The sequence below is a fragment of the Dendropsophus ebraccatus genome, chromosome 4 (assembly GCF_027789765.1).
Source record: "Dendropsophus ebraccatus isolate aDenEbr1 chromosome 4, aDenEbr1.pat, whole genome shotgun sequence".
Lineage (NCBI taxonomy): Eukaryota > Metazoa > Chordata > Amphibia > Anura > Hylidae > Dendropsophus > Dendropsophus ebraccatus.
Genome location: NC_091457.1, coordinates 77,765,272 through 77,837,360, shown reverse-complemented (window position 1 = coordinate 77,837,360; position 72,089 = coordinate 77,765,272). Strand labels below are relative to the sequence as shown.

Here is a 72,089-nt window from a genome sequence, read left to right as displayed (position 1 = left end):
GGATCTACTGCAGATTGATGCAATAACATACAGGATCTGACACAGATTGATGCAATTACACAAGATCTGCTGCAGATTGATGCAATCACACATAAAGGATCTGCTGCAGATTGATGCAATCACACATAGAGGATCTGCTGCAGATTGATGCAATTACACATCCAGGATCTGCTGCAGATTGATGCAATCACACATACAGGATCTGCAGCAGATTGATGCAATCACACATACAGGATCTGCTGCAGATTGATGCAATCACACATACAGGATCTGCTGCAGATTGATGCAATCACAAATACAGGATCTGTTGCAGATTAATGCAATCACACATACAGGATCTGCTGCAGATTGATGCAGTCACAAATACAGGATCTGTTGCAGATTGATGCAGTCACACATCCAGGATCTGCTACAGATTAATGCAATCACACATACAGGATCTGCTGCAGATTGATACAATCACACATACAGGATCTGCTGCAGACTGATGCAATCACACATACATTATCTGCTGCAGATTGATGCAATCACACATACAGGATCTACTGCAGATTGATGCAATAACATACAGGATCTACTGCAGATTGATGCAGTCACACATACAGGATCTGCTGCAGATTGATGTAATCACACATGCAGGATCTGCTGCAGATTGATGCAATCACACATACAGGATCTGCTGCAGATTGATGTCACTCATAGAGGATCTGCTGCAGATTGATGCAATCACACATAGAGGATCTGCTGCAGATTGATGCAGTCACACATACAGGATCTGCTGCAGATTGATGCAATCACACATAAACCGGACCTGCTGCAGATTGATGCACTCACACATACAGGATCTGCTGCAGATTGATGCAATCACACATACAGGATCTGCTGCAGATTGATGCAGTCATGCATACAGGATCTGCTGCAGATTGATGTAGTCATGCATACAGGATCTGGTGCAGATTGATGCAATCACACATAAACCAGACCTGCTGCAGATTGATGCAATCACATATACAGGATCTGACGCAGATTGATGCAATCACACATTCAGGATCTGCTGCAGATTGATGCATTTAGTTGCATTGATATCTAGAAATTTGCAGCTGATCCCGTATGTGTGAATGCATCTTTAGGACCCAGTCACACATCAGTAACCCTGTTTGTAATTATGGACTGCGGACAGGATTATGAATGGATTTCAGTAACTGTCCACATTTGCAGGGACCCACTGTCAAATAGGTGATATGGATGCACAATGGCTCAATCATTTTTGGTGTCATGGAACACGGCCCAAAAACTGATAACACCTACAGATGTGTGTATGGGGCCATATGAACTGTATGTGTGACAGGGGCCAAATTTGTCACATGATTCATCTGAATATAACAATTTTTAGGATCCAACTTGCACCACATGATGGATTAATGTGCATGTTTGGGTCTATTATACAGTAAGAAACCAGACACCATGTGGAGCAACATAAAAAGTTTAGTAATGCAAATGTAATTCCTTGGTCAAAAAGAGGGACATGTAAGGGGCAAAGAGGGCCAGAGGGATTGGCTCAAAAGTAGGGACTGTCCTTCCTAAAGAGGGACACTTGGGAGTTATGCGACTGGTGCCAGAAGAATTAGCGTAATATTCATTACTTGTCATACCAATATGGTGGGAAGACCACTCATTACTTACTTGTTACCGATGTCCTTGCAGCCCATGTTAAACGATTATCGGGCCGTGGAATAGGCCCAGTAAACAAGCGCCGATCTAGCAGATCAGCGCTCATTTACAGTTGTTATCGGGCCCCTCTCAGCCCGTGTAATACCACCCTAAAGCTAGCTATAGACAGAAGATATCTGTTACGTAAAACACCTACGTATTACCCCACTGTGGCACCACACCTGCTCATTTGTTGTGGCTGGTACTACAACTCAGGTTACTTAAGTAAATAGGCTCTAGTAGCACACAACCTAGGTGTAATGCTGTTTTTGTAAGAAAGCAGGCAAGTTTCCCCTAGAATTCTGCCACCAGGGAAAGCCAGGAGTTCAAAACATACAATAGATGGGATCATAGCCTACTGATAGTGGCAGGTTTTATAAACTTATGTTTATAGCAGGATATACAATATCCATGTAATTAGCAGCATATAGTAAACATCCATGCATACGTGTAGGAAGTAGCATATACACCAATTATGTAAGCAGCAGTGTATACAGTATGCATATACAGTATACATGTAAGCAGCAGTATATACAGTATACATGTTGGCAGTAGCATATACAGTATACATGTAAGCAGCATTGTATTCAATATACATGTAAGCAGCAGTATATACAGTATACATGTTGGCAGTAGCATATACAGTATATATGTAAGCAGTATTGTATTCAGTATACATGTAGACAGAAGAACATTCAGTATACATGTGAGCAGCAACATATACTGTATTCATGTAGGCAGCAGTATATACTGTATACAAGTAGGCAGTAGAATATACAGTATTCTTGTAAGCAGCAGTATATACAGTATACATGTTGGCAGTAGCATATACAGTGTACATGTAAGCAGCGGTATATACAGTATACATGTAGGCAGTAGCATATACAGTGTACATGTAAGCAGCAGTATATACAGTATACATGTAGGCAGTAGCATATACAGTGTACATGTAAGCAGCAGTATATACAGTATACATGTAGGCAGCAGTATACATGAAGGCAGTAGCATATACACTATCGTTCAAAAGTTTGGGGTCACATTGAAATGTCCTTATTTTTGAAGCAAAAGCACTGTACTTTTCAATGAAGATAACTTTAAACTAGTCCTAACTTTAAACAAATACACTCTATACATTGCTAATGTGGTAAATGACTATTCTAGCTGAAAATGTCTGTTTTTTGGTGCAATATCTACATAGGTGTATAGAGGCCCATTTCCAGCAACTATCACTCCAGTGTTCTAATGGTACAATGTGTTTGCTCATTGGCTCAGAAGACTAATTGATGATTAGAAAACCCTTGTGCAATCATGTTCACACATCTGAAAACAGTCTAGCTCGTTACAGAAGCTACAAAACTGACCTTCCTTTGAGCAGATTGTGTTTCTGGAGCATCACATTTGTGGGGTCAATTAAACGCTCAAAATGTCCAGAAAAAGAGAACTTTCATCTAAACTCGACAGTCTATTCTTGTTCTTAGAAATGAAGGCTATTCCACGTGAGAAATTGCTAAGAAATTGAAGATTTCCTACAACGGTGTGTACTACTCCCTTCAGAGGACAGCACAAACAGGCTCTAACCAGAGTAGAAAAAAAAGTGGGAGGCCGCGTTGCACAACTAAGCAAGAAGATAAGCACATTAGAGTCTCTAGTTTGAGAAACAGACGCCTCACAGGTCCCCAACTGGCATCTTCATTAAATAGTACCCGCAAAACACCACTGTCAACATCTACAGTGAAGAGGCGGCTGCGGGATTTGGGGCTTCAGGGCAGAGTGGCAAAGAAAAAGCCATATCTGAGACTGGCCAATAAAAGAAAAAGATTAAAGGCCCTATTCCATGGAACGATTATCGTCCGTATTCGGACGATAATCGTCCAGTGGAATAGAGTGCAACGATCAGCCGACATCGTTCAATGATATAGCAGCGATCTGCTGCCGTTGCTCCGTTGAATAGGAGCATCGGCAGCAGACGCTGCTATATCCTATGGGCTGCCCGGACGATCAGCGATTACCCTGGCAGCCCCCCCCGCAGCTCCCCGCCGCCCACTCCCGCACTCACCCGCTCGCTGCAGCTGCGCTGAATAGCGGCGGCAGCGAGCGGGGAACGAGGAGCAAACGAGCGCTGAGAGCGCTCGTTTGCTCCTCTTAACGATCAGTGTAATAGGCCCTTTAGATGGGCAAAAGAACACAGACATTGGACAGAGGAAGACTGGAAAAAAGTGTTGTGGACGGATGAATCCAAGTTTGAGGTGTTTGGATCCCAAAGAAGAACGTTTGTGAGACGCAGAACAAATGAAAAGATGCTGGAAGAATGCCTGACGCCATCTGTTAAGCATGGTGGAGGTAATGTGATGGTCTGGGGTTGCTTTGGTGTTGGTAAGGTGGGAGATTTGTACAGCGTAAAAGAGATTCTGAATAAGGAAGGCTATCACTCAATTTTGCAATGCCATGCCATACCCAGTGGCCAGCGCTTGATTGGAGCCAATTTCATCCTACAACAGGACAATGACCCTAAACACACCTCCAAATTGTGCAAGACCTATTTACAGCAGAAGCAGGCAGCTGGTATTCTATCATAGGTAATGGAGTGGCCAGCGCAGTCACCAGATCTGAACCCCATTGAGCTGTTGTGGGAGCAGCTTGACCGTATGGTACGCCAGAAGTGCCCATCCAACCAATCCAACTTGTGGGAGCTGCTTCTAGAAGCGTGGGGTGCAATTTCTCCAGCTTACCTCAACAGATTAATAGCTAGAATGCCAAAGGTGTGCAATGCTGTAATTGCTGCAAAAGGAGGATTCTTTGATGAAAGCAAAGTTTGATGTAAAAACAATGTTATTTCAAATACAAATCATTATTTCTAACCTTGTCAATGTCTTGACTCTATTTTCTATTCATTTCACAACGTATGGTGGTGAAGAAGTGTGACTTTTCATGGAAAACACAAAATAGTTTGGGTGACCCCAAACTTTTGAACGGTAGTGTACCTGTAGCAGCAGCGTATACATTATATATGTAGGCAATAGCATATACAGTATACATGTAGGCAGCAGTATATACAGTATAGATGTTGGTACTAGCATATACAGTATACATGTAGGCAGCATATACAGTATACATGTAAGCAGCAGTATATACAGTATACATGTATGCAAGAGCATATACAGCATTAGCAGTATATACATTATACATGTAGGCACTAGCATACACAGTATATATGTAGGTTGCAGTAAATACAGTATGCATGTAGGCAGCAGCATATACATGTAGTCAGCAGTATATACAGTGTACATGTAGGCACTAGCATATACAGTATACATGTAGGCAGCATATACAGTATAAATGTAGGCAGCAGCATATACATGTAGGCAGCAGTATATACAGTATATATGTAGGCAACATATACAGTATACATGTAAGCAGCAGTATATACAGTATACATAAGCATATACAGTATACATGTAAGCAGCAGTATATACAGTATACATATTGACAGCATATACAGTATACATGTAGGTAGCAGTAAATACAGTATACATGTAGGCAGCAGCATATACATGTAGGCAGCAGTATACACGTAAGCAGCAGTATAGAAGTATATACAGTATACTGTACATGTAGGCAGGAGTATATACAGTATACATGTAGGCAGCATATACAGTATACATGTAGGCAGCAATATATACAATATAAATGTAGGCAGCATGTACAGTATACATGTAGGCAGAAGTATATACAGTATACATGTAGGCAACATATACAGTATACATGTAGGCAGCATATACAGTATACATGTAGGCAGCAGTATATACAGTATACATGTAGGCAGAAGTATATACAGTATACACGTAGGCAGCAGTATATACAGTATACATGTAGGCAGCAGTATTTACAATATACATGTAGGCAGCAGTATATACAGTATACATGTAGGCAGCATGTACAGTATACATGTAAGCAGCAGTATATACAGTATACATGTAAGCAGCAGTATATACAGTATACATGTAGGCAGCAGTATTTACAATATACATGTAAGCAGCAGTATATACAGTATACATGTAGGCAGCATGTACAGTATACATGTAAGCAGCAGTATATACAGTATACATGTAAGCAGCAGTATATACAGTATACATGTAGGCAGCATGTACAGTATACATGTAAGCAGCAGTATATACAGTATACAGCAGCATGTGGGCAGTAGCATATATAGTATACATGTTGGCAGTAGCATATATAGTATACATGTTGGCAGTAGTGGGGTAGTGACCACCCTAAAATGGCACTATCTGTATTTATTGTAAGAGCCAGCCTATATACACCATATTTGTTGTGGAGAGAATGCTGTAATACATTGATAAATGTGGCACATGTTTGATCCACTGTATTTGTTATATAGTTGCACTATATTGTTTATATTTTTATGACCGCAGTATGATAAATGAAGCATAATATATCCTGATCTGTGTCATCCTCGTAGATGACTGTATACATGTACATGTAACCATCTGCAATCATTACTGTACAGTCACACTCTTCTTCAGAGAGGGCTGGAGCTTTATAAATGAGAGATAATATTCTGACCACCCTGTCTAAGTGTTCCGAGTCACAGAGTCATATACGGTAATTGTTATTACTGTATCATTATAGACTATACCAATTTCAAAGGGGGTGGGGGGGTGGAGATGCTCCTGTGCTGTGACACGCCCTGAACAAGACAAAGCATCCTTCACCCCCTATAGAGGACTGAGGAGTGAGCCATAATAGGGTCTGCCCCCTGACACTGGGCATGTGGGACATCCCTTGGGTCTTATAATAGAGGGGGTGCATGAGTCATATATTTGGGAAGAGACAGATGTTTCAGGGGGGATGGGAGGAAGATAAGCTGAGTCATATTGCTGTGAGACAATAGCCTGCATCTCTCCTCTTTAGCACAGCCCCTTCCGCAGTTTGTGTCCCTCTTTTCTTGATGGAAGTATATGCATGTCAGACCTCCTGTACTCATTCCAATCAGCCAGTTGGAGATCTGTTTCATCATGTGGAGAAATTATATAAAGAGATTTCAAATCGTGTCAGATTATTTTAATAAAGATTGTCAATTCATTGCAGCCATAGAAAACAATAGAAGCAAATCCTTTGAACTGCTCGGTGCTAGATCATCACATATTCTGGAAGTCTTTGAAAAGTATATTATGTTCATCTGTAAGGGCATGCTGCTCGAAACTAAGGGCCCTATTACACCAACAGATATCTGACAGATTTTTGCAACCAGGAACAGACTATAAACAGAGATCAGGTCATACATCAAAGCCTGAGATTTCTCCTCTTTTCAAATCCATTCCTGGCTTTGGCTTCAAATCTTTGGCAGATAATCTGTCAAATAATCTTTCTGTGTAAAAGGGCCCTTACTCTGTCTCTGCTAGCTGATTCCTGCAGCTGAGCAGTCTTGTATGTTCCTTCACAGGCAGGTGCCTCTGCCAGTTAGGATGTTTGTTATCTGAGTGCCGGTCCAATCGGGATCTGGACCGGACTCCTTCACTTCATAAATAGGAAGCATGGTCAGCAGCAAGACGCTGGCTAGTAGTTTATTACTAAGCTAAGCGTTCCTTGTGTTCGCTGTACTGCATGTTTCTGACCTTCTGCCTGTTTTTTGTCTGACCTGCCTGCTGCCCGCCCTGACCTTATTGCCTGTATCTGACCATTTTCTGTCTTAGGGTTTTGTACTTTTGCTGCCCACTGTTACTGACCCGGACTGAAGACCTTGGCCTTTGTGTACAGTCATGGTCAAAAGTTTTGAGAATGATACAAATATTAATTTTTATAAAGTCTACTGCTTCAGTTTTTAAAATGGTAATTTGCATATACTCCAGAATGTTATAAAGAGCAGCAATTACTTGCAAAGCCAATTTTTGCCTAGAAAATGAATTTATCCCCCAAAACACATTTCAACATCATTGCAGCCCTGCCTTTAAAGGACCAGCTAACATCATTTCAGTGACTGCTCCATTAACACAGGTGTGGGTGTTGTTGAGGACAGGGCTGGAGATTAATCTGTCATGATTAAGTAAGAATGACACCACTGAACACTTTAAAAGGAGGCTGGTGCTTGGCATCATTGTTTCTCTTTTGTTAACCATGGTTATCTCTAAAGAAACACGTGCAGTCATCATTGCACTGCACAAAAATGGCCTAACAGGGAAGAGTATCGCAGCTAGAAAGATTGAACCTCAGTCAACAATCTATCGCATCATCAAGAGCTTCAAGGAGAGAGGTTCCATTGTTGCCAAAAAGGCTCCAGGGCGCCCAGGAAAGACCAGCAAGTGCCAGGACCGTCTCTTTAAAGTGTTTTAGCTGCGGGATCGGGCTACCAGAAGTGCAGAGCTTGCTCAGGAATGGCAGCAAGCAGGTGTGAGTGCATCTGCACGCACTGTGAGGCGGAGACTCTTGGAGCAAGGCCTGGTCTCAAGGAGGGCAGCAAAGAAGCCACTTCTCCCTAGAAAAAACACCAGGGACAGACTGATATTCTAAAAAAGGTACCGGGAGTGGACTGCTGAGGACTGGGGTAAGGTCATTTTCTCTGATGAATCCCCTTTCCGATTGTTTGGGACATCTGGAAAACAGCTTATTCTGAGAAGACGAGGTGAGCGCTACCACCAGTCTTGTCTCATGCCAACTGTAAAGCATTCTGAAACCATTCATGTGTGGGGTTGCTTCTCAGCCAAGGGAATCGGCTCGCTCACAGTCTTGCCTAAAAACACAGCCATGAATAAAGAATGGTCCCAAAATGTCCTCCAAGAGCAACTTCTCCCAACCGTCCAAGAGCAGTTTGGCGATCAACAATGCCTTTTCCTGCATGATGGAGCACCTTGCCATAAAGCAAAGGTGGTAACTAAATGGCTCAGGGAACAAAACAGAGAAATGTTGGGTCCATGGCCTGGAAACTCCCCAGATCTTAATCCCATTGAAAACTTGTGGTCAATCAACAAGAGACGGGTGGACAAACAAAAACCAACAAATTCTGACAAAATGCAAGCATTGATTGTGCAAGAATGGACAGCTATCGGTCAGGATTTGATCCAGAAGTTGATTGAGAGCATGCCAGGGAGACTTGCAGAAGTCCTGAAGAAGAAGGGTCAACACTGCAAATATTGACTTGCTGCATTAACTGATTCTAACTGTCAATATAAGCTTTTGTTACTCGTAATATGATTGCAATTATATTTCTGTATGTGATAAAAACATCTGACAAACACACATAAAAACCAGAGGGCAGCAGATCATGCGAAAATATAATATTTGTGTCATTCTCAAAACTTTTGGCCATGACTGTATTGTTTGTCTGTCTCCGTTTTGTGTCTCACTTGGTAGAGCATACTAACTTACCAACTCCACAGCCCTGGTTGCTAGAGAGGTATTTTGTGCTTCAATATGCTCTTTGGTGTTGCTGGAAAAGCATTTTGTACTGCACTGTGTTATTTGGCACAGCAAGACAGGTATTTTGTGGTGCACTTTGGTATTTGTTTGGCACTGCTGAAGAGGTATTTTGTGCTGCACTCTGATATCTTTTTAAGTATTTCATGCTGCATTGTGGTATTTGGCACTGCTGGAAAGGTATGTTGGGCCCGACACTCTAGTTTGGCACTGCTGGAGGTATTTTGTGCTAAACCATGAGGTTTATTGGATGCTGCTTGGGAAGTTATATGAGCTGCACTCTGGCATTTGATGCTACTAGAGGGTTTCATTTGCACTGCATGGTGGTGTTGTAGTACGTAGTAACAGGGACACACTGTGGTATTTGACACTACATGTTAGTATATGTTTGCTGTCCATGTGATTAACCAATAGATGCTATGGGGGGACATTTATGAAAAGTCTGGCATGGGCGTACACCAAGGAGAAGGTTCAGATTCACCCCTGGCGTACGCCCACCATATCCCCCGCTCGCCCACTTGGGGGGGGGGGCAAGGTGGGGAGGAGGCGTGGCCTCCTCCCGCGCCTCATTTATCATGATCTAAATCTATACCCCTTTGTGAATCCAGCCAGAAAAGAGAGGGCAGGGCCTAATTTAAGACCAGCATATGGGTCTTGATGAATTCCACCCTATAAATCCCTTTTAACCAATATAATTCATCCATAGCTAGAACTTATCTGTAATGAAATATATGCTTGCTGTTCAGGCCCCAGCAGCCCTAGTTATTGACTAATAGGGTCCAGGTAAAGAGCTTTGAGAAGCCCTAGTCTAGATGACAGAGTCAGAGTATTTCTTCATGAAAAAGCAATAGGAAGATGAGTGCCCAAGGCTCCTTGATGTGGTGAGAAGAGACTTTACTGATCCATTCCATTAGAGGAGCCACTATAGGACAAAATGTTGAAAAGGTTCATGCAAGTTATGATAGAAAGAGGTTAGAACACACAAGGCATCTTTGCTTGGCCCCAGGCATAGACGCAGACCAGTCCATACTGACCTGGTAGAGTGTCCTGTCCACTGCTTAGACTAGTGCCTACAATGCAGAAGTGTAGCTAGGCTCTTCTGCACCAGGGGCAAAGATTCAATTTGGTGCCCCCCCCCCCACACACACATATGCGCAGTAAGCACAGGGGGGCCCATGTATGTGTATATATATATATATATTTTTTTTTTAGGGTACAAACACACTTGGCGTATCCGCAGCGAGTTTCTCGCTGCTAATACGCAGTGAAACTCGCTGCGGATCCCATCCCTGTTTACTCAATGGCAGACAAACTCGCAGCCCGCCCTGTTAACCCGCCGGCCGCCAGAGACTATACATTACCGGGTCCCCGCTCCTTCTTGCTTTGGCGGTTCCTGGTGTCTTCATGTCCCGCTCGGCCAATCAGTGCACTGCGGCGGGACGTGCCAGGAACCACCGAAGCAAACAGGAGCGGGGACCCGGTAATGTGTAGTCTCCGGCAGCCGGCGGGTTGAAGGGGCGGGCTGCGGACAAACTCGCAGCAGGAATGTACATCCCTGCTGCGTGTTTGTCTGCCATTGAAAGTAGGGCCGCGATCCAAAGTGAGTCTCGCTGCGGATACGCCAAGTTTGTTTGTAGCCTTTATGAAGTGTAGATGAGCGATTGTTTAGATGAGCGATTCGGTCATCTCTACTGGCAGCACTAGTGTGGTGTTCACAATATGGGATACATAATGTCATATTTACTGTGTACCTGTAATGTTCCTATTTAAAATTTGGTCCCTAAGTACCTTAACGGATGCGCCGTTGCCTCCGCTCCCTGCTGTCTGCACCTGAGGAGGCGCCGTTGTCTCTGCTCCCTGCTGTCTGTACCTGTGATTTAGGAGGCAAAGCTTCCTGATCTATCTCCAGTGTGACACCCAGTGTAATGTGATTCTATGGTGCTGTCTCCTAAGGCACAGGTACGCTCAGCAGTAGAGTTGATCAAACTTCGGGAAATCCTAGGTTCGATTGAACTCGAACATTCACAAACCTGCCGCATTAGATTGCTGGTGCCTTCCGTGGGGAAGGAGGAGAGTGCCCGAGTACTGACTGGAATTCCGGGATTCAGCCTAGGTAATAGGAATTCCAGTCAGTATCCGGGAAGTCTCCTCCTTCCCCTCGGACCAGGAAGGCATTAGCTATCTAATGCGGCAGGTTCGTGAATGTTCGAGTTCTATAAAACTAGGATTTCCCGAGGTTCCATCAACTCCACTCAGCAGCAGAGACAACAGCAGTAACACCTCCAGTAAGGTATAACCTCACCAAATTCAAAATAGAAATAATTTAGAAAAATGACAGGTACAGGTGCTTTATAGATCGGCGTAGGGAACTTTGGTGCTCCAGCTGTTTCAAAACTACAACTCCCATCATACGTGGACAGTCAAAGCTAAAACTTTGGCTGTCCAGACATGATGGGAGTTGAAGTTCTGCAACAGCTGGAGAGCCAGGGTTCCCTACGCCTGCAGATAGTAGGTAAGGTTTATATAAATGTGATATTTGGATAGGGCAGTTATTAAGGGGTTAAAGGACAACTCCGGCCAAAACTATTTTTAATATGTTATTACTTATGGAAAGTTAGACAATTTTCTAATGTACATTAATTATGGGAAATGCACATATAGGGCTATTTCCCTTAATTTAGTAGATCAGGGAGACTTCAGATTCTCTAAAAAAAACGTGACGTCACGAACCGGGGGTGTAATTACAATGGAGTGTCCAGCAGGGGGCGCACTATATATAGAAGTCAGTGAGTAGCATTGACTTCTATATATAGTGCGCCCCTGCTGGACACTCCATTGGAATTACAATGGATGTGTATGTAAATGTAATATACAGTATGTTTTTGATTGAATACATTCATGAAATACTTTGGGGAACAAGTGTCCTTGCTCCCCAAAGTAATCCATAAATGTATTTAACCAGTACGTTTGGAGGGAACCGAGCAGGGAGGGAGAGAAGTGCATCTACCTCCCCCCCTGCTCGGTGCTGCTGCCACATATGCACAGTACTACTACTACTCCCATTATCTTCTCATATTATGAGCAGATAATGGGGGAGTAGTACCTGTGCTATCCCCATAACGAACGCCGCCGCACAGCTGCTTGTCTCAAGAGCTTCAGGATGTCCCCTCCACCGCTCCTCCTCCTCCTCCCAGCTAACAAGTTCTTACTATCGCGCCACTCACCGCTACTCACTGCCGCTGCTCTCTGCTCCCACATACCGCTTCCCAGTCCGCACTGCATGCCTGCCTGCCGGGGACAGGAAGCATCGGGAGCGCCTTGCTCCCTGCGGGGTGGGAGTGCTTCCTGTCCTCGGCCGGCATGCAGTGCAGACCGGGAAGCGGTATGTGGGCACAGAGAGCAGCGGCAGAGAGAGGCGGTAAGCGGCGGCGATAATCGGCGCAATAGTAAGAACTTGTTAGCTGGGAGGAGGAGGGGGAGCGGCGGAGGGGGCATCCTGAAGCTCTTGGGACAAGCAGCTGTGCGGTGGTGGCGTTTGTTATGGGGATAGCACAGGTACGACTCCCCCATTATCTGCTCATAATATGAGCAGATAATGGGAGTAGTAGTACTGTGCATAGGTGGCAGCAGCAGCACAGAGCAGGGGGGAGGTAGATGCACTTCTCTCCCTCCCTGCTCGGTGCCCTCCAAACGTACTGGTTAGATACATTTATGGATTACTTTGGGGAGCAAGGACACTTGTTTCCCAAAGTATTCCATAAATGTATTCAATCAAAAACATACTGTATATTACATTTACATACACATCCATTCTAATTCCAATGGTGTGTCCAGTAGGGGCTGGACACTCCAATGGCGTGTCCAGTAGGGGCTGGACACTCCATTGTAATTACACCCCGGTTCGTGACGTCACGTTTTTTTGGAGAATCTGAAGTCTCCCTGATCTACTAAATTAAGGGAAATAGCCCTATATGTGCATTTCCCATAATTAATGTACATTAGAAATTTGGCTAACTTTCCATAAGTAATAACATATAAAAAATAGTTTTGGCCGGAGTTGTCCTTTAACCCCTTAATAACTGCCCTATCCAAATATCACATTTATATAAACCTTACCTACTATCTGCAGGCGGACTTCTCCTTTAAGTATGGAATAATGTACAACCAGACCCCTGAGTAGACACTGGACACTCTCTTGTGTGCCCCCCATCCCAGACAAGTGTCACCCTGTACCCCCCTGTCCCCCTCCCCTCCCCATACTGTGCACCCCTGATTGCCCTCCCCTTCCCACACACCTGTATCTTCTTTCTTCCTCCTCCATAGTGCAGTGTACATACAGGACCTGCGGTGACATGTGGTCATAGTCACATGTCCAGGTCCTTCACCATCTACACAGTAAATTATAGCTAATCAGCAGCCAGGAGACAGTACAGTATGGGAAATACCTCTTTTGATGAAGTAAAATCATCCCCTGTCTCCTCACACTGACAGAGGCTTTCAGGCTGCCTCATCCACTGCCATCCTCTCTCTCTGCTCCCTGTGATGGCGCCCCCCCTGGTCTCGGCTTCCCCCCCTCCCAGCTACGGCCCTGCTACAATGGGTCCTAAACCTCAGAACTGGACTATACAGCAATGGACTAGGATGGCCTGGACTAATGAATCATGGGGGAGATTATCAAAGGGTGTAAAATTTAGACTGGTGCAAACTGCCTTAGCAACCAATCACTGCTCCTCTTTCCTTTCACCAGAGCTGGAAGCTGAGCTGTGATTGGTTGCTGTGGGCAGTTTGCACCAGTCTAAATTTTACACCCTTTGATAAATCTCCCCCCATGTGTTCAGCCAGGTGTTGTTGCTTACCTGGGGAAGAGATTGGCTCAGGGTGCACTGCGCAACTGGTGGATGCAAGTTAGATAATATGGGTAATGTTTTGCTGGGAAACCTTGGGTTTATTGTTCTTGGGGCCTTCATAGAAACCCTGTGCATCATGAGACAGCGCTGCTATAAATTTGCAGAGGATCAGTAGTATGTTTGGTTAAAACACTATGTTGTAATCATGCTGGATAGAACTACTTTACCGATAAATGAACTCTCTCTTTTTACAGAGTGACGTCTTTATGCCACAGCATGTAACATTAATGGTGTGTGGGCAGTAAAGATTCTCTTCTGCAGATTTATCTCTGTCAGTACTGGATATTGTATAATTGCTGGCCTGTATTTTGTTACCCCAATGGACTGGGTTCAAAACATCTAGACAGTCGTCACCTGCTGACCACAGTCATCAAATATCTGAGAGCAATTAAAGGGGTATTCCAAGAAAGTTTTCTGATAAGTTATCCACAGGATAGTTCATTATTGACTGACTGGTGGGGTGCTGGCACCAAGTACACACACTGATCAGCTGTTCACCTTCAATAAACAGTGAATAGAGTTTGTCTCCATTCATTGTGTAGAGGTGGAGATGTGCAACTGCAGCTTTGCTCCTATTCGCTTAAATGGGGACTGAGCTGCAGTTACACATCACAACCACTACATAGTGAATGGAGACTAACTGTTAGACTAACAAGATCATAAAAGGGAACGAATCTAACCTGCTGATGGATCCCTAGTACACATGGGGCGCTAAGGATGAAGGTATGTCTATTATCGTCATTCTTGGTACCATTTTGTGCAGTTTGTAGTGCTATCCTGTGTCTGGTAAGGCCTTTGTTCCTATGGGGGCAGGGCAATCTCCCTCCAAGCGCCAATCCACCCTTGGCCACTTTACCCCTTCTAATGATTATTAGAAGGGGGCGGGATGGATCAGTTCTCCTGTAAAACGGACACAGGATTACACTACAAACAGAACAGGAACAGCGCCAAGGTTAAGGTATATTTATTAAAAAATTTTATGTAAACAATAGGTCATTTTTTTGGCGACCCATTCCCCTTAATAACATGATGCTGCATTCGGCAGTTGGATGACGAGTGCTATTTACTTTATTAGTCTCTGTCTGCTTTTAAGACATGCTTTTTCCTGTCTAGACACAGCTGCCATACATTTTAACGTCTGTCATCTTGTATGCTTCCAGTTGGCCCATCAATGCTTTATCTAGTTAATCAGTAAGAGAGAATCAGATTCTTTACTACTGCCCTGCACTGTTTCCTGGTAATGGCACTCTCAAAGACACTCTTTGACTCTGTCAGGTCATTTGGGACCTCTTGCTACATACTGAAAATTAGCAGAGGAACAACGCAGTCCAGATTTCTACAAAATCTTTTAGCATTGTTTTAAAACTGCTGTTTAAAAGTGCAGTTTACTAAAAGTATAAAAAGTATAAATTATTTTTGCTGTTATATAACGACATACGGCTGCCAGTACATTAAAATAAAATAATTACACATCTGATCTTTTTGCACAGTCAGGCCATATGCCTTACACAGAATGACTGTAGAATGTGCTGCCCTGACAGATGTGACTGTCCCTTCCAGCTTGGAACTTACAGAAATCCATCCAATCCAAAGCAACTCCATTCAGATGATTAGAACAGATTTTTTTCATAGAAATGGTGGTAAAGCATGTTAACTTTATTCTACTGGTCAGTTTGATTACAACGATGCCCAATTCAATATCCAGTGAATAAAATAAATACCCCCCCCCCCCCCTTTTATTTATTAAACTGCTTTGCATCACAATATTCTGACCCCTATAACTTCCTTAGAGCTGTGCTTTTGTGCACTGATCTGGTCTCATTTTAGAGTAAATGACCCACTTTGACCGTCTTTGATTTCATTGTTTCTGGGATGTGACAAAAAAAATCACCAATTCTTGCATTTGGTGTTGCTTTTCATATACAGTGTTCAGTGTACAGGATCAATAAAATTAGATTTTAATATTTTAGACGTTTGCACACATAGCAATTACAATTATGTTTATTACATTTTTTTTTAGTTAAGACTTGATCTCCATCAGGATCTCACCAGTCACTGAGGGTGAGTGTTGGCTCCTGATAGCAACCGCCCCCACCTAGTATGGAGAGAGATCACCTCCTCAGCCACTCTATACTGCCCAATCACTCATCCGCTTCAAAAAGCACATTAGTGGTTAAGTAGGTTTTATATAATATTGCCCTTATATAAAACATAATAAATGTTATCTCACTACGCTTTTGGGACAGCACCATGGTCATTGCAGGTTGAGCGGGCTGTAACTGCCAGGTTCAGTTCGTCTTAAAAGTGCCTGCAGAAGCGGTCGTCGTGGTAAGGTAAGAATAAGATGTTTATTATGTTTTCTATATACGGGCAGCATTATATAAAAAGTTTTCAAGTGCCGTAGTAACCCTTTAAGTTGTCACATGACCATTATGGTTTTACAGCTTTGCTTATGTCACCACTTTTTTATTTGGATGAGCACTAAAAACTGTGCTGGAACTTATCCCATTCCCATGATCAGAAGTCATACTTCTAGCGATGTGGGCTGTACTTTCACCAAATGAGCCAATTGGACTTTGGAGCTCCAAGTGATATAATAACATTATAGGACTCACATCTGTGTTGTGCTCTTTCTGACAGAGGTTTCAGTATTTTTCATGGCAATAAAAGCTCAGGCAGCAACATTCTTGCTGTCAAAAATAGAAAAAATCAAACAAAAACAGATGGGTCCTGTATTAATTCCATGAGACTCTTATGGATGGACATTGACCATGATGTACATGTGAACAGAGCCTATTTTATGATTGTATTTATCACAAATTTATCCCAGTCTATGGGATAAACTCAGTGTAGGTCAGTGTTTATTTGACATGTTGGAACAAGTAGAATTGTTATTTTCCACATATACAGTATTGGTTTACAGTATGATTTAATAAATGTAAAACATGCTTCTGTGACAGGTTTGTTACAATCTTACAGTAAGTGAAAGATCTGACATGATGTGACTGTCACAATTTCATTCAGGTGTTTCAGATGGACCCTCCCACCCTAAATTATGATCAGACTGATCAACGGGCCACCCAGCCACACTCAGTGAGTTCATTTCTTATATACAGGGGACTCTTTTCCCTCATAGCTTAGTTACTGGCATCTTCTAGGGAAAAAATACATCTTTATACGCATTGCTGATAACGATGAAAGTTTTTTGTTGTTTTTTTTAAGTTGCAAGACCAAAATTCATGACCAACCATGAGTAGTCTTTCAATAGTGTCTTGTTATTTACTTGCAGTCTGTTTATGGTATCCTTTTTTTACCCCATCTAAATTTAAAGTTCAATTTTGGGGGAAGGAGAGGACTTTAAGAAGAAGTTTATGTGATTTTTTTGGCTTCTGTCCCCACCATCCCCCTCGCACCGTCACTGGGAGCAGCACAATACAATGTCCTTCAGGGTCTTTCTCAGCTCCTGGCTTCGAAAGGCATAGATAATAGGGTCAATAATAGAGTTAAATATCATAAGGACAAAGGTAATGTTGAAATACTTAAAGTATTCACGACAGAAGGGGTGCTCGGGACAGGACACAATTAGGGTGAGGTGGAGGAAAAAGGGTCCCCAGCAAAGAAAGAAGATGCCAAGCAGCATAGTAAGGGTGATAGCTCCTCTGAGTTTGGCAGCTGCTTGATGTGGAGAGAATCTTCTTCGCGCTCCTTTTTGTTGGGCCATAATGATCTGGGAATGTTTTCTTGCTAGAACAAACATGTGGATGTAGAGAGCCAACATTAAGACCAACATGAAGATAAAAAACCCAATAAGACACAAGACAACAATATTGCTGTGTGAAAACACTATGAATGTAATGCTGCAAGCTATGCTGGCCAGCCAAATCCCAATAATGACGCTGACCACTCTACGCTGGGTTATAATATTATGGTATCTCAAAGCATAGAAGATAGTGACGTAGCGGTCCACAGCAATTGCTCCTAGAAATGAGAGAGATGTCACCAAGGAGCAGAGAATCATCGTATCCACAACATTATCCATCATTTTGACCATGGGTTCGTTGTATTCAATGACGGCATGGCGAAGAAGCATCAGGATTAGGGTCTCTATTAAGTTGCTAATACTGACCAACATATCTGACGCAGCCAGGCAGCAGATAAAATAATACATAGGAGAGTGAAGATTGTGGTTTTTTGCAATAGCCACAACGACCAAGATGTTCTCCAGCAGGCTGAGCAGGCATAGGAACAGGAAGACCCCTTTAGGGACCTCAATATGAATGATGGTTCCATTAGATTTTACCTCTAAGGCACTTTGGAGAGTGAAGTTTGTGATATTGATGTCTGACTGTAGACTTGTCAAAGAGGTCATGCTGAGCTGCAGTCTGAGGAATAAATAACAGCGATTAGGCAAGTCACAAATATGTCCTTTTGTTCACAGAAAATGTACGACATAACTTCATGAACATCATACAATAACTCTAAAAGACCATCTTTTTCATCTCCAACTCCTCATCAAGATAAGTTTTTTTTATTTTTTATTTTACTTTTTTTTACTGCTCCCTGTTATATGACATCCTTTTTCATACCGCTTTCTGGCATTGCTTCTGAGTGTGCATCTTGATGTACTGTTTTATCTGTGCATCCGTGTGGTCCACAATTCACAGACTACTACATTATAAACAGTGACCTGTTTCTTAATTGCATGTCTGCACTACGACATGTCCTATGTTTTTGAGGAACAGATCACAGCTAGAGATGAGCGAACCGGGTTCGCGTTCGAGTCGATCCGAACCCGAACGTTCGGTATTTGATTAGCTGGGGCTGCTGAACTTGGATAAAGCTCTAAGGTTGTCTGGAAAACATGGATACAGCCAATGACTATATCCATGATTTCCACATAGCCTTAGGGTTTTATCCAACTTCAGCAGCCACCGCTAATCAAATGCCAAAAGTTCGGGTTCGGATCGACTCGAGCATGCTCGAGATTCGCTCATCTCTAATCACAGCCTATTCGTGAATCCTCAAAAATTGTGTACATGTGAATAAGCACATAGAAACCTATAGTTTCTAAATTTCTCTGTAATTGCAGACAAATTTTTTGGCCGTGTGAATGAGACTTAAGGTAGTGTTGCTGTTAGGCACATTAGGTATTGGTCTAAAGTCCCAAGTATGGTCCAGTATAAAGTTAGCCATGCACCTGCAGTAGCAATGAGAAGAAGATTTGTAGTAGGCTAGTTCACAGAGAATGTTAGGAGGTTTCAGTTCTGAATCCTTGCGAATGCAGTTTAAGGCTAGGTTCACACTATGTAAAAATAATGGCCATCACTGCGCAAATAACGGACATTATTTTTGAAATAACAGACGTTATTTGCTCAATGACGGCCATTGTTATGAAAGAGGGTTGCCATGTAAAAGAATTAATGCATAAGGGTGCGTTCACATGTACAGGATCAGCAGCAGATTTGATGGCGCAGATTTGAAGTTGCAGATTCAAAGCAAATCTGCAGCTTCAAATCTGGGCCATCAAATCTGCTGTGGATCTCCTACAGATGGCCTGCCCAGTCAATAGATATGCCACCAAAAGGGCATTTTATGCCACACCAGCTTTGGCAATTAATAAGTAGGACCTACAGGACCAGCTGTAACATCTATGGGCAGATGTGCGGCATAATGCCATTTAGTTCTGTCATATGTGAACCATATTGTCCCATTTAGCCAGGTGTAAAATAACACAAGGGGTACGTATCTCCTTATAAGTATCTTGCCACTCCCATGTAGACGTTTCCCCGGTCCCCTGCTGGTTTCTGTTTTTCCTGCTTCGGTAATGAAGCACTGAGAGTAACCTTAGTGCTGTTCACACTTCATCACTACAATTAGTGACTGGCTGCAATGCTCACTTGTTGTGCTAACTTATTATGGTTATGTTCGCACTACAAAAGTTTCTAAATAATCACAGAACTTACAGAGTGCTGCCTTCTAAGGAATCCCCGCCGGAGTGTATACACACGGTATACACTCCAACCAGGATCCCTAGCGGCGCCGCAAGAAACTGGCATATCACACAGGTCAGAAACATGTCAGTGCACACAATGGAGCGTGCGCATCCAAATTCAGCGGCAGTGAAGATCACGGAACGGTCAGTGTTTTACAACGTGGAAACATGGCCTATCACTGGGACAGAAACATAAAAGATTGACAGGGAAGTAGAGAAGTATCAGAATGGGAGCATCAGGGAAGTGAGCTTTACTGTTTTATGTTATTTTAATCTATTGTAAGCTGTTGAAAAAAAACATATGGTTGGACAACTCTTTTAACCCCTTAAAGGACCATTCCAGTTTAACTGAAAACCTTGCTGCTACATGGAACGTGTTAAAGAAACAAACTAAAGTATACTCACCCTTGCCAGTCCAGTTCTGGTGCTCTGGTCCATCCCATCCTTTTGTTTTCCTACCCTGATGGCACTCTATCCCCGCTCTGCTAATAAATAAGGTCACTGAGACTGCAGTGTGTTCAGTATGTCATCAACAGAGCTAAAGAATGCATCACCATAGTAGGGAATGAGAGGGACTGGGTGGACTTGAGCACTGATGCTGTAATAGGAGAGATGAGTGTGCTCTAGTTAGTTTTTTTGCACACATTGCATTCTGCAGGTTTTTCAACAGAAATACCTCTTTGATCATCCTAGCTGAATAAAGATGGATAGAATTCCAGAACTATAATAAAAAATCGGCATACACTTAAGTGACCTGTTTAAAGAGACTGTCAGTAGGTTTATGCTGCCCTTTTAAAGGTTGCAGCCATAAACTAGTGACAGAGAAGCTGAACAGAATGATGCATCACTTATAGTGTTCTGTGCAGCTGGTTTGAAGATATCCTCCAGAATAAAGTGGACAATCAGTAGTTCTCCCCATTATGTGAATTAGGCCAGTAGTCCTGGATATTTATGAGAAGCAGAAAACTCCGCCCACCAGCTGCTTATTGGCAGTTATCCATGCTGTGTATAGGCAGTCACCTGTCAATCAGCAGCTGGAGGCCGGGGGAGGGATGTGGCAAGAATCCTATTCTCCTGCATATTAGGAGAACAGACAAACAAAATGATGTACTGTAAGTAATACACTGATCTGTTCAGCATTTCTGTCACTAGTTTATGCTGCCCTCATTTAAGGCAGCGTAAATCTAGTGACAGATTCCCTTTCAAGAATCCTATAGCTTAACCCCTTCCCATCCAAGGACGTAACTGTACGTCCTTGGTCGGGTAGGGGTGTTTAGAGTGGGGCAGCGCAGCGACAATCGCTCCAATCCCAGTTGGTATTAATAGCACGGGACAGCGAATGAGCCGTTTAGATGCAGCTGTCATGGCTGACAGCTACATCTAAACTGCTAATAATGCCCCATCCCTGGTGTCTAGTGGGCAGATCGCTCCCCCCCCCAAAATTGCGAACGCGGAGGGGCGATCAGGTTTAACTTCTTGGCTCTGTATTCTGCTGATCTGGTCTGCAGCAGACCAAACCAATAGAGCACCAATCTAGTGGATCGGTGCTCTATTATATACACAGCATTTATCTCAATGGCAGATCAATGATGTGTATATAGAAGTCCCCCAGGCAACTTCTAATTACTGTATTAAAAAAGTTTTTTCATTAATAAAAAAAAAACCTCCCCTAATAAAAATATAAATCACCCCCCTCTTCCCATTTTATAAAAATAAATAAACATGTTTGGTATCGCCACGTGCATAATCGCCCGAATTATTAAATTATCACATTCCTGATCTTGCACGGTAAACGGCATAAGCACAAAAATACGCCAAAGTGCAAAATTGCACATTTTTGGTTGCATTAAATCCAGAAAAATTGTAATAAAAAGCAATCAAAAAGTCACATGTACGCAATCAAAGTACCAATAGAAAGTACAGATCATGGCGCAAAAAATAGACCAAAGGATAAAAGCGTTATAAGCATGGCAATTATAAGGGGCATTTAGAATTTTAAAAAGGTTTTAAGTTTTTAAAAGCCATCAAATAAAATAAAAGTTAAACAACTTACATATCGTTGTAATCTTACTGACTTCAGGAACATAGATAACTTGTCAGTTTTACCATTGGACAAACGGTTTAAACACAACCCCACCCCCACTGCGCAAATATATTTTTTCTGGTTCTGCAGCATATTTTTAAGTTTGTCATTGCAAAGTACAATTAGTGGCGCAAAAAATAAGGGTTTGTGTGGGCCTGTAAGTAAAAAAAAGGAAGTGCTAAATGCGAGGAGGAAAGAACAAAAGCACAAAAAGAAAATTCACACGGTCCTGAAAGGGTTAAAGGAGTAATTTAGAAAAAAAAAATCTTTCAAATCAGCTGGTGCCAGAAAGTGACTTGAAAGAGATTTGTAATTTGTAAAGTCTTCCAGTACTTATCAGCTGCTGTATGTTTGTCAGGAAGTAGTATTTTTTCCAGTCTGGAGAGTAGCAGAGGTTTTCTATGGGGCTCTGCTACTGCTCTGGGCAGTTCCTGACATGGACAGAGGTGGCAGCAGAGAGCACTGTGTCAGTAATAGTGAATTTCTATAACTTTCTGGTACCAGCTGATTTGAAAGATTTTTTTTTTTTCTGAACTACCCCTTTAAGCTGTAGGATTCTCTTAGAGAATGTCTTTAAAAGGAATCTGTCACTAGGTTTATGCTGCCTTAAATAAGAGCAGCATAAACTAGTGACAGAAATGCTGAACAGATTGGTGTATTACATCATTTTGTTCATCATTTTCTTACATCATTTTTAAAATAAATAAAAGACAAATCTCTACCACTTTCTGGCACCAGTTGATTTGAAATAAAAAGTTTTGCTGACCTACCGCTTTGAAGCCATAGATGAAGCATTGTTTTCTGATATCTAAAAGTTGTATATTTAAATCTTAGTACAATGAACATTACACACTGGGTTCCTTTATAGTGTGTGATCACACAGCCAACCACACAAATGATCACTGTATTGTTTGTGTGGCCATTAAGATGCGTTGTTTTTGGCTTCACACCCCGTTTACACAGTGATTTTTACGGCCGAACAACAGATCAAATCATCCAAAGAGCAGGCATTTGCTCACTCAGCTCTGGCCCTTACACAGCCCAATTATTGGCTGAATGAGCGTCGCTAGCAAAACAGAGCCATTGTACAGTCATGTACATGAATCCTCACAATCTATCATCATTTTTTTTACTGTTCAAAATGGCAGAAAGAAATGGTACTATATTTATGTTAAAAGACAAGAGCTAAAGGGCGACTGGCAGCATGGCAGCTGCTCTGGACCAGGACAGGTAAGTTCCATTAGTTTATTTTATTTGTTGTACAGCACCCCCTGCTGGCCAGCACTTTTTAATTTTGCCCAGACAACCTCTTCACCCTATATAGGCCACTTTTAAAAAGTTTATAGGTTGGACCAGAACTTTATAAACTACAGATCGACAAACAAGTAGTTTTGTAAATTTTGGCTGTTTTTCTCCATACTGTCACAGAGAATATAATGATATAGAAGTGTTCTTATATTCCTAATGGAATGCATTTACTGTATACAGGAAAATAGGGTTGTAAATAAGCCCATGGCTAGATACTGCTTCTCACCAGAATTCTGAGCATGTATTTTGTTTATTTGACAGATTTTTGCAGCCAAAGCCAGGAATGGATTTGAAAAGAGAAGAAATCTCAGTCTTTCCTTTGTTACCTGTTCTCTGTTTATAGTCTGTTCCTGGCTTTGGCTTCATAAATCTGTCAGATAAATCTGTGTGTGTAAAGGCACCCTAAGGGTTTCCATTGTGCTTATTGGTATGCTTGCAGTAAAAATATCCAATCGGAAACAGATTTAGCAAAGCTGTCATTTGGACAATAGAAGCAGAAGCTATTGTGTTATTGTGAACAGAGCCCAAACTATGAATAGGTCCACGACATCAGCAAACTGGTGTAAAGTACAATTTGCTCAGTTGCCCCTAGCAACCAATCAGGTTCCACCTTTCATTCCTCACAGAGTCTTTGAAAAATAAAAGGTGGAATCTGATTGGTTCAAAGATGCCTCCCAAGTCTTTTAACTGCTCCAAGCTCAAATATCATTTTTCTATCAATCCCATCCCTTGGTTGACAGTGAGCGGAGCCCAGATACCAAACCTCAAACCGATGCACAGATTTTATGCACAGCACAGGGATGAGATTTAGAAGCAGGGCTCAGTGCTGGAGCCTGACTTTAAATAAAGGGATGAGGATATGAGGCAGAACAATGTGTGAAGGAACCCTAAAGAAAGAATTAACTATGCACAATAAAAAGAATTGCAGAAAGATACAATACCATCACACATTACAAAAATAAAGAACAGATGTACTTGTGGTGTGCAATAGATTTAAAAATAAAAAAGTCGTGTTTGATCTTTACTTTATTTTATCTAATTCATTTTGATCAACTATTTTCATTTTCAAAACTGAACCAAAAAGCTGCAACAAAATAGCACCATGTAAGAGCACTCTATGGAGTACTTGTAGATAGTGATAGTGATCATCGCAGAAAAAGACCATCAAGTCTGCCCATTTTTATTTCCTTTTTACCTTTGGATAGACAAATGTTTATCCCAGGCATGTTTATGGTTATCCACTGCGGATCTACCAAACAGATCTGCTGGAATCATGTTCCAAACAAGCATGCTGTGTGTTCAGGTTAGCTCCTCGGTAACTCACCAGCCTTTATGGATTTTGCATGTACATTGATAAATGTATAGCAACAACATTTCTAAATGCCAGCTCACCCATTGGCACCCTCCAGGGCAGGGATCCGCATTCGGCAATGTGCTGTAGAATTTGCAAGAAAAGCAAGTTCTGGATCAACTGTCTTTTCTTGCACATTAATAAATGTATCTGATCTGTATAGGCTGCTATATGGACTTTTTGATGGTTAGGACCTACTTAGTAATCTATGCTGTAAGGATTGTGCATAAAAAATCTAACAAATCCTAAGGAATAGTGGATCACTGATTCCAAGCCAATACTGACACAAATTTATTCATACCATATTGGTGGAGAATAATTAAAACTAGTGCAATAAAAAATGGAGCAGTTGCTCTTAGAAACCAGTCAGGTCACTGTAATCATTTTACAAAGGGCATCTGAGAAATGATTGCTGGAACCCATTTGGTTTCTATAGACAACTGCTCCACTATTCTCTGTAAAGTAGTTTGGATAAGCCGTTATTGCAGCCATATTGCATTAGATGATCCCCACCAAAGATAAATTCTCTGGATAATATCTTCATGAGACCTATAAGTGTTGTATTGTGCAAATACCAGCAGTGTGAAATACGTTTTATTACCTGTTATGTGGTTCAGAATGCCTTGGCAGCAAAACCAGTGTTGGCGTCGCCTTCTTGCACTCGTCCAAATAATACCTCTTTCAAGGTTTGTGGGGATCAATACTTTTAGTTCTTTTGGTTTCCCTTGTACATTTTGATGCCCTGTCAATTACAACAGTTTTTATAGTTCTGCGTTGTGGGTAATCGCTTGTGCGCAGGGCAGTTTCCCACTGTGCTTCTGACATACCAGGCTGAGATCCTTCTGCTTGGGTAGACTCACAGTAGACGCCGTCTCCAACCTTCTCTCGTTGGCAGCAAGTCCAGATGGTGGAGGATGCAGGCTGTGCCTTGAGAGTTCTCCCAGCAGGACTCATTCACTTCACGTACCTTTTAGCTCTTTCTTTTCTTAGTATCTTATTCCACACTGTCTAATGCCGGCAAAGGTCTAATTGTTCAGATGAGATGAGGACAAAGAATGCATCATTCTTTCTGTGTAGAGTCCTTAAAGGCATCTTCTGAGCCCCTCCTAGAGTGCCAGGACAGACACACATGACTGGGATGGCCAGAGGCAATAGAAAGTTGTTATGAAACCATAAAACCATTCAACAAATATCCACCACTCTTTAATTAAATAACAAGCAACTGGGTCCTCTGTATTTGTTCGTTTATAATATATATGAGCGTATTCTATAATGGGTATTTATGGAACACATTTTTGTTGTTTTCTAGTTATGACAGTAGATCTTTGTATTTCTAAACTGCAGCTGTGAAGTCCTTAGTGAAAGACTTGTCAGTTTTAGGGAACTGGATGACAATAGACAGGTGCTGCCCTGGCACTGGCACCCGCCCCGCTGTCACTGCCTAATTGCCTCAACTGCCCTAGGCGGCAGCGCACAACTGGTCGACATTCCCTAGCCTGTATAAGTGAAAACCAAATAAAGACAAGACAGACAAAAACACAAAAGCCCAAAGTCAGAGGTCGGGTCGGCAACTAGCAGTCTGTGCAGTACAAAAATGAAGTCCAAGGGGATAGTCACAAAGTCAAGCCAGAAAGTCAAATAAACAGAATAACAATCAGAACCAAGCGCTAGGTCAAGAGGGTACTCAGGGTAGTAGGCTCTATCGCAGGCAAATAAGGTCTGACATAGGGGAGTTTTATGGAGACTGGAGTCACAGCCCTGGACGGTGATTGGGGGGTGAGACTCCAGCCCCAAAACTTTACTCAGCTGACTGGCGGTGCCGGACGCCAGTCAGTAAAAACACATAGGCAGTTGGGGGGCGGTGGCGGTGAAGCCCCGGCCATGGCAACATTAATGAATGAGCCAATGCGCCTCTTAGCAACCCAGCCGGATGGTAGCTAGGGACACCGTCGACATGCCGTTGACGTTTACAGGGAGGCCCCCCTTAAGGAGGGGCCTCTGGACCCTCACTTAGACCTCCAGGTTTGGAAGGGTGCAGTAAGTGAAACTTATGCCTAAACCAGGAGCATGGAGATCTCAGGCAGTCACCCAAGTCTGTTCTTCTGGCCCGTACCCTTTCCAATGCACCAGGTATTGTAACGAATTGCGGACCCTACGAAATATCTGGGATTTTTTAAACTTCAAGCTCCAACTCCCCTTGTATGACCAGCGGAGGAGGTGGAGGACTGGGTACTACAGGCGAAATATTGTAAGACTTTATCAAGCCATTTCTGGCATTGAAAGCAACATTATGTTCTGAATAGAAATGAGCGAACCGAGTTCGAGTCGATCTGAACCCAAATGTTCGGTATTTGATTAGCTGGGGCTGCTGAGCTTGGATAAAGCTCTAAGGTTGTCTGGAAAACATGGATACAGTCAATGACTATATCAATGTTTTCCACATAGCCTTAGGGCTTTATCCAAGTTCAGCAGCCACCGCTAATCAAATGCCGAACGTTCGGGTCCGGATCGACTCGAGCATGCTCGAGGTTCGCTCATCTCTAGTTCTGAACTGATGCTGGCAGACAGGGCAGTTTCTAGGTCATTTTGGTAACAGGGCGAATCTTGATAAAAGCGCCCCCCCCACCCCACCCCCACCTCACTCATTTCAGCCCTATGGAAGGAAGGGGGGCTTTTATCAAGATTCAGGATACTAGGAAGAAGCAGTGTGTGTATTGCAGCATAGAACGGTGCAGAGCTCCTACAGATAATGTTCTGCTCAATACAAAATCATTATACAGTGACTCACAGGTGACGTCTTCTTTGATCTGAGGCGTCACTTTCCCTTTTCCTCTTCATCCGGTCCAGACAACCAGGATGATCTCTGCAGCTATGTTTCATCTCTTTAGAACCTGCCAGACAGACATCTCAGGCTCCGCACTTCCAGAAACTTTCTTCCCCTTTTCCCACCTATAAGGTCCCAAACTGTAGTAATTCCACTGCTTGGTGCAGTAAAGTCTGCATGGTGTGACCTCCATTACATTGACATACAGGATGCTGGGAAAGCTGGATGACCTTTATTACACTGACATACAGGATGCTGGGAAAGCTGTGTGACCTCCATTACATTGACATACAGGATGCTGGAAAAGCTGGGTGACCTTCATTACACTGACATACAGGATGCTGGGAGAGCTGGGTGACCTCCATTATACTGACATACAGGATGCTGGAAAAGCTATGTGGCCTCCATTACACTGACATACAGGATGCTGGGAAAGCTGAGTGGCCTCCATTACACTGACATACAGGATGCTGGGAAAGCTGAGTGACCTCCATTACACTGACATACAGGATGCTGGGGAAGCTGAGTGACCTCCATTACACTGACATACAGGATGCTGGGAAAGCTGAGTGACCTCCATTACACTGACATACAGGATGCTGGGAAAGCTGAGTGGCCTCCATTACACTGACATACAGGATGCTGGGAAAGCTGGATGACCTCCATTACACTGACATACAGGATGCTGGGAAAGCTGAGTGGCCTCCATTACACTGACATACAGGATGCTGGGAAAGCTGAGTGACCTCCAGTACACTGACATACAGGATGCTGGGAAAGCTGAGTGACCTCCATTACACTGACATACAGGATGCTGGGAAAGCTGGATGACCTCTATTACACTGACATACAGGATGCTGGGAAAGCTGGGTGACCTTCATTACACTGACATACAGGATGCTGGGAGAGCTGGGTGACCTCCATTATACTGACATACAGGATGCTGGAAAAGCTATGTGGCCTCCATTACACTGACATACAGGATGCTGGGAAAGCTGAGTGGCCTCCATTACACTGACATACAGGATGCTGGGAAAGCTGAGTGACCTCCATTACACTGACATACAGGATGCTGGGGAAGCTGAGTGACCGCCATTACACTGACATACAGGATGCTGGGAAAGCTGAGTGACCTCCATTACACTGACATACAGGATGCTGGGAAAGCTGAGTGGCCTCCATTACACTGACATACAGGATGCTGGGAAAGCTGGATGACCTCCATTACACTGACATACAGGATGCTGGGAAAGCTGAGTGGCCTCCATTACACTGACATACAGGATGCTGGGAAAGCTGAGTGACCTCCAGTACACTGACATACAGGATGCTGGGAAAGCTGAGTGACCTCCATTACACTGACATACAGGATGCTGGGAAAGCTGGATGACCTCTATTACACTGACATACAGGATGCTGGGAAAGCTGAGTGGCCTCCATTACACTGACATACAGGGTGCTGGGAAAGCTGGATGACCTCTATTACACTGACATACAGGATGCTGGGAAAGCTGGATGACCTCTATTACACTGACATACAGGATGCTGGGAAAGCTGGATGACCTCTATTACACTGACATACAGGATGCTGGGAAAGCTGGATGACCTCCATTACACTGACATACAGGATGCTGGGAAAGCTGAGTGGCCTCCATTACACTGACATACAGGATGCTGGGAAAGCTGGATGACCTCTATTACACTGACATACAGGATGCTGGGAGAGATGGTAAACTGTGAACATTGGTGCCGGGGGGGGGCATATCGTGGGGCGGGGCTTATTGCGGGGGCGGGCTTATCGGGACATATCTGGGGCTCCCTCTGTGCAGGCTTCCCCCCACCCCCTCCTCATAGCCCCCATTAGATACTCACCTCTGCCCCTGCAGCCTCCAGCTCCTCTTCTGGTCTCTCCGTCCTCTTCTGGCTTCCGGTGCAGGCAGCCATCCTGTCATACAGAGGCCGCCTGCACAGGAAGCCCTTGTGTCTCTGCCCCGGCTGCTGTTACCTTTAGCTGTGCTTGCTGTACGCACAGCTAAAGGTCGCTCTGGCCAGGGGATCTGGAACTTAGATTCCAGATCCCCTGGCAAGCCCTAAGGATGCAGGGGCTGCGGGCCGGGTACTGTCGGGTGCCGCAGGGCGCCCCCTAGCTGAGGGTGCCCCGTGCGGTGGCCCGGCTCGCCCGGCCCTAGAAACGGCCCTGCTGGCAGATGGTGAAATGAAGTATACATTTGTAGAAAAATATTGGTACACCTGACCAAGAAGTAAATGCAATGATGGATCCTTCATCCTGGCAGCTGTAGTAGCTGTTGGAATACCCGGTAGCAGTGGAAGCCTGCCTTGTCATTTCTATGGGCTGGATTATAGGATGGGCAAAAAGGGCAGTTGTCATGGGGCCTTCATTGATTTTAATATGGCTCTCAGACATGCAAATTTTGTGAAAATTGCATATGAATTAATGTAGATCATGGCATTATTAATGCATGCTTCTTGCAATGCATATTATTATTGAATCTTTTTTGTATCTTTTTGCAGTCATTTTTTTCCTAAGGCATCATAATTTTAGAGGTTGTGTTTCCATGAGACCAATAAAATTCATTTAATTTAATCTTTTCCTTGTGGGGAAACTGTGTATGCATTCTATTGACAACTTAAGGACCTAAAGCAGAGAGTATTGATTATAACTAAAAAATAAAATATTTCTATCAGTCCAAAGATATCATTCTGTATCTCTCTGTGCCATGTTTTATCTGTGCTTCTCTAAGGCTGGGTTCAAACGTTTCAGCCCAATGACAGGACTTAGTGTGACTATTTTGAAATACTGATTCTTAAAGGGAACCAATCACCCCGAAAATCAATGTAAAGACAAGGATATGTGCTGATAGATCACCCAGCACACTTCCCAAATATGCCCCTGTAACCTCTGTGCCCCCCTCAATGAGACAGTAATCTTACTTTCTTCTTGTCACGCGCTGTATGTAAATTTTTGCTAACTAGTCCGGGTGGGCGTATGTAGTCCTGGTGGGCGTATGTAGTCACGGTCCGTGGGCGTATCTACTCACGGTCCGGGGGCGTATGTAGTCGCGGTCTTCGGCTGTAATCACGCCCAGAGGGGCGTGATTCGGCGGCTTGCGGTCCAGTGACGTCATCCGGCGGCTTGCGTTCCGCGTCGCGGCCGCGCCGACGTGTTCGGGAACCCGCGCATGCGCAGTACGTCAGCGTCGTCTCCCGCCGTACTGCGCATGCGCGGGTTCCCGAACACGTCAGCGCGGCCGCGACGCGGAACACAAGCCGCCGGATGACGTCACTGGACCGCAAGCCGCCGAATCACGCCCCTCTGGGCGTGATTACAGCCGAAGACCGCGACTACATACGCCCCCGGACCGTGAGTAGATACGCCCACGGACCGTGACTACATACGCCCACCAGGACTACATACGCCCACCCGGACTAGTTAGCAAAAATTTACATACAGCGCGTGACAAGAAGAAAGTAAGATTACTGTCTCATTGAGGGGGGCACAGAGGTTACAGGGGCATATTTGGGAAGTGTGCTGGGTGATCTATCAGCACATATCCTTGTCTTTACATCGATTTTCGGGGTGATTGGTTCCCTTTAAATAAACTATTTTCTGCTAACCATCAGCATCTTTCTGTTACACAAACAGGCCCATGCCAACCTAGGGCATTAATTTTTTTGTCCATTGTTGGATTTCATAGTTGAGAATAGTTACATATTTGATAAGGTTAAAAAAAGTCAAGCATTCATCAAATTCACCCTATAACCCTATGCCAATTGTCCCATACCTAGGATAAAAAAATCCTCCAAATAATTATTAGAATTAATCCCTGGATCATCACCCCACCTCCAGAAATCTGTTAACTGTATCTTGTAAGTAAGTAACTCCAAGCTTGAAAACCATAATGTAGTTTACCCATTCCTTTATTTAGCTCTCTTGCCCTTCTCTGCAGCACTCTAGCTCAGTTAGACTCAGGTTGGGCCATTTGGTTGATTTTGGTTATTGTTTTGAAAGTGGACCAGACATATTCCTCCCAGTGACTTTGCACCAGCAAACCTGACGTCTTTGGGATCAATGTCTGATCGAGGGAGATCTGAAGACTGGGACTGAAATATAATTTTGTTTTATTTTTAATTTAAAGACCAAGAAAAAAATGTTTAAAATTGGTGCAAATAAATACAGCAGAATGGCCCATAGCAACTAGAGATGAGCAAACTTGCAGTAACTTTGGCTGAACCCGTTTGGCTCAGCCCTTGAATCCCACTGCCTGAAAAAGTTGGTTGCAGTCCTAGGGCTGCCTGGAAACCTGAATACAGCAGTAGGAGTCCTTTGGTTGTATTCATGTTTTCCAGGTAGCACTAGGAGTGTATCCATCTTTTTCAGGTAATGGGATACAACAGCTGAGCGATCAGGCTTGGTTTTGGCCAAACTTTCTGTAAGTTTTCTAATCTCTATCAGAAAAAATATAATAAGAAATTATCAAAAGGTTGCATATATGCAAGTGAGGTAACAAGGATTATAATGATCAGAATAGAGCAATTTTAAAAACATTTGTTTAACCCTTTGAGGACCAGGCCCAAAATGACCCAGTGGACCGCGCAAATTTTGATCTTAGTGCTTTTGTTTTTCCCTCCTCCCCTTCTAAGAGCTCTAGAACTCTCAGTTTTCTATCTACAGGCCATGTAAGTGCTTGTTTTTTACAGGAATAGTTGTACTTTGTAATGGCGTCATTCATTTTACCATAACATGTATGATGGAATTCCAAATATATTATTTATGAAGATATAAATAGGTGAAATCGTAAGAAAGAATGCAATATGGTAACGTTTGGGGGGTTCCTGTGTCTACGTAATGCACTATATGGTAACAGCGACATGACACTATTATTCTATAGGTCAGTCCGAACACAACCATATGCAGGTTACACAGATTCTCTAATGTTATATATATATTTTTTTATGAAATCCTTTTTTTTGGCAATTAAATATTAATAAAATGGGCCTATTGTGACGCTTATAACGGTTTTATTTTTTCACCTACGGGGCTGTATGGGGTGTTATTTTTTCCGCCATGATCTCTAGTTTTTATTAATACCATATTTGTGAAGATCGGACGTTTTGATCACTTTTTATTGATTTTTTTAAATATATAATGTAACATAAAATCGGTAATCTGCGCACTTTTTCCCCTCTTTTCGTGTACGCCGTTTACCGGTCACAATGACGCTTGTTATATTTTAATAGATCGGACAATTACGCACGCTACGGTATATTATATGTTTATCTATTTATTCATTTTTATATGTTTTATTTATATAATGGGAAAGGGGGGTGATTTAGACTTTTATTGGGGGAGGGGTTTTGGGGTAGTGTGTTAGTGTTTTGAACTTTTTTTTTTTACACTTTTGAAGTCCCTTTGGGGGACTTGTACATACAGTACTTTAATTTTTACACTGATGATTGCTATGCCATAGGCATAGCATTGATCAGTGTTATCGGCGATCTGCTCATTGAGCCTGCCTGTGCAGGCTCAGTGTAGCAGATCGCCGATCGGACCGCAGGAGGCAGGTAAGAGACCTCCGGCAGTCCGTTTCAACGATCGGGACCCCCGCAGTCACACTGCGGGGGTCCCGATCGGTAAGTGACGGGGACTCCCCCTGTCACTTACACTTAAACGCCGCGGTCGCAGCGCGTGTCATTACCGGTGAGGTCCCGGCTGCTGATTGCAGCCGGCCCCCACCTGCTATGAAGCGCGTTCCGCTCCGGAGCGCGCTTCATAGCGGGAAAAAACACCCAGGACGTAAGGTTACGTCATGGGTCGTCTGGGGACAGACTTCCATGACGTAACCCTACGTCCAGGGTCGTCTAGGGGTTAAAAAAAACATGTTGTTTTTTTTTAAAGTTTACATTCCTTAAAAGACGTTAAATAGAAAATTGTACCCTTACCCCTATCACAACTCTACCACCTCCTCTGCTCGGTTTCCATTAATAAGTCTTCTCCTCCTTTTCTGAAGAAATGGTCGTCTGTCCTGGCCTCGGAAAATTTAGAAAATAAACTGCTTAAAGGGATTCATTCAGTCCGTACAGCAACTCCCAGTGTAAAGCTAAGGGAACTTCATTTCCGAATCCTCCATAAAGCGATATACGCCTTTGACCGTTCCTTTACCTTCTCTCTGGAACATTATCTCAAAAAATGTCCTAAATGTGGTGAGCCGCGGGCGGACCTCTTCCATTGTTTATGGCTTTGTAACTCAGTACAATCCTATTGGCTCCTAGTAAAATCCTTTATACATGACGTGTGGTCGCTTACAGTTCCTTTAGATCCGATAACTTATATATTCCATGGTGACACTGGACCTGTGGCTGATCCCATGTCACACCATCCTATCCCCCCCGCGGTACATCTCACCCTATTACTAGCCCTTCAATGTTTATTAAACCATTGGCTACAGCCTAGCCTACCGACTATTTCGGAATTGACCTCTATTCTAAAGGAAACCTTGCACTGGGAGATGCTGGACACTGTACGCAATAAGGAGGCCTTTACAGCTTCCTTCTTTAAGAAATGGAAACTATTCCTTATCCATGGCTTCTCGCAGGCAGAAAGACGTCCTATCATGTCTCACTTTACCTCAACCACCTGGTATTATAAAATGTCGGCTGCCGCCACCCTAGATCCATTCTTGTAAGCTTTGCTTTGTATTTGTATACTATATTCTTGTGATAAATAGCACCATATATCTACTATCTACATTCTATGTATAAGTGGAGTAAGATTTAGTTATTGTTGTCGGCCTCGTTTTATTAGTTATGTATATTCGTGAATTTATACTGCTACTGATACTTTTCTTCAGTACCAATGCTATATTATGTGAAACTCAATAAAATATTTGAACTATAAATAGAAAATTGTTCTATATATTGCCTATCGTTGTAAAAGCACTGACTTGAAGAACATAACATGTCAGTTTTACCACAGGGCAAACATCGTAAAGATCAAACCCCCCCCCCCCGCCACACACACAGAACTTTTTTTCAATTTCACATTGCAAATTTTTTCCCGTTTCACAGCACATTTTATGGAAAAAGTAAGTGTGTCTGTGCAAAGTACATTTGGTGTCACAAATAGTAAGACCTCATTTTAGGGGTAGCTTGCTTGCTACTTTTTATTAAAAATTTTCTGGATGTGATGTGACAAAAAATCTGCAAATTTGCGCTTTGGATGGTTTTTGCGTTTACACCATTTACCACAAAATTTGACAGCGGCATTTAAGTGGTTAAATAGTTGGCACTAACACTTGGTTCATGCCGGCTAATAGGAGCAGTATGGTACAGAGAAGGCTTGTGTCGTGAGCCCCCTCTGTACCTTCTTATTGCCTCTATGAATGTAATAATACGTTAAGGGGTTAATATAACCAATTTGTTGTGTGTATTTTGAAGGTTCTGTTTAGAGGCCGTTTTTAGTCAGTGCCAATCTACACACATATCAGTATATTATGAATGCAGCATTTTATATTTTGCCCATGTTTGGCATCTATACATGAACCACTAACACTGGAGGCAGTTGTGGCTGGTCACACATTGTGAAATGTAATTTTACACATCAGCCATTGAACAGTATGGCCAGTGATGTAATAGACAAATCCTTTACTTCACCCTAGCTGATTGACTGTAGCACAAGGTGCTAAAATACTGGTCTAGGTAGTCTGGGAAGAGGTTTGTAGTCAATGGGCAAATTATTCTCAGTAAGATGTGTCTAGAGCTCAGCGATTTTCAACACAAGGTTTCCATATCTGGGTTGTAAAATAATTGTGTCACTTTATGAAGCTTTTATGTAGAATAAAAAGTAATTAAAATTCAACTTTTGTTGCTTAGCTTTACTGGGCTGCAGTTCAGTCATGTATAGCAATACATTCAAAGAATGGTTTTAGAATTCTATATGACTATAATAAAGAACGTCAGTGACTGTATTGATCATTCCTATTGCTGCAGGTGGTAGATGGTAAAGCTCCCCACTGGTTATTGATGAGCTATCTTATCTCCACTGTACTCTCTCCCTCCTTTTGAACATTGTATTTTATGTGTGTCTGAATTTATTGACATTAAAGAACCTGAATTGCTAAGTTTACCACTGCTTCTAGCTGTGAGAATCAATAACTAGTCTTAGTTGTATTAAGAGAGGTGAACATGTCAAGTATCTGTTGATCAGTGATGTATGTAGAAAGGAAACTGCCTCCCTAAATTGTAACTTTTTTGCAGATTTTAAATATAGATCTCAAACACAGATAATTGGAGCATAACTCATATGCCTTAAAGGGGTACTCCGGGCTAGCAGTACTTTTAGTCTGTGGCCGGGTAGGGGGTGGATATGGAAGGCGCCGGTCACTTACCTACCCTGTTCCAGAGCGGGGTCCCGGATTGCTCCGCCACGTTCTTCCGTCCAGCGGCCGCTTCCAGGTTTGAGCTGTGGCTTGAGACGTGACATCTCAAGGCAGCTCAGCCATCCAGCGGTCCTAGCGGGGTGCCGCCATGGCGCTTGATGGCTGAGCTGCCTTGAGACGTCTCAAGCCGCAACTCAGACCAGGAAGCGGCCGCGGGATGAGATAACGGGCTGACGCGATCCGGGACCAGGCTCTGGAACCGGGGAGGTAAGTGACCGGCGCCTTCTATATCCACCCCCTCCCCGGCCACAGACTAAAAGTACTGCTAGCCCGGAGTACCCCTTTAAAGTGTTGCTGACATTTGCAGTATCATTTGACATGTCTGCAGATATGTGAAACGTTACTGTTTGCATCGGACAAGTCTCATTGCTGAGACCCATTGTGATCCTGAGATACAGCCAGAGGGAGTGTGCGTTTAACACATTCAATCCATAGACTATAATGAAACAAACAAGTCGAATTTGATTGACAGCTTATTTTAGGTTTAACCCCCTCACGCTGCCGTACTGTTAACTAACGTCGCTGCAGCCTATGCTCGATGCTGCAGCGACGTTAATTAACGATCCAGGATGAAACAGGTGCAGAAGGCACAGGATCCAGGGGACCCGTCGCAACTCTCAGCACTGGAGCAGCACCCTATAGATACTGGAGTTAATCCTATAGATACTGCGGTCAGCACGACTGTAGCATCTATAGGGCTCCAGATAGAGAATTCTCCCTCTACAGAGGGAGAATTTTCTCTCCGTTGTCCATCGGGGCTCTGCGAAGTGATCGCAGAGCCCCAATGGTAGCCATGGAAACCAGAAGCCATTATGATCCCATAAGCTGATGTCCAAACACGACCTGGGCATTGAGGCATCAATGATCCCCGGTCATGAAAGGGTTAAAGTGTCACTGTTATTATAACTTTCAAAACCTAATTCTACAGATGTGAAATAGATGTGATATAAAGCAAGTTTGCAATTTACATTCATTTTTTTTATTATTATGGAAAACACGGCACTTCCTGTGTTAAGACTTAAAAGAGTCTAAACACTGGAAGACCCGTGTTTCCTCGGTCATCTGAGCGCTCACAGAGAAGGCAGTCATGTGATTAATGGCGAACGTTATAATGACAGGTACACTTTAAGGCTGAGTTAACTTTTTTTTCCAGCAGTTTGTGTGGTTGTAGGACACTTTGATTGCAGGAAGAGCTAAAGTTTTTATAGGAACCATTTTAGGGTACATACAGGTGTGGAAAGAATCACTTAACAAAACAAAGGGGGAGATTTATCAAACTGGTGTATAGTAAAATTGTCTCAGTTGCCCCTAGCAACCAATCACATTCCACTTTTCATTCCTCACAGACTCTTTGAGAAATGAAAGGTGGAAGCTGATTGGTTGCTAGGGGCAACTAAGACAATTCTACTTTACACCAGTTTGAAAACTCTTCCCTGATACCGATTTAAATCAAATCAGTATTGGGTGTGACCACTCTTTACTTTCCAAACAGCATCAATTCTTCAAGGTACACTAAAGGCTCTTTTACACAGACCGATCATTGGCAAGCAGGATTCCTAGAAACGCTCCTTCGGCTGATAATCAGCCCTTGTAAAAGTGTCAGCGATCAGCCAGACAGCGGGAAAACAAGGATTAAAGGACTAATTTCTATTGCTGGTAGTTGCATCAGGGTCCTGGCTCTGTATTACAGCTGGGTTCCTGCTGCTTGATCAAGAATGCATTGATAGCACCTGCATGATTAACTATATTGGCCTTAGCTATTAGGAAGAGCAGACCTTGTCAAAGACTGGAAAGGGTTTTAACAGGGTAAATGTCTCCTGCAAATAAAGAAATTATTATTTTTAGCCACACAAGCTCTATAATAAATATTCGTGGTTGTATGATAAGATGTCTGCCTGCTATGGTGGAACTCGTCTCTTGTAAAGTAAGCCAGTGGTTAAGAACCCCTCTTTTCATTTTATCCTGAAATGGGAATCTGACCTCAACATCCGTGTTTCACCCCCAGCTAATGCACCAAGTGCTCTACCATTTACCATCTTGAAGAAGTACCCTCGCATATACATGCACTTATTCCAAAAGTGGACCCGACATGCTGGAGATGTGGTGCAGAAGAAGGTGCATTCTTACACACTTTCTGGACGGAGGTGACCCGGGTCATGCGAAAGGCCACTCATTCATTTTACCATAACATGTATGATGGAATTCCAAATATATTATTTATGAAGATATAAATAGGTGAAATCGTAAGAAAGAATGCAATATGGTAACGTTTGGGGGGTTCCTGTGTCTACGTAATGCACTATATGGTAACAGCGACATGACACTATTATTCTATAGGTCAGTCCGAACACAACCATATGCAGGTTACACAGATTCTCTAATGTTATATATATATTTTTTTATGAAATCCTTTTTTTTGGCAATTAAATATTAATAAAATGGGCCTATTGTGACGCTTATAACGGTTTTATTTTTTCACCTACGGGGCTGTATGGGGTGTTATTTTTTCCGCCATGATCTCTAGTTTTTATTAATACCATATTTGTGAAGATCGGACGTTTTGATCACTTTTTATTGATTTTTTTAAATATATAATGTAACATAAAATCGGTAATCTGCGCACTTTTTCCCCTCTTTTCGTGTACGCCGTTTACCGGTCACAATGACGCTTGTTATATTTTAATAGATCGGACAATTACGCACGCTACGGTATATTATATGTTTATCTATTTATTCATTTTTATATGTTTTATTTATATAATGGGAAAGGGGGGTGATTTAGACTTTTATTGGGGGAGGGGTTTTGGGGTAGTGTGTTAGTGTTTTGAACTTTTTTTTTTTACACTTTTGAAGTCCCTTTGGGGGACTTGTACATACAGTACTTTAATTTTTACACTGATGATTGCTATGCCATAGGCATAGCATTGATCAGTGTTATCGGCGATCTGCTCATTGAGCCTGCCTGTGCAGGCTCAGTGTAGCAGATCGCCGATCGGACCGCAGGAGGCAGGTAAGAGACCTCCGGCAGTCCGTTTCAACGATCGGGACCCCCGCAGTCACACTGCGGGGGTCCCGATCGGTAAGTGACGGGGACTCCCCCTGTCACTTACACTTAAACGCCGCGGTCGCAGCGCGTGTCATTACCGGTGAGGTCCCGGCTGCTGATTGCAGCCGGCCCCCACCTGCTATGAAGCGCGTTCCGCTCCTGACCTTATGGTACCCATGGGTCCTGCACTCTTCCTTCTCCATCACTGTGACCTATCCTTGAATGTCTACAAACACTCTCTGCTTTGGTACTTGGAAATGGCAGAAGGGACATACCTCTTTAGTGGAAGAAACAGGAGCCTCCCCCAATCTGAAATTCGAAAGCAAAGGTTAATGACCTTATGCACATGGAAGACCTGACCTTGAGCTTGCAAGACTCCCCTTTTGCAGTTTCAGGAGACCCTAACTTATAGGAAACTTCCCAGCCTGCCTTCCACTAATTAAAAGACACCTGCTGTCTGCAACAGTTTCTACAAAAGTGACTACAACTCTGAAAAACCGGTACCCCTGAGTCTCCTCTACCTACACATTACCCCAGTTTAGCTCCGGTTTGTGGTTTATGTCATATGTCTCCCTACACTTTTCTCCCTTCTGCTTCTTTTCCTTCTTCCCCTCTCCTCTTCCGATATGTTATCGATGTCAGTGTAGCCCTTGTGTTATAAAGAAAATAAAGTTTTACTTACTGGACCTCTCCATGCTCCCCAGTGTCTTCCTGCCTGTTTCCCACTTACCAGAGACGCCTCTGGCACTTCTAAACCCATCTCTGAAGTGATAGGACGCTCACCCAATCACTGACCGAGACGGGACAGCACCACAACCAGTGATTGGCTTAGCAGCCTGTCACCTCAGAGATGGGTGTAGAAGGTTAAGTGGCGGCTCTGGTCAGCGGAGAACAGGCAGAAGGACACCAGGGAATGTGGAAAGGTAAGTATACATTTTTAGTATCTTCTATATAATGTAATCAGCTGATGACTGCGCACCTCCTACTACATGGAGCCATGTGCAGCCAATGTTTTTTTAACATCTTGAAAGACAACCATCAGCCAATGACTGGCTCCTCAACTGATCGTTGTCTTTATTACACTTAGAGATATCTGCCTGATTGGGCAGATAATCGTTCTGTGTAAGAATGCTCTTACATACTTACACTCTTACATACACTAGTTATGATTCTCCAGACTGTTATTACTCACATGTTTGTTGCCCCGGGGTGTTGTCTGGTTTGATTGTGCCTGACCTTTACATAAAAAAAGTAAGCCAGTCAAGTCACAACATGTAAACACCATTGAATACCTTTTTAAAAAAAAAAAGTCTTAATAAAAGAAATCAAAACGTTATTTTATACATTTAAATGACTCCCCAGAGACATGTTATTGGTAAAGTATGCAGTTAAATAAATGCTGCTAATATGCTTTTATTCTGAATACTATTCCAATGTATTGATTCCAGATCCCATCCCTTGGTCCTGCTATCACTACCTCCACAACTCCATGTTCATTGTGACAGAGGCTTTTTCTCACCCCTTTCCATGCTCTTTGTGTTGATGTCTTGTATGAAGGAGGCTGGCTGCCACAGACACAGAGAGAATAGGGAAAAGCCTTATGTGTCAACCTGGAATTGGAGGTGTCAGAAGCACAAGAGTACTGATGTTTACCCCCCTACAAAGCCTTTACCACTTTTATTTGGGGGGTCCTTAGTACTTTGGCCTTTGGGGGCAATCTTTAGTACTTCGTAACAAAATAGCAGTATTGAAAGGGATGCTCCCCTTTGTCCTCTCGAAATAGATGCCTCTGACAGGTCATCTAGACTTGCTGTTAAAATTAAAATCCGTTAAAATCCTTATTTGGATGCCTAGGAGGAAAGGGGACTCCTGACAGCTGGAAACTTTGCATTTGCTGGAAATGCATTCTGAAGTGGTTTTAACATTACACCCTCATCCACTTCTCCTGACAGAGTAAAAGAATGCCCAAAATGCCAACCACTACTTACAAACTTATGGCATGAAGTGGGTCCTGTTTACATACCTCTACATATTGAACAAAGATCACATCCTACATACATTCCATTTTACGAGTTTACTTGCCACTTACCCCAAATACGGTTTAATTTACCACATTCTGGCTCCAGAGGAAGAGGGGAGACCCTGAAAAAACCCTAAAATGGTTCATTTTACCCTATTGGTTACTTTTTTAACCAATGGCTAGACAGTAAAATACCACAATTCCCCTTGGTCATTTCTTAACTGAAACGTTTTCCTACATGGAAAACCTTTATTCTAGCACATTTTACTGCCCTTATATAGTTAGGCCATTCTAATACACGGAGAAGTAATGCAAGGAAATCCACATTAGACTCCACACAAGTAGACTTATGGAGCCCATACCTGACAGCTTGCAAACTTATCGGTAACCTAGGGTCACTCAAGAGATGTTTGGGTCGTGAGTTTGGATCTGAAGCACGGCCGTGGGCACTATTCTGTGTTTTACTGTACTTTATTCTTAATGCCTTGTGTTGTGATTTTGCTACCGATTTGATATATGTAAGTGAACATAATAAAATCAGACCATTTTTTGCTATTCATCTATACTAGAGATATCCATTTGATTCATATGCTATCTATATTGTATACCATCATCCACTCTGTAGATGATTGGAACTGGACTGTTCATTGGAACTGGACTTTAATGATGTCTTCATATATGTCTGTACAGTGTATTTTGTTTAAGGGTGGATTCACACATACTGTATTCGCAGTTGATTTCACACTGCAAGTTTTTCGCAGTAAAATCCACTGCAATACTGATTTCTATTAAAGTCTATGGCACTCCATTCCCACTGTGGATTTTAATTCCTGTGCGAGAAAATCATGCTATAGACTCAGGGGCGTAGCTAGGGGTTCAGCCTGGGGGGGGGGGGGCGAGTGAGTCTGAGTGGGCCCCCAACCAACCTTACCCATAGGGAACCTCAGCAGGTGACAAGGCTTTCTGAATAATCAAGGGAATATTCTTCTACATTACTCATAGTGGATAAGGATAAAGAGCAGTGTGAGAGGCTTCTGTACATTTCACATATAGAACCACAAAAAATTTTTAAGTGCTTAAGATTAGAAAAATATAGCTGCCTTCTCCCACAGACAGCACCACTCTTGTCCTCAGTTTGTGTGTGGTATTCGACTGAAGTGAATAGTGCCAAGCTGTGATACCACACACAACCTAAGAGCAGGGGTGGCGCTGTTTTGGAAGAAAGCAACTATGTTTTTTTTCTTAATTCTGGAGAACCCTTTTAACCAGATTATCTTTGCCGAAAAATAATAGTGGTATAGGTAATAAGTTTTTAGACATTAAGGCTATGTTCACACTGCGTATGAGTCCGGCCGCATTTCGTACACAGCCGTACATGTGCGGCTGAAACTACAGGCGTGGGAAAAATCGACATGCTCCGGATGCGTACGAACCGCGAACATACGCCCGTAGTACGGTTATGCTTCCCTAGCTTGATTCGAAGCGATCTGAAACAGGTTATTTACTTGGAAATCTTCGCCCAGCCCAATAAAACTCACAGAACCTTTTGGATCAAAAAATCAAGTTCAATTTGGCTGAAATAAGTACCTCGTACGGGACCGCATGGAAATCCACAGCCGTGAATTGGAACATTTCCGTCCTCAATCTATCACATTACAGGAGAAGATATAAGAGGACAATGATCACATGTCCTTCATGCACCAGCATCTTCTCAGCCCCGCCCCCTGATGACATCATCACAGTTCCTTCATCCACAAGAATCCTCTCCAGTTCTCAGCCCCGCCCCTTATGACGTCACCACATGTCCTTCCTCATCGCTCTGCAGGCTGTCTGCAAAAGAAATAGCTTTTGCAGACAGCAAGCCTCTGAGACCTCAGTGGGCCCCTGCCAGTGTGGGCCCAGGAGCCACTGCCTCCCCTGCACCCCCCAAATAGAGGGTAATACCATATATATATAGTATAGACTATATATGGTGAAAGTTAACTACTTAGCATCTGACACATGCTTACCTGTCTGCGTTCAATCAGTATGTTCCTGCCATTTACTGCGCTGTTCTGCTATAGCCAGTGACTGAACAGGGATCCAAAGAATGCCGATGTGGGATCATGCCGGTGGAACGCAGACAGGTAAGCATGTGTCAGAAGCTAAGTAGTTAACTATGGCACAATACATTCTTGCAGCGGAATCCGCTGCAAGAATAGAGCACCATAGAGTTTAATACAAATGAGTATCACGGCGTATTTCCCTGCAAAACCTGCAGAGTGAAAACCGCTGCAATACGGTATGTGTGAATCTACCCTTAATGATAAAATCCAATAAAATATGTTTAAAAAAAATTTAGGTGATACGTTACTTTAAAAAGGTTGTGTAGAAATAAGCATGCTTTCTTTATGGCCTGTTGGAGCTCTAGCAGGGACCCACTCCTTCACTGCCCACAAAACCTTTACCCTGCTCTCCCTGTGTGTTTTAGATGTGCCCATTACTATACTTTGGTCCCAGTGCTGCTAAAACTTGTGCACTTTATATTAGCCACAGCAGGCCCATGTACATGACATTACTAGTGATGACATGTACAGTGTAGAATGCACGCTGTGTGAACTAGTAGAAGGGTGGAAGCCAAGTGACATGGTCAGGAAGGCATTATCAAGATTATGGGAAAGTTAAGATACTTTCATGGGAGTATATTCTTTTTTGGATGGTGGAAATAGCCAAAAACTGTGGGTGGTGGAGCCGGCACTCCAGGAAGTGAACTATAAAAATATAACTTTTATTCGTGCATTAAATACGATGCTCCATAACAGGACCTATGCATTTCGTGCCGATGCGCTTAATCATGGTCATGGTTTTTTGCCTTTTCTTGCAATCAGGTGTCCAGCCCACCCAGGAGCTCGTGCACCTTCTTCTACTACTGACCGCTGCTGTGTACAAACCATACTGGTTGAGCTGTATCTTTTTTCTCTTTTTCATTTTTTTGCGGATGGTGGAAATGACCAGCACACAGCTGCTAACCATCCAGAGGCTGCAGTCAATGGCATCAAGGTGGATAAATGTGGGAGATGGCACCCATGCTGTCAGTGACTGTGGTTGTCAGCAGGCTCGGACTGGCCCACAGGGGAGTAGGGGAATCCCCCTGTGGGTCCTACCCTTTGGTAGGCCCCCAAACAACATGTAGGCTTTCCTATCTGGCAGCTTCAGGGTGACATATAATCGTCCAACACTGCTGCACATGCCTTTTACCTGGTCACTTAAAGCCCTATTCCACAAAGAGATTAGAAGGCAATAGAAGGCAACGATCAGCCGACTTCGTCCATGTCAGCTGATTGTTGCGTCATTTGTCTTTCAAACATGTTAAAAGACAAACGTCTCATATAGCAACGATCTGCTGCTGTCTCTCCGTGGAATAGTAGCGGTGGCAGCAGACCGCTGCTGAAAGCTATGGGCTTCCCGGGCGATCTAGCGATCACCAAGGAAGCCCCCCCCCCCGCACCTCCCTGCGGCCCCTCCCGCACTGACCCGCTCGTTGCTGTCGCGTGGAATAGTGGCGGCAGCGAGCAGGGAACGAGGAGAAAACTAGCGCTAATAGTGCTCATTTGCTCCTCTTAGTCGGCCCGTGGGATAGGGGCTTTATTGCCTCTCATCATCATCATCATTAACTTTACAGTAATGGAGCAGCTTTATCAATCTGCCAGAGACAAAATACAGTCTGATTTGCCTATCGCAACCAATCACAGCTCACCTTTCATATGTTAACAAGCTCTTATAAAATTAAAACTAAGCTTTGATTGGTTGCTATGGAAAAGTTAAACTGTGTAAATTGCACATGGCAACCAATCACAGTTCATCTTTTATTTTACCAGAGTAATTTGAGAAACGAAAGCTGAACTGTGATTGGTTGCTATGGGCCACATCAAACCATGTTCTTAGTGTGGCCTAACCATAAGCTGTTTGCTTGGTCACAAGTGTGTTTAGTGACCTCTGCAGTAAAGTGCATTGCCAGTCATTAATGGGTTAATGCTTCAAATGTGTTTGCCTGCAGTAACCATGGCAACCGTGCACTGTGATGACAAGCACTTATGTCATAAAGAAGGTTCCATAAAGCAATGCACCGCGCCCTGATCAGTGCCATCTTGGATGGGCCAGAGGACCTTGAGCTTGACTACTTTACTGCCCCCTACCCTTGGAGGTTTTAGTATGGGAAAAGGGGTGGTCTGCTTTAGACTACCCCTTCATCAAGTCTCCATCTTTTTGAGGAGTGAACCTGGATCTGTGAGGGAGAAGAGATACATCCGCCTAGCCATCAATAAGGTGACAGATGTTGCAACCAGATCTAACTCACATCCAGTTTATTATATTTATAGTATGGTATTACCCTCTAAGCCCAGGGGAGGGGCAACTCTCCAGCCATGGCTCCCTCAAGGTTTTCCCCACAGGGGTTTTTTCCTCGCCTGAGTGCTGGAGAGTGACTCTTCGTGAGTCGGGGGTCTGTCATTTTCAATGTCATGTAATTTTAAATAAAATTGGGACCCTTTGACACCTGATTACAATTTGTTGTGTCTTTATTTTGCGTTCTTTGGTGTAACTTATTATCCTTGGGAGTTGGGGATCTATCACATATTGCAAAATCATAAAGCTGGACATCAGCCTGCTACACAGATCTATCACCTGCACAATGCGCACAAGTAGGATGGAGCAGTGGATAGTAGAACTCCTGCATGTATGTGCGTATCCCTGGACTAAAGGGGTACTCAAACCTTGAAGAAAAAACAGCATATCACAGCAACATGGACACCCCCATAAATATACATCACATATATGTTGCAGGGAAATGATAAAATCAGGGATTTTTTTCCTAAGGATTTGATGTACGTATCTTGCGTGTGTGTGTACTATATATGCATATAGGTAATGTGCATTTCTTTATATCTGTGTATGATGTGTGTATATATTGTGCATATTTGTATGTAATATGTATGTACACGTTGGGGGACATTTACTAAGCGTCCACCTGAGGCGTATGCCAGCATTGTACCCCAGTCTGAAACTGGTTGTCAGTGGCAGCTAGCAGCAACTGAGTATAGAGCTACCTGCAGCCACTGTTAGAGGGAGATCATTGCATTCTGTTATATGCATCAGTAATATTCCATATTCCTCCTATTGGCTATTACAGGCAGTCAGCATTTCTTATTTAACCTTTGAAGAATTGGAGCTCTAAGTGCTAAAAAGATACATCAAGAAATGAATTAGCAAAGAATTGTGGAACCAAACATAGTAACAGATTAACCCTTAGGCGACCCTGGACGTACCTGTACGTCCAGGGCCGCCTCCACGTGTTCAGAGCGGGGCCGCGCTCAGAACTGCCACGGTCCCGGGTGCCGCTCGTAGCCCAGGACCACGGCTATTAGCGGGCACGGTCCGATCGCTGTGCCCGCTAGTAAAGTAATCGGATGCAGCTGTCAAAGTTGACAGCTGCATCCGATTACTTGATGCAGCCGTTCCCTGATGTCTAGTGGGGTGGATCACTCCTCCGGAGGAGCGATCCACACATCTTACCCTGTCCGGGGTCAGCGCCGTAATGGCGTTGATCCCGGCTCGGCACTGCACCAGCCAGAAGCAATCAATGTGCCTATCTCATCTATTTATGCTGCATATCTATGGGAAAAAAAACAATAAAAAACCAAAAAACTTTTTGCTCAAAAAATCTCAAAAAAGTACATAATACACTCCAAAAGCTCAAAGATGCAAAAATTGCACACTACACCAAATACTCTTCACACAGAAGAAACATCTGAGCCAACACATCAAATTATCATAAATAATCAATAAAGTTTATTAGAACAATTTTGAAACAACATGATTATAAAACATCAATTTCATAAAATTGTACAGAAAAGGAGGACAACACAAAACCGACAACACAACAAAAAGAAAGGGAAGCCAGACGGTTCATGCATGAGTTATTTAAACATCAACAGAACATGCTTTGACCAACAGATCGTATATATCACTATGCTATGCTATGAGCATCATGCATTTAGACAAAGATAGCAAAAGCAAAGCATGCACAAATAGATAAGACAACTGTTATATCATTTAGTATTCTGAGGTAGACAAGTAGAGAGATAAAGTGCAAAGTGCTGAGTTATCCGCTGATAGTCACCTCAGAAGGAAAGAATCCAATAAGTAGCAAAAAGTAAAAAGTACAAATAACATGCATGTGAGCCGTGCAGCTCCCTTACCCACATGAACACCCCAAAGCACGTTTCGGTACACCCTTCGTCCTGACTATTCATGAATCAAATTCGCCTAAACTATTATTTAATCATATTCCTGATCTCGCACGGTAAACGGCGTAAGTGCCCAAAAATCCCAAACTGCAAAATTGCGCATTTTTGGTCGCATCAAATCCAGAAAAATTGTAATAGAAAGCTATTAAAAAGTCGCCTATGCGCAATCAAGGTACCGATAGAAAGAACACATCATGGCGCAAAAAATGACACCTCATTCAGCCCCATAGACCAAAGGATAAAAGCGCTATAAGCCTGGGAACGGAGCGGTTTTAAGGAACATATATTTGTTAACAATGGTTTGAATTTTTTACAGGCCATCAGATACAATGAAAGTTATACATGTTACATATCGTTGTAATCGTAACGACGTGAGGAACATATATAACAAGTCAGATTTACCCCAGGGTGAATGGCGTAAAAAAAAAAAAAACAAATAAAAGAAATGCGGGGTTTTTTTCAATTTTACCACACTTTGAATTTTTTTCTGGTTTTGCAGTATACTTTATGCAAAAATTCAGCCTGTCATTGCAAAGTACAATTAGTGTCGCAAAAAATAAGGGCTCATGTGGGGTGCTAGGTGAAAAAATGCAAGTGCTATAGCCTTTTAAGCACAAGGAGGAAAAAACGAAAACGCAAAAATCTAAGTTGGCCTGGTCCTCTAAGGGTTAAAAAAGGTAGAGATTCTCAAAGAAGAAATGTTTTCTTTGCCTTCTTATGTATTAGTGCAGCCTTTATTCTATGTATTCTTTTTAAACCCTTTGCTCAGATGATTGTCATGTGAGTATACTTATATGTTAAATATAGATCGTGTACATCTGCTCATGGACTATACCAATGCAGTGTACAAGAAGAAGGCATCCACATTGTGGGACATTTATAACAATGGAAAAACAGCAATGTGTTTAACAGCAGAAATGAATAACACGTTGTGAAGGTTTACAGTAAGTACTACGGATATCTGTGTGACTCCTGAATGGTGTACATTTATACACTTTATCAATGTATATGACAAAGAGTTTAAAGATACTGTATTTCTTTTTTTTATTAATTTTTACTTCATTAAAACAATTCTCAATTACAAATTTAAAATAATTAAAGATTTCAAATATTTCTCCCATTATTCTCTGTCTAATCATATTCACTATAAGTTTTAAGACCTTTCTTTAATATTCACTTTATTTTTGTATGTCTTTGCTTTCCCCTGCCCCCAAATCCAGGGACTATAAGTCATTCTAGCAAACTCTATTTTGCAAAGGGTCTTTCCTTGTATAAAGGCTTTGTGAACGTTTAATTCCCCTGCAATCCTCTCGCTGGACCCTTCCAAGATCACACATTTATTCCTCAGCTCTTCCTTTCCACATACATTTGTTCACAGCTATCAGGGGTCCGGTGCACCAAATTGCGTATATAATGGACCACATTCTCAGTCATCCCATGATTGAACCATACCTCTGGTTAAATTTTTTTTTTCTAATGTAATATTTCATACACTATAAAAAGTTTATATAACTCATAATAAATGTATACCACCATTACTTGGCATAAGGAATAACAATAGAAAAACTAGATTTACAGAGCATTTACAGGAGAAAATACACAGTGCTTGAAAAGAGCACCCATTTACCAGTGACTTCCCTTTAAGAGAAACTTTAACCCTTGATATCCTTTCTTTAAGAGCAACTTTGGGGAAGTCCCTTTAAGAGCAACTTATGTACTGTTCCTTTAGAAAGAGTAAGAGCCCTATTACACACCAGATTATCTGACAGATTTTTTTAAGCCAAAGCCAGGAATGGACTATAAAGAAAGAACAGCTAATAAAGGAAAGACTGAGATTTGGAAAGACTGGAGAATGGATTTTCTAATCCATTCCTGGCTTTGGCTTAAAAAAATCTGTCAGATAATTTGTTGGTGTAATAGGGCCATTATTCACTGTCCCTTCAAGAGCAACTTATGTTCGGCCCTTTTAGAGCAGGTTTGGTGCCATCCTTTTAAGAGCGAGTTTGTGCTGACCCTTTAAGAGCAACTTTAGTGCCGTTGCTTTAATAGGGACTTTGGTGCCATCCCATTAAGAGCGACTTACACCCACCGGCCAGTTTATTAGGTACACCATGCTAGTAACGGGTTGGACCCCCTTTTGCCTTCAGAACTGCCTCAATTCTTCATGGCATAGATTCAACAAGGTGCTGGAAGCATTCCTCAGAGATTTTGGTCCATATTGACATGATGGCATCACACAGTTGCCGCAGATTTGTCGGCTGCACATCCATGATGCGAATCTCCCATTCCACCACATCCCAAAGATGCTCTATTGGATTGAGATCTGGTGACTGTGGAGGCCATTTGAGTACAGTGAACTCATTGTCATGTTCAAGAAACCAGTCTGAGATGATTCTAGCTTTATGACATGGCGCATTATCCTGCTGAAAGTAGCCATCAGATGTTGGGTACATTGTGGTCATAAAGGGATGGACATGGTCAGCAACAATACTCAGGTAGGCTGTGGCGTTTGCAACGATGCTCAATTGGTACCAAGGGGCCCAAAGAGTGCCAAGAAAATATTCCCCACACCATGACACCACCACCACCAGCCTGAACCGTTGATACAAGGCAGGATGGATCCATGCTTTCATGTTGTTGACGCCAAATTCTGACCCTACCATCCGAATGTCGCAGCAGAAATCGAGACTCATCAGACCAGGCAACATTTTTCCAATCTTCTACTGTCCAATTTCGATGAGCTTGTGCAAATTGTAGCCTCAGTTTCCTGTTCTTAGCTGAAAGGAGTGGCACCCGGTGTGGTCTTCTGCTGCTGTAGCCCATCTGCTTCAAAGTTTGAGGTACTGTGCGTTCAGAGATGCTCTTCTGCCTACCTTGGTTGTAACAGTTGGCTATTTGAGTCACTGTTGCCTTTCTATCAGCTTGAACCAGTCTGCTCATTCTCCTCTGACCTCTGGCATCAACATGGCATTTCCGCCCACAGAACTGCCGCTCACTGGATGTTTTTTCTTTTTCGGACCATTCTCTGTAAACCCTAGAGATGGTTGTGCGTGAAAATCCCAGTAGATCAGCAGTTTCTGAAATACTCAGACCAGCCCTTCTGGCACCAACAACCATGCCACGTTCAAAGGCACTCAAATCACCTTTCTTCCCCATACTGATGCTCGGTTTGAACTGCAGGAGATTGTCTTGACCATGTCTACATGCCTAAATGCACTGAGTTGCCGCCATGTGATTGGCTGATTAGAAATTAAGTGGTAACGTGCAGTTGGACAGGCGTACCTAATAAAGTGGCCGGTGAGTGTATGTCCGACCCTTTAAAAGCGACTTTGTTGCTGTCTCTTTAAAAATAACTTTAGAGCTGTCCTTTTAAGTGCAACTGTGGTATCAGCTCTTTAACCCCTTAAGGACAGCGGACGTACATTTACACCCCTGCTGCCTGGGCCTTAAGGCAGGAGGGCGTAAATTAGGCCCTGCCACTGTCCCGGGCTATGGAGCGGGCTCACAAGCTGAGCCCGCCCTATAGCGGGTGAGGACCGGCTGCTATCTGCAGCCAGGCCCTCACCCTCAATGCCGGGTGACCCCGATCTCGCGGCCGCCCGCCATTAACCCCTTAAACGTCGCGATCACGTTTGAAAGATGCCATTACAAAGTACAAAACACGACCTCACATGGACCTGTAGGTGGAAATATAAGAGAGTTATGGGTTTTAGAAGGCGAGGAAGAAAAAAAGAAAACGCAAAAGTGACAATTGGCCCGGTCCTTAAAGAGTAACTGTCATGTTTTTAAACGAAACGATAATTGGCCCGATCGTACAATTAACGATGTCGGAGTAACGATTTTTTTTTCATAACGATCAGCGTTTAGATGGTACGATATATCGTACGGAAAAATCGTTTTGCGATCGCGCGCCCGCAGCCCAGCCCGCCCGCAGCCCGGCCCCCCGCTCGCAGCCCGGCCCCCGCTCATCCGCAGCCCCCTGCTCTGGCTCAATCGCCACCCCCGCCGCCGCTCCGGTCGCACCCCCTGCCGCTCTGATCGCCACCCCCGCCGACGCTCCAATCGCCCCCCGCCCCCGCCACGAGCATACGTTATCTGCTCCGCGCAGCAGGTCTTCCGACATCCCCGGCTCCCCTCTTCAGTGCATTGATTGGCTGAAGAGGGGAGCCGGGAATTTCAAACGGCTCCTCTTCACCCAATCAGTGCTCCTCTTCAGCACTGATTGGCTGAAGAGGAGCCGTTTGAAATTCCCGGCTCCCCTCTTCAGCCAATCAGTGCTGCCTTGCATCGATTGGCTGAAGAGGGGAGGCGGGAATTTCAAACGGCTCCTCTTCAGCCAATCAGTGCTGAAGAGGAGCACTGATTGGCTGAAGAGGAGGCGTTTGAAATTCCCGGCTCCCCTCTTCAGCCAATCAGTGCACTGAAGAGCAGAGTCGGGAATGTCGGAAGACCTGCTGCGCGGAGCAGGTAACGTATACCTGTGGGCCGGCGGGGGCGATCGGATCGGGGGCGGCGATCGGAGCGGCGGCGGGGGGGGGGTGACGATCGGAGCGGCGGAGGCGGGGGGTGACCGGAGCGGCAGCGGCGGGGGGCGATCGGAGCGTCGGCGGCGATCAGAGCGGCGTCGGCAGCGGGGGTGGCGATCGAGCCGGCGCAGGGGGCTGCGGATGAGCGGGGGGCCGGGCTGCGAGCGGGGGGGCGGCGGGACTATCGCGCGACGACTGTTTACACAGAACGATCGGCGATTTTTTTGCGAACTACGAACGACGATTTGATGACATGTTGAAAGATCAAAACGAATGTGGGAATAAGGCCTAAGGCCACGTTTCCACATTAATGTCATCACATGCAACTGAAACCAAACCCCATGTGGTAATCAAAAGCCACATAGCATATAATCCTGTAAACAACACATTATTGTTGAAGAAATAGGAGTGTGGTTCCGGCCACATTCATTCCTCTACATGTAGGAACGTTGTCTGAATTACATGGTTTTTAATTACTTAAAATATAAAATTTGTACATAGAATCAAAGATTACAACAGTCTGCATATTTTCTGAGGCAAATCCCACTACAGGATTGGTAGGAAATAGCTCCGCCACACCAGACCTGACCAATACCGCCATACTGTGACTGGATAACATCGCCATACCAGACCTGAACAATACCACCATACTGTAACTGGATAACACTTCCATACCAAATCTGAACAATACCACCATACTGTGACTGGATAATACCACCATACTAGTTTTGGAGTAGATGGGAATTACTTGTCGCTTAATGTTCAGTGTTTTATAGGATCAGATATGACCTAAAAATAATTCAGCCATTGGGTATTTATTTTCAAGTATGATGTTTACCACACAGGATCAGTACTGTTCTATTTTCATACAATGGATGTTTCCACGTGTGAGTATACCAAATATATTCCTTTATTTTTGCAGTTTTTTTCCCTTATCACATTTAAAAAAAAAAAAAAAGGTATTAAGAGGCAATTCATATTATTATATATATGAGGGGCCATTGTTATGCTTTTGGATGATTTTTTTAGTCCTGCAAGAGCTGGAGAGTCACAGGGTAACTTTGTACGTAGACAGTGTGGGACTACAACTCCCAGTGTGGTCTGTCTTTGGCCCCTTCAACTTTGACTCTTGGGGGGAAGAAGGGCGCACATACCTATATATAGTCTTATTTTTTACAACACCAATTGTACTTTGCAATGACACACCTAATTTTTCAATAATACAGATATCACAGGTAAGCAGCACAAATCAAACAATAGTAAGGGGGTGCACACCTCACAAGACTGGATTTGTACATCTAGTAATAATTCAAACTAAATTCAGATTGAAGACAGCACTTAGAGGGAAAATGTGACCTTTAATCACACCAGATGCAACGTTTCAGCATTACTTCCTTTCTCAAGCTGTCTCCAACCTTTATTTTCTTTGAACTACCAAGGAGCGTATGTGGGGCTGTCTTAAGGCCAATTGCCAGGTGGCAAAACTGGCATGTTATCTATGTTCCTTAGGGTACAAACCCACTTGACGTATTTGCTGCGTGAATCAGTCTTAAAAATAAGCAGGCAAAACGCAGGTTGGCTTTATACAATTGTTCTGTGTTAAAATACGCAATTGCGTATTTTTGAAGCATGAAGCTACATGCGTTTTGATGCTTTGCTAACAACAAGCTTCACGCTTCAAAAATACGCAATTGCGTATTTTAACGCAGAACAATCGTATAAAGCCAACCTGCGTTTTGCCTGCTTATTTTTAAGACTGATTCACGCAGCAAATACGTCAAGTGGGTTTGTACCTTTAAAGCGACTCCGTACCCACAATCTGACCCCCCAAACCACTTGTACCTTCGGATAGCCTCTTTTAATCCAAGATCTGTCCTGCAGTCCGTTCGGCAGGGGATGCAGTTATTGTCATAAAAACAACTTTTAATCCGGCAGCGCTGTGCCTAACGGCCGGGGCTTACATTTGTATATGCATTAGGCTGGCACATCCACTCTGTCCTTCCTCCCCACCCTCCTCATCATTAGGAATACTCCAGGATGATTGCTTCCTATTCCCCACCTGTGTGTATACTGAACATGGGCTGGATCGTTAATACACCTGTGCAAAGCTCAAACAGCAGTAAATGTTCCTGGATCATTCCTAATAATGAGGAGGGTGGGGAGGAAGGACAGAGAGGTGGTGCCAGCCTAATGCATATACAAATGTAATGCTGCGTTTACACGGAACGATAATTCGCCCGATCGTACGATTAACGATGTCGGAGTAACAATTTTTTTTTCATAACGTTCAGCGTTTAGGCGGTATGATATATCATACGGAAAATTTGTTTCGCGATCGTTTTGCGATCGCTTAAGCCTATCTCGCACATAGGAAAAATCGATGAACGACTGTTTACACAGAACGATATGCGAATTTTTTGTGAACGACGATTTTAGAACATGTTGTAAGATCAAAATGAACGATTTCTTGTTCGTCGTTTGATCGTTCACACCTACAAATATAGTTCGAATTCGATCATTATCGTGCGAATTCGCGCGATAATCGTTCCGTGTAAACGCAGCATAAGCCCCTGCCGTTAGACACAGCGTTGTAGGATTAAAAGTTGTTTTAGGACAATAACTGCATCACCTGCTGAACGGACTGCAGGACAGATCTTGGATTAAAAGCAGCTATTCAAAGGTACAAGTGGTTTGGGGGGGACAGATTGTGGGTACAGAGTCGCTTTAAGGGTATATTCACACGGACGGACTCGCAGCGAGATTCTCGCTGCGAGCCCGGCAGGTCCTGGCAGTTCCCATACACTACATACTTGCTGCGGTCTGAACGACCGCAGCGAGTATGTAATTATACCGCCCTTAACCCCTTCTGCTCCTGCCCGGCTCCCCCGATGTAAAGATACTTTACCTGTCCTTGCTGCACGGGTCCGGCCTCCTGCTCTCCTGTCCGGCCAATCAGTGTGTTGCCCAGCCGCAGCCACTGATTGGCCGGGTGGGAGAGCAGGACGCCGGACACGTGCAGTGAGGACAGGTAAAGTATGCTTACAGCGGGGGAGCCGGGCAGGAGCAGAAGGGGTTAAGGGCGGTATAATTACATACTCGCTGCGGTCGTTTAGACCGCAGCAAGTATGTAGTGTATGGGAACTGCCAGGACCTGCCGGGCTCGCAGCGAGATTCTCGCTGCGAGCCCGGCCGTGTGAATATACCCTAAGTCAGTACAATTACAACTATATGCAATTTATATAGTTTTTATTTTATTTTACTATTTAAAAAATGTTTTACTTCACTGAAAAAATGTATGTGCTTAAAATTGTTTTATTTTGTTTTCTATAATACTTTTTGGTCTATCGGGCTGTTTGAGGGCGCATTTTTTTGCACAATAATCTGTACTTTTTATTAGCACCACATTTGCATATATGTAAGTATTGTACTTTTTTGCACTTATAACTTACATAGTTTGGGCAATTTTGTATGTGGCGATACCAAATATGTTTATATATTTTTTTGTTTATATTTTTTTCTATTTGACAAATAGGACAAGGTGGTGATTTAAACTTTTAATTTTTTTATGTATTAAAACCCTTTTTTTAAACAATTGTTTGTACAATACTATGATTGCTCATAGAGATCAATGCAGTAAATATGTACTGCGTTGATCGATGTTGAGGAGCCTTGGCTCAGCGTTTGTGCAGTGCTCTTGTCTATGAATAAACATTCTGGCTCGGCCTCCAGCATGCACGCCGCTGATATTGAGAGCTGCACACATCCTGCATCCGTAACCTGCACAGACGCTGTAACTACTGGGAAAAGCAGCATACTTAAGCTGATGGAATAGGCTTAAGCCGCTCATTGCTCTTCCTGAATATGGCTCCTGTGCAGGTTAAAAATGCAGGACATGCACGACCCTTAATATCAGTAGCACGCTTGGTGGAGGCCGAGTTGGAATGTTTATTCATAGAGCAGAGTAAGGAGGAAGAGTGGTAAGTCATGCCAGAGTATGGCACAAATATTGAGGAAAAAATGCAAACTGGCCTAGTTGTTGTTATGGATACGGACGTGTATAATTAGCAGATGGCTATCAGGTCTTGGGGTAAACAAGGGAAGGGGAATATAATATTTTGGTTTTAGGTGTCACTTGACTTTGTAATGTATGGTCTGCCAAAGACCCACGTAAGAATTGTGCCACCACTTATGAAACCTGTTGTATCAAGTAGAGGATCTCTTTGTGAGAGGCTGTGTGAATGGCTAGATGGCCGTCTCCAGCCTCTAATCCAGAGAGTACCAGAAAATCCAAGAGACACAGGGGGGCATTTGTTAAGTCCGGCGTTTAAAATAATAAGCAAATCGGCACTTTCCGCCGAAAATCATCCGTTCGCAGGATGATACATGTGGCCCACAGTGTAGTGTCCCACCACACACTTATACCACTCAGGTAAAAAAAATCTAAGGTGTCACACTAAGACTTAAAGTGACACTGTCACCCCCTTTTGTGCGTTCTGACACCTCTACACAGGTGTAAAGGGTAAATTTAGCAGTTTTCACACCTTATTTTATATCATACGTCATGGTGCTTGTTCAAGTAAAAAGTGATCTTTTATCAACTGCAGATTGTGTTAAGTGGGCGGGGCCTCGCAGCATTAGCACCACTTAGCCCCGCCCACAGTGCCACCATTGACTCCCCCCTTGGCCGACCTAGAGGGGGTGGGGCCTATACCTTTAGGCCAGCTTGTTCCAATGGCTGATGAGGGGGCGGAGCCAACGGTTGTCTTGTGGGCGGGGCTAAGTGACGCTAATGCCACGAGGCCCCGCCCACTTAACATAATCTGCAGTTGATAAAAGATGACTTTTTAATTGAACAAGCACCATGACGTATGATATAAAATAAGGTATGAAAACCGCTAAATTTACCCTTTACACCTGTGTAGAGATGTCAGAATGCACAAAAGGAGGTGACAGTGTGACTTTAAGTGATGTCAGCTGTGATTTCCACTACAGCCACTAGGTGTCTCGCTCCCCCCGGGCAAAGGTGCAGTATATGTGGTAAAGTTTAGCTATATTGTGTTGTTAATCCAATCACAGATGCCTCCTCTCTACACTTCTACCCTCTCTATTCTCCACGCTTCTTGTTACACCACACTATATAAAATAGGGGTTTCCTGTGCAGTTTAGTTCTGTTTCTGTCAGGACAGAGTCAGTTAGCAGAAGTTCTAGTTCTAGTGAGAGCCTAACAGCTAGTATGCAGTGCTGAACCTAAGAGGTGGGGTAACCAAACACTAGGACCCCCCTTGTCTATGCCGAGAATCTTTAAGTCAGGACAGTCACCACCAATGGAAAGGAAGGGGGACTGATCCCCAGTAAAGCAAAAGTGCACTAAGCGGAAGTACATTAATGACACTACGCTTGACCACCTAAGGGAAACCTTCACTAGTTAGCTCCACCCAGATACAGAGACCTGGGACTCGTACTACCTCACAAGAGGGTCTCAAATATTGTGTAGGCAGAAGGCGGTCAGCTACCTAAGTCATATTTGAACATGAGTACGAGGATTCTTTCACTAAGATACTTCATACAGCAAACATCCCGGCAGAGTACTGTTATTACTTAGATAAGGGCTCCTATCCAGCCCCCACACCACCCTTGCACACAAGCCTTTTTCTTCTACTAACTTCTACCTCAAGATTCTGTCTAAAGAGTATTGCTATATTTTTGCACTAGCACTTGTGGCAGTATTATTATATTTTGTATTGCACTCAAGCCGGGACTCTGTAATCACTTATGCCGCACCTTGCACCTAAACCTGTACCTCACACTAATTCTTCCAAGGTCTGGTGGCCGTGTGTCTGAGGGTGGGTACTACCACTCCTGGCCATCGTGATAAGTTGCCCCAAAACACCAGAGCCCACCAGCTGCACACAACATCTACAACCAGCACCCTAGGCCACGACAACAGGACTAGTGCTATAGGTTTTTGATGGGTTTATATGGAAGCACGATTTTTATTGACTGGGTCTGGATGTCACATATTTGAATACAAGTATTACCAACACCATTGCTATAGAAGAACTTCAATTCCATCTAAATAAATATAGTGGATATAGTCAAAACCTGATAGAGTTCAACAAATTAGAAGTAATGTACGAGCCCCCATGGAAAATATCACTATGTCTAATTGGGAGGAGGTGTATGTTTGCTCAAGTAACAATCCATTTTTGGAATCTGTACAGTGGTATAGTAGATACATAGACAACCTCCTGTTAGTCTGGAAGGGCTATGTATCTGACATATACATATATGGAATATATGTTAATTCTGATTCATTAAACTCATACATGCATCGGACATGATTTTTCTTGATCTGCAGCTACAAGTAATACCTGATAAAGTGGTTGTCGCACGTACGCATAGAAAATCGCAGGCAATGTTATACTACATGCTAGCAGTTCCCATCCAGCCCATACATTGCAATATATCCTGGTAGGTGAACTTGTGCGCATGCGGTGCAGTTGTAGCACTGCGGAATCCTATGTTCAAGAAAGCCACAAAGGTAAGCAGAGATTACGTGATAGGGGATACCCTGAATAGATGTTAAATAAAAGCTAAGTGCTAGGGCAAAAAAAAAAAAAAAAAATCAGAGAGTCTTATATAGTGGACAGACCTACATTTGTTATCAAGCATATTCCCCAGTTTAAGGCATCTGTACAGTGCAGGAAACAAGGAACTTGCAATCAATGGTTTCCTAAACTGCAAAAGTTCCAATGTTGTATATGTGATACATTGTATAAAATACAATAAAGTGTACATTGCATAAGCCAAAGATATGCATATTGGAACACATATATGACGTTGGAGCATCAAAAGACTTTGCCACTATCCATCAAGGTTCCATGGACACCTTTTGGAGCCTTTGCGGTAGAAAGAGCAGCAGTGCCGCCTAGGGGTGAAAACATTGGACAGAGATTGCAGCATAGGGAGGCATTTTGGACCTTCCAATTTAAGACCAGTGCAACTGACAGGCTGAGCTTACATTGGGCATTCCTGTTGCATTACTGAGACACAGGTCCAAAACTGCAGCTCATGTCTATGCAAATATGTTTTAAGCTCAAATAGTACATGGCTGATCTCTCTTTTCTCTGAAGGAGTTTTAACATATATTTAGCTGTACATGTACACCTATCTGCACAGTGTTTTAGGAGTAACTTCTTTCAAAGTTGTGTGTATAAGTATTTGTTAGTGAAGCTAAAGGAATCATATCATGGTGTCACAGGGCAGATATGATTGTGTATAACTCTAATATAACCACAAAACCCTCAGGGCAACAGCTTGGTGGAACAAACCCCTTATGGTAACAACCCCCCTATTCAAAATATAATTTGTATTATATTTTCTTGAAAATTCTAAAAATACAATAACTGGTGCTATGCAGAATCCTAGGAAAGTACCCAGCTTTACTAGGCTGACTGTCTCAATTGGCTGTGTCAAACAATATATATGGCAAAATATACAGTATATGAGTATATGTAAACCTGGGAAAGTACCCAGCTACACTAGCTGTCTAGACCTACAGTAACTTTGTAACACAGGAAGATCACTAGTTAAAATGCTACAGTAGCCCCTTCAACTAGTTTAATAGCTGCTAAGACATCATCAGGAAGATAAAAGCTATGAAGATCTTCCAAAGGAACGTTGCAGCAGTGATGAAACTAGTTGAAGAGGCTACTGTAGCATTTTAACAAGTGATCTTCCATATATATGTATATATATACAGTGGTACCTCGGTTCTCGAACTTAATTGGTTCAGGAAGGCAGTTTGAGAACTGAGCAGTTCGAGAACCGAGCAGTGTCTTCCCATAGGAAATAATGTAAGGGTCTGGTTCAGGGAAGAAAAAGAGTGCTGCACCTCACACCTCCGGACCGCACGGAGGCAAATGAGAGACCTCCGGCGGTCCGTTTCAACGATCGGGACCCCCGCAGTCACACTGCGGGGGTCCCGATAGGTAAGTGACATGGGAATCCCCCTGTCACTTACACTTAAATGCTGCGGGTTAATGACACGCGGCAGCGAGATCGCTGCAGCGTGTCATTACCGGTGAGGTCCCGGCTGCTCACTGCAGCCGGCCCCCACCCCCTATGAAGCACGCTCCGCTCCGGAGCGCACTTCATAGCGGGAGAACCACCCAGGACGTACAGTTACGTCCAGGGTCGTCTGGTGACAGACTTCCAGGACGTAACTCTACGTCCTGGGTCGTCTAGGGGTTAAAGTGTCATTGTCGTTAAAATTTTTATTGCACAAATCAATAGTACAGGCGATTTTAAGAAACTTTGTAATTGGTTTAATTAGCCGAAAAATAAATTTTTATAATGAAAAAGCAGTTTGAAGCTCCCCCCCCCCCCCCCGTCTTCATGGTTTTCCTATGGAGAGAGAAAGTAAAAGCAGCAAAATAGGACAACAAAGAGTTAATTTACATTCACATCGCAGGCTCTCTCCTCTGACAGTCACCATGGACCTCTCTGACCTCTAATTAGGGCTCTGAATAGCTCCGGCTCTCAGCTGCCCCCTAATCTCGCTCCTTCCCCCTCCCCCCTCCTCCATAGACCAGACAGATGCGACTGATGAAAAAACAGTCGAGATTTCCTAATTCTGAGGAGTGGATGACAGAAATGGCATATATGGCTAATAAACCCAATTACAAAGTTTCTTAAAATCGCCTGGACTATTGATTTCTGCAAAAAAAAAAATCACGACCGTGACACTTTAACCCTTTAAGGACGTGGCCCATTTTCGTTTTTACGTTTTCGGTTTTTCCTCCTTGTGTTTAAAAGGTCATAGCACTTGCATTTTTCCACCTAGAAACCCACATGACCCCTTATTTTTTGCGTCACTAATTGTACTTTGCAATGACAGGCTGAATTTTTGCATAAAGTACACTGTGAAACCAGAAAAAAATTCAAAGTGTGGTGAAATTGAAAAAAAAAAACGCATTTCTTTTATTTGGGGGAAATGTGTTTTTACGCCATTCGCCCTGGGGTAAAACTGACTTGTTATGCATGTTCCTCAAGTTGTTACGATTAAAACGATATATAACATGTATAACTTATATTGTATCTGATGGCCTGTAAAAAATTCAAACCGTTGTTAACCAATATACGTTCCTTAAAATCGCTCCATTCCCAGGCTTATAGCGCTTTTATCCTTTGGTCTATGGGGCTGTGCGAGGTGTCATTTTTTGCGCCATGATGTGATCTTTCTATCGGTACCTTGATTGCCCATATACGTCTTTTTGATCGCTTTTTATTACATTTTTTCTGGATTTGATGCGACCAAAAATGCGCAATTTTGCACTTTGGGATTTTTTTGCGCTGACGCCGTTTACCGTACGAGATCAGGAATGTGATTAATTAATAGTTCGGGCGATTACGCACGCGGCGATACCAAACATGTTTATTTATTTATTTATTTGTTTACTTTTATTTAAAACCTGGGAAAAGGGGGGTTATTCAGACTTTTATTAGGGGAGGTGGATTTTTACTATTAACAACACTTTTTTTTTTTACACATATACTAGAAGCCCTACTGGGGGACTTCTAGTATATACACTTGGATCTCTCATTGAGATCTCTGCAGCATAGATATGCTGCAGAGATCCATGAGATCGGCACTCGTTTGCTTTCGGCTGCTGCAGCCGAAAACGATTGAGTGTCGAGCCGAGGACGGCGCCATCTTGGACGCGTCCCCGGCAGGCATCAGTAACGGAGATCGCTCCTCCGGGACAAGGTCCCGGAGGAGCGATCTCCCCCACTAGACCCCAGGGAAACGTTGCCTCCGGTAATCGGAGGCAGCTGTCAACTTTGACAGCTGCCTCCGATTAGCTAATTAGTGGGCACGGCGATCAGACCGTGCCCGCTAATAGCAGCGGTCCCGGGCTACTCGCGGCACCCGGGATCGCGGCACTTCAAAGCGGGGCCGCCGCGCGGCCCCGCTTTGAAGTGCAAGTGCGGACATATGACGTACCGGTACGTCATATGTCCTTAAGAGGTTAAATGTTATCAACGCAGGTGCTCAAACTGTTTTCCATCACAATTTGCACAGCTTTGAAGTCTGCCTCTTACACTTCGACAAACATTTTTGCACAAGTCTCTTTGGGTATTCATTTCTTGAAATGCATCTCTTATGTAATTTTTCAAATCACCGACACTTTTTGCTTTTCCACTATAACCCTTTGGGGACACAGCCAGTTTTGGTGTTTACAACAAGGCCAAATTTTTCAAATATGACATGTGTCACTTTATATATTAATAACTTTGGAATGCTTTTACCGATCCTTGTGGTTCCAAGAATGTTTTTTCGTGACATGGTCCACTTTATTTTAGTGGTAAATTTGGGTCGATACCTTTAACTTTTTTTTGTAAAATGATGTGAAAAATTGAAAAAAATTGCATTTGTCTAAATTTGAAAGTCTCTGCCAATAAGGAAGATAGTTCTACCAAATAAATTATTGATTAATTCATTTCTATAACATGTCTACTTTATATTGGCAGCATTTGGTAAACATGCTTTAACATTTTTAGAATTTTAGAGGCCGTAATTATTTAGTAGCAATTTTCTAGGGATTTTTTAGGGACTAGTTCAGTTTTGGGGCATATTCTGGAGGTTTGTGTACTAGAAACCCCCATAGGGGGGCGTGGCGAGCTGCCGATGGAAGTGGTCGCAAGGTGAAGGAGCTCATGAGCTACACAGCTTCTTAAACAGACCCAGACCAGCGAATTTTCACCCCAGCACTCCGGAGGGGGGCGGAGAGGGGGACCCCCAGATCAAACCTGCGTACAGTGACTTTGGCTCCAGTAACCTGGTCGGCACACCGGCACCCCGTATGGAGCGATGCCGCCTGCAAGCCGCTCCCGCCATTCAGCTCCTGCCTCCCGAGAACGGGCCGCCCGCAACACAGTCGGCACTTACCTCACCTGACTGGACTGCTTGAGCCCTGATCTGGGCCGAGATCCCCGGAGCTGAGTCCCGCCAGTGGCACACAGTACCAGACGGCGCCGCCATCTTGTCTTCAGGCACGCCTCAGGAGCCCCGACGGGACGGCATCCTCCCTGCCTCCGGACGGCAGTGCTCCGGTGGACGGGAGGGAGGAGGAGTGCCCCGATTCTCTGTGAGTGTTACCCCTCACTGATTCCCCCGCACCTCGGACGGGTCACGACCGTCTGCCCTCAGCTGCTGCAATCACTATCCCTGGCGGTCCCCTGGGATGACACGTGCTGCGGCGCCATCTTGCTTCCCTACGCGCCTCTTCAGCAGCACAGGCAGATTAACCGCCTCCCTGCCTCCTGTCACCAGTAGCAGTACAACTCCCCTGCTTCTAACTGCCTGACTCACTAGCCACACTGCCCTGGACCCCCATCTTCCCTTCTGCTCCCCTGGTGCCACTCCTGCTCGGTCCAACAGACTCTTAAAGGGCCAGCAACGCATCCACACTTATATGATGGCTGCTACTCCGAAACCGTCTAAAAAAGATAAAATCAAATCTAGTGGAGACAGTATGTCTGCTTCCCTCTCTAAAACCTCACAAACAGCTACCAGATCGGGGGCAGACATTCAGACTCAGATTTAGATGCCTCGTGTCTGGGCCCATCCTCCTCCCCACAGGGAATGCGTGATATGCTTTCACTACTTCCTACAAAAACTGACCTGCAGTCCCTTATATCTGAAGTGAAGGATGCATTTAGAGTGGAAATAGTTGCGGTCCGAAAGGATATCCAACACATTGCATTACGGGTAGAAACCCTGGCTGGAGGACCATGACTCTACTCGTGCCTATATCTCCAACCTTCAGTCCACCGTTTCTGCTCAAGCTTCTGCCTTAGACGATATGCAGCGTCACATTGAAGATCTTGATAACAGAGGCAGACACAATAACATAAGGGTGCGGGGTCTCCCGGAGGCAACACAGGACAATGACCTGGTCTCTACCCTGGAGGGCCTCTTCAACATGCTCCTGGGAGAACCATCTACTCATAAAATTAAATTTGATAGGGCTCACCGTGCTCTAAAGCCCAAACCCACCTCTGGAGCCCCTAGAAATGTCATTTGCTGCCTGCATGATTATTTGCTTAAGGAAAGCATTATGGCAAAAGCCCGCTCACTCCGGGAATTGGACTTTGATGGAACCCAAATACAGCTTTTTCCAGATCTCTCTTGGATTACTTTACAGAAACGTCGAATTCTTAGGCTGCTGCCGAGCATCCTACGAGACCACGATGTGTCATACAGGTGGAACTTTCCCTTTGGTCTCACCGCCAGATGAGATGGCCGCTCTGCTGTCCTCCGCAACCTTGCTGACCTCCCTGTGTTCTGCGATGCTCTGGATCTTCCGACTCCGAAAATAACTGACTGGACTGTTGCTCCCCCCCCCCCCCCCCCCCCCCCCCTCCGCCCCAAGTCTGGCACTCCTCTAGCCAGAAGAGGCGCCGCCCTCGCTCAGAGAGCTTGCGCTCTCCTCCTGGTCCAATTAACTGAAGTGGCTTCCCTCATAATTCTGGGGGTGTCTCTTCAGTTCCCCTGCTTTCTACTTAAATATTTGTTGTTCCATGTGCTCAGTCTGGGTCTCATTGTATTGTTAATTTTCCTGACATAGCTGTGTGGTTCCGTTGTGTTCTTTGCCTATGTTTGTTCTATTTCCTTTGGTGGTTCCTTCCTCCCCCGTGGGGCCGCCAGTTGACAACTGTTGAGTTGTGTTGGCATTGTTCTTGCCTTTTTGCCGGCCATTCGGGCCTGCGCATTGGGCCTTGAGCCAATATCTCCTTTAGATATCATATTTGTTATATGTTGTCGGGTGTTTTTTGTTTGTCTGTCTCCCCCCCCCCTTTTTTCTTTTTCCCTTCCTCTGTAGGATTATACGTCGGCTGGTGATGCCTCGGAGGTTGGGTGAGTGCCTACATCAGCATGGCTGCTACCTCTTCCCTTCCCAATGGTTAAGTGTATATCCCTCAATGTAAATCCCTCAACTCTAATGTCAAGAGACGCCTTCTCCTGAGGGAACTCCGCTACCTCCATGCAGATGTTGCCTTCCTCCAGGAGACTCACTTTGATCAGGATGCGACCTTTAGATTTGGCCGTCATCCCTTCCCCACAGTAATTTCTGCTACCAGGGGTAACAAAACGGCGGGAGTAGCTATCCTGTTCTCCCATGCTTGCCCTATTCAGATTGTCTCCTCTTTCTCTGACCCAGGTGGGCAATATGTCATTGTGAATGGGACTCTACAAGGTCGCCAATTTATCTTCTGCAACGTATATGCCCCTAATAAGTCTCAAATACCCTTTCTCCGTAGGGTTCTCAATAAATTGTCAAGGTATCCCCCGGCTCCTCGGATCCTGGGTGGAGATTTTAATTTAATTTTTTCAGAAAAAACAGACAGACACTCTGTGGATGACCGACCTGTTCCGTCAGCACAAGCTAAACTTTCAACCGAATTCCGCAAGCTCATATGCTCTCATAAGTTGTATGACCTATGGCGGCTTGATCATCCTAAGGAGAGGGGGTATACCTTTTTCTCCCACCCTCACAAACTACATTCCCACATAGATTACTTTTTGGCAATATTCCCACGGTACGCCTCCTACAGAGTGCTACGTTAGACCCCCATCTCCTGGTCTGACCACGGCCCTGTGATAGTCCAATTTAAGGCTGTTCTGTCCTCGATACGTCAATGTCACTGGCGCTTAAATGACACCCTATTGAAGAACCCAGCCACCCGGGATTCAATTAAACTGAGTATTTCCAATTACTTTCTAGAAAACGGGGGATCTGTTTCCTCGGAGGGACTCTTATGGGAGGCCCACAAAGCTGTGGTTCGGGGTCATTGTATAGGGGTTAGCTCGCGCCAGAAGAAGGATTCTTTACTCGCCCTCCAGATGGCCAAATCCTCTATAGCTTCCTTAGAGCAGCTACTGGTCAGGCGTCCCTCCCTGAGTGTCCTGCGGAGGCTTACGGCGGCTAGAGAACGCCTAAAGGAGCTTTCTCTGCACAAAGTTGAGAGGCTCCTTCTCTACTCGAAGCAACGCTTCTACGAGAAGGGTAATAAGGCTCATACTCTCCTGGCACGGATGCTCAACGACCGCACTGCCGCTCAGTCTCCGCGGGCCCTTAGGGATTCTACAGGGACCCTACGATACAATCCCAAAGACATCTCCTCTATCTTCCTTCAATATTACTCTAAACTTTATTCCCTTCCATCTTCCTTACCGTCGGATCCAGAGGTCCGCGCTAGGTGTCTCTCCCACTTAGTCAGAGATTGTAATTTGCCATCTCTGATTGTTGACGCCCTTGAGGAACTAAACGCCCCAATCACTGTGGAAGAGTTGGCAGACACACTCAAATGTTTCCCATCGGGGCGGGCACCTGGACCAGACGGTTTTTCCTATCTCTATTACAAAACCTTCTCCTCTGAGCTATCCCCCAAACTACTTTCTCTATACAACTCCTTTCTCCAGGGTTCACCTATCCCTATCACTATGTCTCACTCCCTTATCACTCTCATCCCTAAGCCAGGAAAAGACCCCATGGATTGTGCAAACTACCGGCCAATAGCTCTTTTGAATTCGGATTTCAAAATATTCACTAAATTGTTGGCTTCCCGGCTGGGGTATTGGCTGCCATCCCTTATTAATGCGGACCAGGTGGGTTTTGTTCCGGGGAGGCAGGGTGGAGACAACACAAGGAGGGCAATTGACCTCATTGACGTAGTCAACCAGCAGGAGGAGAGTGCTCTTGTATTGAGCCTTGATGCCGAGAAGGCTTTTGATCGCCTCGGGTGGTCATTTATGTTTGAGACTCTGCGGAGCTTTGGCTTTGCTGGACCATTCCTGACGGCGATAGAAGCTCTTTATTCGGGCCCCACGGCTGCGCTCAAGTTCCCTCATGTGCTGTTTGAGACCTTCCCCATGTCGAATGGTACCCGCCAGGGGTGTCCCCTAACACCCTTGCTTTTTGTCCTCTGCATAGAGCCCCTGGCGGCTGCGGTTCGAAATTGTTCTGACATTAAAGGAGTCTCGGTTAGAGGGAAGGAATTTAAAATCATGCTGTTTTCTGGTGATGTTCTCCTCACCCTGTCTGACCCGCTCATTTCCTTGCCTAACCTCCGTGCCCTCCTAGATAAGTATGGGTGTCTATCCGGCTACAAGGTCAATGCCTCTAAGTCGGAAGCCATGCCGTTGAATATACCTCGACCCCTCATTGCCCAAGTTAGTGCCAACTTTATATTTAAATGGACCCCGGCCTCTATAAAGTATTTGGGTGTACGTCTTACCCCTTCCTATCCATCACTCTATGTAACTAACTACCCCCCACTTTTATAGCAATCTCTATGCTTCTAATAGTAGGATAACACCTGAAGAGGTGGACAGCTTTTTGCAGCAAATTTCATTTCCGAAATTGGATCCCTCACTGAGATCGGAGTTGAATAAGCCGATCTCTGTGGGCGATCTAAAACAGGCAGTAAGTGCTTGCTCTGGACAATCTGCCCCTGGGACGGATGGTCTCCCTTTTAAGATATATCAGGAGTTCGCAGATATTCTTCTCCCGGCACTGTCCTATACGTTTAATGAATCCTGTTTGGATGGATTGCTCCCCAGCTCCATGAGGGAGGCTGGAATTGTTTTAATTGAAAAAAAGAATAAAGAGCCCAATAGAATAGAGTCCTTCAGACCAATATCGCTGCTTAATACTGATTATAAGATCTTGGCGAAGGTCCTGGCGCTACGTTAAGCTAAGGTCGCTCCGATCCTTATTAAGGAGCAACAGACGGGGTTTATACCCGGTAGACTTATATTTGACAACCTAGCCAGGGTCTTTGCCAATCTCCAGTTGGGGGAGGGGGGCCCCCACTCCATCATGTCCCTGGATGCCATGAAGGCCTTTGACATGGTGGAGTGGGAGTTCCTTTGGAGGGTTTTAGGAGCATTTGAGTTGGGAGGGGACTTTGTTAGATGGACAATGCTACTCTATACTCAGCCAAGGGCACGGGTCCTGTATAACGATGTCACGACTGAGTGGTTTAACCTGTCTAGGGGAACCCGACAGGGGTGTCCTCTCTCACCCCTGTTATATGCTTTTTATATTGAGCCATTGGCAATTAAGGTGAGACAGTCTGAAGAGATAGAGGGATTTGGTCTGGAGGGCTCTAATGAAAAACTGCTTTTGTATGCAGATGATATTTTGCTGTTCCTGAGGGGTGGGGAGCAGTCCGTCCATAAAGTAATAAATCTAGTTTCGGGGTTTGGAGCAGTGGCAGGGCTCCAAATTAACTGGGGAAAGTCTGTGCTACTCCCTATGAATATTGATACATCCAGTTTTGAGGGGAATTTTACAGTGGTAAAGGATGGTGAATCTTTGGAGTACTTGGGCATTAAAATATCTAGGAAAGTGGAAAATTATATGGAGTTGAACCTGCATCCTTTTTACGCGAAATTGAGAAAGAAAATAGAGTTTTGGAATAAACTCCCTATATCTATGGCAGATAGAATGGCCATAATTAAAATGACCATTCTCCCCCAAGTGCTTTATTACTTATATGCTTGCCCTATTTGGATTCCGCAAGCTTGGTTTAAGAAACTGAACCGGCTTATGAATTTTTTTATTTGGGCAGGAAAAAGGGTTAGAGTAGGGTACGAGGCCTGGACGCTCCCGGTAAATGGAGGTGGTATGGCCCTCCCAGATTTTCTGTTATATTTTTTTGCAATTGTTATACAAAATTTAGTTAAAGGAGAAGGGGCACCAGTGATTAAATATATTATGGATTTGGTTGGGTATAAATATGGAGATGTGTTTAGAGCAGTAGAAGCTGGATTTGGGGGATATAATTTAATTTCGCAAGCCAGTATGTTTAAAAAGGCATGGGAAGCACTTAAGAAAATATGTAGAATTAAGGGTAGTTTTTCTTTCACCCCATTATGGGGTAATGTAAATTTTTTAGAATTCTGCAAAATAAATGACACAGGTTTTTGGGAAGATAGAGGTATCACTAATATACCAGATATATTGGATGAGGGTAGGTTGCTCTCATTTATGGAAATTCAGCACTCTCACGGCCTATCTGGGGGTCAGGTGTTTAGATATGCACAGTTAAGAAATGCTTATCGATGCACGGAGAACAAAAATTTGTTTCAAATTAATTCACATTTTGTTATAGATTATGTAAGAAGCTTAACTGGGGGGGCAAAAAAAAATCTGGCTCGTATCTATAAGGTGGTAATTTTAGAAAAAGGTAAGGCTCTCTTGGAGAGGATAAGACAAAAATGGGAGCTACGGATTGGAATTATATCTGAGGATGAATGGTGTACTATTGTTGGGAACATTGCTAGTTCTATTTCTAATGTTCCATTTAGATTAATACTATTAAAAATCCTTCTTAGACTATATTACTCTCCACGAGATCTTTACTCTAGAGGTTGTAGAGGCTCTTCTGAATGCCCTAAATGTCTGCAAGAGAATGCCGGGTTTCTTCACATGCTATGGGAGTGTCCAGAGACCCAGACATACTGGGCTCAGGTGAGGAGGTACTTAGAGGGGCTGGTGGGATCTAGAGTAGGAGATAAGGTCTCGGATATGTTGCTTTCAGGGTATGTGGATGATGGTGGAGTAAGATCCTTTCTAAATAAAGTATTTGTATTAGCAAAAGTGATCATAGCACGACATTGGTTTAGCGATAAGGCCCCACATGTGGAGGAATGGAGCGGACTAGTGAACAAAATTAGGTCATACGAAATGAATTTAGCTAAGATGGCCTCGGGAAAAGCTCTTAGGAGATCTCATAAGGTGTGGAGGTATTGGAAAACTTAGAGGGTTTTTTTTTATTTATTTTTTTTTATTTTTATTTTTTTCTTTCTTTCTTTCTTCTTCTTTTGTCTGCTGGGAGGGGGGGTAGGATTGGGGGGAGGGGGGTTATAAGGTATTGATTATGTGTATATTATATTTTGTATAGTAACAGGTGTGTTGCCTTATCTTTGGAAACGAACAAAAAATTTATTTAAAGGAGAATAGTCGAATATTGGGAGCTATTCGAATCCAATCCAATTGAATATTTCACTATTCGCTCATCTCTAGTTACATGACGAAAGTTACTCTATTCTCTTAGCTACTGACCAGCTTGTCCAAGATGTTTGGCTTGTTCTACAGCAAATTGACACCTTCTACTTGTGGTCCTATGAATAAAAGACAAAAGGTTTACTCTTAAAAAAAAAAAAAAAAAAAAACTACCCCCCACTCTTTCTTGACTTGCGGACCCTTTTGTCCAAATGGGACTCCCACTATATTTCACTGTTAGGGCAGATGGCCGCTTTTATACCACTTCGAAACTCTGCCGGTCCGCATACCTCTCTCTGAACTTAGAAGTATGCAGAGGGCCATATTCAAATTTATTTGGGCCTCTAAAAGACACTGTATACCCAACTCGGTCATGATGAGTAGCAGGTCCCAAGGAGGACTGGCTGTCCCTAACCTTGTTCATTACTACTGGGCGACTCACCTGCGACAGATCCCGGCATGGTCCAAATATCTGGCTTATAAAAAATGGACTGAAATAGAAAAAATATGGCTAGCCCCCTTCCACCCCAACTCCTTTCTGTGACACCCTGCCCCACCCAGTTTTTCACACCTTTCCTTACTAGGCCCTATTCGGTTTACCTTCCATATTTGGTCCTCTTGTTCTGCCAGGATTAAGCTGGCCTCTACTGCCTCCCCCCTGAACTCCTTCCTCCTTTTCCCAGACTTCCAACCTGGTCTTCAATCCCAGATGGTAAAGCTTTGGGGATCGAAGAAACTCTTACAATTTGCTGATGTGGTCGACCCCCTGTCTCGTACACTCCTCCCTTTCGATAAACTAATTGATAAACACTGTCTCTCGCTCTCAGAGCAATTTACCTACCTCCATCTCCGCCACTTTATGGAGTCTCGCCTGGGGGCCCTCACTGTATCCAAACCTTCTGCCTTCGAACAGCTGGTCAGAATGGGAACTTCGACTTCTGGTCTCTGGTGAGAATTCCTAGGGAACCACGCCTCTGTCTCCTTAACCTATTTCCCAAAACCGTCCGGAAAAAGCAAGCTAAAATATTGTTAGTCCTACTAACGGCGGCGAAGTCTTTGATCGCCAAAAGCTGGAGGCAGCCTTCCCCCCCTTCCATTCAACATTTTCAAGCTAGGGTTAGGGAACTACGTTCCCTTGAACGCCTCACAGCGTCCTTAAACAATAAATTGGACTCTTTTGATCTGATCTGGGCTCCATGGGACTCCTATTGCTCTCCTATGGTATCTTCCAGTGGTATATCCTAGATTTTCTCTTATCCTTTACCTCTTCTTGTTCGTTGTCCCTCTCCCTCCTATCTCCCCCCTGTTAGTCCTTGTTTTGTCTTGTCTTGTGTCTTTATTGTGATTAGTTTGTTTGTTACTGCCAGGGCATTCTCGGACAGACGCTGTGGTGATAAGCCACGACTGGTTTCCAGGCCCCTGCACCTTACTTCAATATAATATGTCCTCCTACCTACGAGGGCTGGGCAACTAGTTATATTATTGTATATGCTTTCTGCTTTGTATGATGCTACAGTGCTCTGTTGAGGTGGAATGCGCTTTTCCAGCCTGATGTGTTATATGTTTTTTTTTCTTCTCGTTAAAAATTCAATAAAAAAAAAAAAAAAAAAAAAGAAACCCCCATAATTCACCCCATTTTGAACTCTTCACCCATTTAAGTTGTGTCCCGGAGGAAGGTCTGGCTAGTTCACTGATGTCGAGATGTGTGATGGTGTCTCTGCAGTGTTCTTTTGCATATTTGATTTCACAGGGGGAAATGTTCTAGAATACACTTACGTTGAGACACGTAATGGTGTCTCTGCGGTGTTTTGGTTGATCTCCCTGAGGTCAACCAGCATCCTTTTGCATACACTTAGTAGGCATTGCTTCCACTAGCCAGAGTCCTACTCCACACTGATGAGGGGAAAATACCCCAAAACAGCTGTCTGTGGATGGATACCTTGCTTGGATGGTTTTCTTGGATGGTCTGGCTAGTTTACTGACGTTGAGACATGTGATGGTGCCTCTGCAGTGTTCTTTTGCATATTTGATTTCCCTGGGGGCAATGTTCTAGAATCCACTGACGTCGAGACACGTG

At 43.7% G+C, this 72,089-nt stretch overlaps 1 protein-coding gene across 4 annotated transcripts; it reads right to left on the bottom strand.

Moving 5' to 3' along the window:
* Positions 1–16,904: 16,904 nt before the first annotated feature.
* MC1R (melanocortin 1 receptor) lies at positions 16,905–44,882 on the bottom strand. 4 transcript variants are annotated; one of them, XM_069966079.1, is made up of 6 exons: positions 44,862–44,882; positions 41,195–41,247; positions 40,298–40,341; positions 39,381–39,414; positions 25,381–25,885; positions 16,905–18,427 (listed from the first exon to the last, which is right to left on the bottom strand). In XM_069966079.1, exon 6 carries the CDS (start codon positions 18,412–18,414, stop codon positions 17,461–17,463), a length of 954 nt encoding a protein of 317 aa, XP_069822180.1. In that variant the 5' UTR covers positions 18,415–18,427; positions 25,381–25,885; positions 39,381–39,414; positions 40,298–40,341; positions 41,195–41,247; positions 44,862–44,882; the 3' UTR covers positions 16,905–17,460. The 4 variants fall into 4 exon arrangements, with proteins under 4 accessions (XP_069822180.1, XP_069822181.1, XP_069822179.1 ...); XM_069966080.1 differs by lacking the exon at positions 44,862–44,882 and having other exon boundaries at positions 25,381–25,521; positions 25,607–25,885; positions 41,195–41,260; XM_069966078.1 differs by lacking the exon at positions 44,862–44,882 and having other exon boundaries at positions 41,195–41,260.
* Between the last annotated feature and the right edge of the window lie 27,207 nt (positions 44,883–72,089).

Excerpts from the sequence above, each read along its gene's own strand:
- MC1R (XM_069966079.1), bottom strand. The coding sequence starts at position 18,414 with ATGACCTCTTTGACAAGTCTACAGTCAGACATCAATATCACAAACTTC.